At 38.5% G+C, this 72,089-nt stretch overlaps 2 protein-coding genes across 2 annotated transcripts; one reads left to right on the forward strand and one right to left on the reverse strand.

The window, feature by feature from the left end:
- Nucleotides 1–34,182: 34,182 nt before the first annotated feature.
- On the reverse strand, nt 34,183–37,220 carry LOC137837740 (uncharacterized). The gene is made up of 5 exons (XM_090297742.1): nt 37,105–37,220; nt 36,107–36,961; nt 35,650–35,954; nt 34,241–34,456; nt 34,183–34,199 (listed from the first exon to the last, which is right to left on the reverse strand). The coding sequence occupies exons 1-5, from the start codon at nt 37,218–37,220 to the stop codon at nt 34,183–34,185; spliced, it is 1,509 nt and encodes a 502-aa protein (XP_090153868.1).
- A 5,143-nt stretch (nt 37,221–42,363) lies between these two features.
- LOC137837733 (uncharacterized) lies at nt 42,364–42,831 on the forward strand. The gene has a single exon (XM_068646841.1). The coding sequence runs from the start codon at nt 42,364–42,366 to the stop codon at nt 42,829–42,831; it is 468 nt and encodes a 155-aa protein (XP_068502942.1).
- Nucleotides 42,832–72,089: the final 29,258 nt, after the last annotated feature.

The following is a 72,089-nucleotide window of genomic DNA, read 5'->3' on the forward strand; positions in this document are numbered from 1 at the left end:
ATGACAGATTTTCTTTCACTTGGATGGAATCAGACTTTAGAATGTGGCTGGGATCAGGTACAAATTTTCTTAGATGGGAAACATGGAAAATATTGTGAATGTTAGCTAAAGGAGGAGGAAAAGTAATTTCATAAGGTCTTATGAACTTAGGAGTCAATTTCTTGGATTTGAGTGCTCTTCCAACACCAGTGAACAGTGTAACTCTAAAAAAAAAATGATCACCTGTAGAGAATTCTAAAGGTCTTCTTTTTTTCGCATAAGATATTTGCTTGTTAAGAGATGTTTTCAATCTTTCTTGAATCTTTATGACTTTCTCATTGGTTTGTTGTATTAATTATGGTCCAACTAACACACTCTCACCATCCTGAAACCAACACAGAGGTGTCCTTCACTTTCTTCCATACAATGCCTCGAAAGGAGCCATTCTTATGCTAGCTTGGTAACTGTTATTGTATGTGAACTCTACCAAAGGTAGAATTTCATCCCAACTACCCAAATGATCTAACACACAAGTCCTAAGAAAATCCTCTAAGGACTGCATAGTTCTCTCTGATTGTCCATCAGTCTGAGGATGATATGCTGAACTAAGTCTGAATTTAGTCCCCAAAACTTCTTGAAGTGTTTGCTAGAATCTGGAGGTGAATCTAGGATCTCTATCTGAAACTATGTTGGAGGGTACACCATGCAATCTGACTATTTCATCTACATAAATCTGGGTCAACTTTCGCATAGAGATTCTCAAATCTATAGGTAAGAAGTGTGTTGTCTTTGTCAACCTGTCCACTATGACCCAAACAGAGTCATGCTTCCTCAAAGTATGTGGTAAGTGGGTAACAAAATCCATTGAGATGCTCTCCCACTTCCACACTGGAATGTCTAACTGAATTAACATGCCTCCAGGTCGTTGATGTTCAATCTTTGATTTCTGACAAGTCAAGCAAGCAACTACAAAGTTAGCTACATCATTCTTCATGCCATGCCACCAATAAGACTTCTTGAGATCTTGATACATCTTGGTAATTTTTGGACGTAAACTGAGTTTGCTTTTATGATCTTCAGATAACACTGTTTGCTTTATTTCATTATCCTGGTATGCATATTCTATTCTTAAATCTCAAAATACCATCCACTCCTAAAGAGAAGTCTTTAGCTTTGTCAGTTTTTAATAAGCCCACGAAGTTCTTCAATTTTGAATCTCCCAACTGCTTCTCCTTCACCTTCTCTAGAAATTCATTAGTTATAACAAGTGTATTATAACTAATGCAATTTGAAGACACGGAAACCTCCAAATTCATACTCCTGAAATATTCAATCAATGCTAGCTCTCTAATCATAAGCGACAACATTTGTATCTTTTTACGACTCAACGCATCTACAACAACATTTGCCTTCCCAGGATGGTATATTAGCTGGAAATCATAGTCCTTTAAAAATCGATCCACCTCATCTGCGTTATATTAAGCTCCTTCTGATCAAACAAATACTTCAAGCTTTTATAATCACTGAACACATTAAGGCATAGTAATCTATCGTTGTACGTTCACATGTCTGATTTGTTGAACCTTGCCTCCGAAGATCAAGAGATTAACCTAACAATTCTACAATTATGGATGATGTAAGTTCAAATATTCAAATCTTTATACTTTTGATCTATTAAATATATTAGTACTAACTTATTGAAATTTAGGTATCTTTTTAGATTTTGCTTGGATGAGGGGAAACACAATATATATGGGTTTTTAGACCCTCAAGTCATTCAATTAATTGGAAAAAAGAAGTCGGAAACACAAACATACATCACCACTGCCTTAAAGAATGGTGGAAAACAAATTTATTATGCTTCGTACATCCATGAGTAAGTCCTTATTTATTAAATAAGTTATAATAAATTATTGAAATAAGAGAAACTAATTAACTGATTTGTTATATAGGCGTCATTGGCAACTATTGATCATATCTGTCCAAGATCATACCGTTGCATGGTTTTGCTCCTTGCATAAAAAAAACCACCTACCTATTTTAAAAACATTATAGATAGGTACGACAATTTCATTTAACATTTATTATTACTTATACATTATATAATGTTATGTATTCTTACATGCAATCTTATTATTTTAGTGCTTACTCTGGATATTATATGTTGTGTGGGAGAAGAAGTTCAAACGCACAAAAACTCACTTGGATGTACCTTAAGGTATTTAAAGTATATTTGTTTACTCAATTTAATGTGTTTCACTCATTTATTTAATACATTTATTTTCACATGCAGTCCAACAGGCAATCCGGAAATTATGAGTGCGGTTACTATGTTATGCAGTGGATGTTGACTAATTTGCAAGCTGCAATTAATAAAGGTTGGGATCAGGTAATACCTCAATACAATAAACACTTTAAAATTTGGGGTTTATTATTCATGAACTAATTCAAAAAATTTCAAATGTCACAGTTGTTCAACGACCAACATCCTCTAGATTCGGAAGCATTGGAATATGTGAGAACAACATGGTCAAAGTATTTTGTAACCATGTATAACACCTTAGAATAGATAAATTATTAGAATGACAAACTTTTTCGTATATTAGCAAAACTTTTTTGTATAATGTTATAATTTGTTGTATGTAATTTCTATATTTAAATTATGATTTTATATGTTTTGATTTTCTAGAATTGAAAATTTTATGCTGGTTTGAGATTTATTAAAAGACAATTTTTTTTTTCAATACCTACATATAACGACGGTTCCAACGTCTTTAAAAGAACATACTTACAACGACGGTTCCTATGGGAACCGTCCTTAAAAGCCTCTTAATTTTTTTTTTAAATAGTTAGAAGCCACTTATAACGACGATTGATACAATCGTCGTTATAAGTATGGTTTTCAACGACGGTTGAAGAACCGTCGTTAAAAACCCCACATTTTAACGACGCACACAATAACGACGGTTCTGGAACCGTCTGTACATGTTGATTTTAACCGTCGTTAATCTACCTTTTTGTATTAGGGATAATGACCATACCTTGTTCTAAATGCATAGACTTGATGAACCATCCTTCTTCTTCACTAATAACATTGAAGCTCCCCATTGAGAAACACTAGGTCGAATGGATTGTTTCTCCAATAAGTCTTCTAGTTGTTTCTTTAATTAACCTAACTCTATTGCTGCCATTCGGTATGGAGAAATTGACACCGGGTCTGCTCCAGGAATCATGTCTATTACAAACTCTATCTCTCTTTTAGGTGGAAGTCCAGGAATCTCATCAGGAAATACATCCATAACCTCTTGAACTACAAACATCTCTTTTTGTACTTTATTTGTAACTATAGAACAAGCCAAGAGCATATTTTTTTTTGCACCTTCTTGTATGTCTCTTTCAAACTGTTGAGCTGAGATAACCTGCATTCCTTCTAATCCAGCGAAAATTAACTTCTTCCGACCACAATATATAAGGATATGATTTGTAGACAACCAATCCATTCCTAATATAACCTCCAAACAACAAATATCAAGAAACCAAGATTTGCAAGAATTATGAAACATGCCAGTCATTAGACGATCCTAAAAAGCCAATTTATTTTATTTAAGCAGAATATGAAACTCAAACAAAGCAAACAAAAAGAAATCCTAAACTATAATTCCCCCCCCCCCCCCCTCCCACACTTAAATCAAACATTTTCCTCAATGTAAAAATATTTAATAGATATAGTACGATAAAAGCAAGAGAAGGAATATTCACTCTTCAAGCTTGAAGGTAATTGCCGCCGTAGCCGGAGAATCCAATTTGATTTTGGTTAACAGTTTTTTTTTTCTTTACCTAGTGTTAGTGTGTGTTTGATGTAGAAAAATAGCTAGTTTGTTGTAATGTTTGTAATAGGTTTAGATGATCTTGTATGTAGGCTTGTATTTGTGTAAGGTTGCCTTTTGCTACATGATCTATCCTAGATGCCTAACCAAGCCTAGATCAAGGACATGATGTGGTTAAATGGTTTTTGAAAAGCTTTTTAAAGTGCTCTTCAAAGTTTTAAATCAGTACACAAATAAATCTGTTTTATGGAGAAAGAATCGGTTTATTTCTTCTCTGTTAAAAGGCTTTTCTAAAATTCTGTTAAGGCACCACAGGTAAAGCTTAGTTAGTTATTTCAGTTAAAGCTGAGTTGGCCTGTTTGCTATATTTTAATCTGTTTCACTGTGAAAGAGCAGGTTTATTCTTTGGTCAGCTGAAAGGTTTTTCACAAGTTAGTTAGGGCACGAAAGGTACAACTCAGACAGTTATTTCAGTTAGCTGAGTTGGCGGTTTTCACAAAATAAATCTGTTCAATTCAAAAATGAATCTGTTGTTTTCATAACTGCTTTTCAACTGTTTTTTGAAAAGTAGTTAGAAACTGTTTTCTATATAAAGAAAAGTCTCTCTCTCACATGAAAAGGTGCTGAGCAATTACGTTTTTGACAGAGATCAGACATTTTCCATGTGAGAAGAAGGATTGAAAGATTTTTGAAAGGTTTTCCAAAGACATTTTCAAGTGTGCTTGTTCTAGGAAACTTTTGATCTTGGTGAAGGTGCTGGTGCAATTCTGCAGCAAATTGAACTACTGGTTTTGAGTTCTTGCATCTTCTTTTTAGGTGTAATCTTTCCTTTATTCTGGTTTGTAAAGGTGTAAGTGTTAGTCACTCCTTGATAGGGTTTCTTGGAGTGCAAGGTGTGCTGAAATAGGGTTTTTCAGCATTGATTGTGTTGTTCTTGTAGTGTTCAAGAACTGCTGTGTTTGTAAGTAATTGGTACTGTTTTTAGTGGATTCCACCTTGGGGTAAGGTGAGACTGGACGTAGCTCTGTATGAGTGAACCAGTATAAAAACTTGTGTGCCTTTTCTTCTCATCCCTGGACTCATTTATGGTTTTGCTTAATTCTGTCAAGAACTAAATCTGTTCTTTTGAAATTGAATCTGTTAATTCTGGGTTTAAGTAAGAACTGTTCTTCCTGATTTGTTAAAGCTTTCTAATCACAAACAAGGCAGTTGTATATGATGGGTTAAGTGATCTGTGAACAAACAGTCTATTCATTAAAATCTGAGAAAGAATCATTCTCCTTAGAACCTTGTGTTGAGTAAATTTGTTTGATCTCTAAGCATAGCTGTATCCTTCATCCTCATAATATTCAGCTGATCTGACTCTGTTATAATCCTCTGTTGATCACAATTTTATATTGAACAAATTCAAATTGTGCTAGACTGCTATGAAGAAGCAATCTTTTTCATGTAAAAACAATCTGTTCTTGTTGCCTCTGGTATACTGAAAATTGTGTGTTCTTGCGAAAATTTTATAAGCTCAATTCACCCCTCCCCTCTTGAACTTAGACACTAATAGACCCAACAATTGGTATCAAGAGCTAGGGCTTGTATTTTTCTCAAGTGTATGCATGATGTCTGAGTTTAAAATGCCTTTTGCTGAAGGTGCGTCTATTAATAGACCTCCTATGTTTGGTGGTGTTAACTATGCTTTCTGGAAAATCAGGATGAAGATCTTTATGGAGTCTATTGACATGGGAATCTGGGATGCAGTGGTCAGTGGACCTTTTATACCTATGCAGGTTGTCAAAGATGAAACAATAAAGAAACCTTGGTCTGAATGGAGTGAAACCGAGAAGAAGAAGGCCCAATATGACTCCTTAGCCAAGAATATCATCACCTCTGCACTGAACATGGATGAGTTCTTTAGAGTCTCTCAATGTAACTCAGCTAAAGAGATGTGGGATGTACTAGAGGTGACTCATGAAGGAACTGATGTTGTGAAACGGGCAAGGAAGCACTCACTAATTCAGGAGTACGAGCTGTTCAGAGTGCAATCAGAAGAAAGTATTGCAGATGTGCAGAAACGATTTACACACATTGTAAATCACCTCACTGGCCTTGGTAAAATCTTTGATAAGGAAGAGCTTAACATAAAGGTACTAAAACCTTGATAGGAGCTGGCAGCCTAAGGTAACAGTAATCTCAGAATCCAGAGATTTATCCAAAATGTCCACTACTGCACTTTTTGGAAAGCTGATAGAGCATGAAATAGAGCTGAAAAGATTGAAAGAACAAGAAACAGTGGAGAAGAAGGCCAAAGGAATTGCTCTGAAAACTACCATGGAACATGATACAAGTGAGGAAGAAGTTGATCCTGAACATGATGAGATCGTGCGTCTGCTCACCAGAAAATTCAGCAGGTTTCTTAGAAAGAAAAACCGTGACAGAACTCAGCAAAGAAAGAGGTATTCCAAACAACCTATTGATTCAAATTCTTCCAATTACACGTGCTTTGGATGTGGTAAACCAGATCATATAAAAGCTGATTGTCCAAACAATCAAAATAAAGAAAAATCAGCAAGCAAGAAGAGTGACAAAGGCAAAGGAAGAAGAGCATACATCTGATGGAAAGAAAATGATGTATCCTCATCCAGTAATTCCTCAACTGAAAGTGAAGAAGCAAATTTGTGCTTCATGGTGAATGATGAAGGATTCAACTCTGACTCAGTAAGTGATTTTTCCACTGATTCTGAAAACTATGATCAACTACTAATAGCTTTTAAGGAAACACATGATGAAGCAAACAGGTTGGCTATAATGTGTAACAAATTGAATAGAGTAAATAGGGTACTTGAACCTAAGGTCAAAGCTCTTGAAGAAGAACTGCACAAAGCTAAAACTGAATTGGTTAGCCTTGAATTAACATGTTTGCATGCATCAATTAAGACTTGTGATAATTGTAAGAAGCTGGAAAAACAGGTTGAATATTTGTTAAAAACACTTTCAAATTTCACTAAAGGAAGAGAAAATCTTGAAACCTTATTAGGTTCACAGAATGTTGTTTTCAATAAAAATGGTCTAGGATATAATCCTGGAATGAAAGGTAATGTGAAAAAGCTGTCTAGTTTCTTTGTTCCTTCCAAAACAGGTTTTTCCTCTTTTAGTCATTAAAAAATAATGCATACTGCAACATGCTTTTATTGTATGAAATCTGGTCATGTATCTAGAACATGTAAAGCTAGGAGGTACCTTGTTCCTAAAGGATTGGCCAAATGGCTTCCTAAGGAAAGGTCTTAATCATGCTGGACCCTACACTAAAGGGGTACCATATGTGCTAAACTTGTTTTGTTGCAGAAAAACAGCAGGAAAAACCAGTGGTATCTAGACAGTGGGTGCTCAAAGCACATGACTGGTGATGTGACTCAGTTCATAAATCTGAAACTCAAAGCTGAAGGGCATGTCACATATGGAGATAACAATAGAGGAAAAATTCTTGGAAGAGGAGATGTTGGTACTAAAGTCTCAACCACTATAGAGAATGTATTGTATGTTGAAGGGCTAAAACATAGTCTTCTAAGCATTAGCCAGTTGTGTGACAAGGGATACAAGGTCAATTTCGAAGCCAACACTTGTACAATTTCAAATGAAATTTCTGGTAAGGTGTTGTTCACTGGAAAAAGGGTAAATAACATCTATCTCTTAGATATTATAAAGAGTTGTTCTGAAAACGAGTGTTTGTTGTCTAAAAATGATGAGTCATGGCTGTGGCATAGGAGGCTAGCTCATATTCACACAAATCACTTGAATAAGCTAAGGTCTAAGGAACTTGTTTCTGGTTTACCAAACATAAAGTTTCAAAATAACAGATTGTGTGATGCCTGTGTAAAGGGAAAACAGATTAGAACTACCTTTAAATCAAAAGATATGTTTTCTTCAAATAAAGCTTTGGATGTTTTGCATATGGACTTGTTTGGACCATCTAGGACTGCTAGCTTAGTTGGAAATTACTATGCTTTGGTGATTGTTGATGACTTTTCAAGATATACATGGACTTTGTTTCTTGCTTCTAAAAATGATGCATATAAAGCCTTTAAGAAACTAGCTAAGGTTCTGCATAATGAAAATGAAAATAGGATAAAACAGATTCGTAGTGATCATGGAGGAGAATTTCAAAATGCAAAGTTTGATAAATATTGTGAAAAACATGGGATCATACATAGTTATTCTGCTCCTAGGACACCCCAACAAAATGGTGTTGTTGAAAGAAAGAATAGATCACTAGAAGAGTTAGCTAGGACTATGCTAAATGAATCTGGTTTACCTAAATACTTTTGGGCTGATGCCTGTATACACTGCTTCTTATGTGCTTAATAGAACATTGATTAGACCAATTCTTAAGAAAACTCCTTATGAATTGTATAAAGGTAGGAAGCCTAGCATTAGTCATATTAGGGTGTTTGGCTGCAAATGCTTTGTTTTAAATAATGGTAAAGATAATCTGGGGAAATTTGATCCTAAATCAGATGAAGGAATACATATTGGATATGCTATAAATGGTCATGCTTATAGAGTGTATAACAAAAGATTGCTTGCAGTTGAAGAATCTATACATGTTGTATTTGATGAAACAAATTTTTCTGTGCCCAAATCTGTTCTGGATGAACCTGGTATGGATGATTTAAGAACCATTATGCAACAGAATCAATCTAGTGAGCTTGATGCAACTAATTCAAATTCTATCAAAGAATCTACTGTGAATGCAGGACTGCCTAAAGAATGGAAGACTCCAAGGGATCTCACTCTTGACAATGTAATTGGTAAAATTGAGAAAAGGAGTCTCAACAAGGAATTCACTCAACAATTTCTGTAGAACAGTGGCTTTTGTGTCACAGATTGAGCCTAAAAGCCTGGAAGAAGCACTGCAAGACAGTAATTGGATAACAACAATGGAGGAAGAGCTGAACCAGTTTGAATACAATGAAGTGTGGACTTTGGTTCCAAGAAAGCATGAGATGAACATCATAGGAACCAAGTGGGTGTACAGGAACAAGATGGATGAACATGGAGCTATCACTAGAAATTAAGCAAGGCTGGTGGTTAAAGGGTATAACCAAGAAGAAGGTATTGATTTTGGTGGAACCTATGCACCAGTAGCACGTCTTGAAGCTGTCAGACTACTTCTAGCATTTTCCAGCATACAAGGTTTCAAGCTGTTTCAAATGGATGTCAAGAGTGCATTTCTAAATGGCTACATCAATGAAGAGGTGTTTGTATCTCAGCCTCCAGGGTTTGAAGATCACAAAAATCCAGAACATGTGTACATGCTTAAGAAGGCCTTATATGGATTGAAGCAAGCACCTAGGCAATGGTATGAAAGGCTAAGTGAATTTCTGCTCTCTCAAGGATATAGCCGTGGCAATTCTGATAAAACTCTCTTTCTAAAGAAGAAAAGAGAAGATATCATACTTGTGCAAGTCTATGTAGATGATATTATCTTTGGATCCACAAATGAAGAGATGTGTGAAGACTTTGTGAAAACCATGAAAAGTGAGTTTGAGATGTCAATGTTAGGAGAAATGAATTTCTTCCTTGGACTACAAGTTAAGCAACTCAAGGATGGAATTTTCATAAGCCAAGAAAAATACTGCAAGGAACTTCTTAAGAGGTTTGATATGGATCAATGCAAAGCAATCAACACTCCTATTTCAACAAGCTGCCAGCTGGATCAAGATTTTGCAGGAAAATCAGTGGATGAAACCAAGTACAGGGGTTTAATTGGTTCCTTATTATACCTAACTGCCAGCAGGCCTGACATTATGTTTGCTGTGTGTTTATGTGTTAGATATCAATCTGATCCAAAGGAATCACACTACAATGCAGCAAAGAGAATTCTGAAATATTTGCAAGGATCTAAGGATGTTGGATTATGGTATCCTAACAAGGTATCCTTAAATTTAACTGGTTTTTCAGATTCTGACTTTGCAGGTTGTAAAGTGGATAGGAAAAGCACAAGTGAAACTTGTCACATGCTTGGATCAAGTCTAATCTCTTGGCATTGCAAGAAACAAGCTTGTGTTGCTCTCTCCACAGCAGAGGCAGAATACATAGCTGCTGGAAGTTGTTGTGCTCAAACCTTATGGCTAAGGCAGCAGCTAAGTGATTTTGGAATTTTGTTAAACAAGATACCTATAAATTGTGATAATAATAGTGCCATAAATCTGTCTAAGAATCCTGTCATGCACTCAAAGACTAAACATATTGAAATTAGACATCACTTTCTAAGAGAACATATAGCTAATGGAACTTGTGATATACAATTCATTGGTAATGAATTTCAACTAGCTGATCTATTCACTAAACCACTTGCTAAAGACAGGTTTTATTTTCTTCTAAATGAATTGGGTATTATTAGCTTAAATTGTCCTCTGCAGTGAAAATTTCAATCTGTTGTTTTATGATTTAACATGTTTTGTTCCCTGTTTCAGAAATCACAGCTGTGACTAGGAAAGAGAAAGATTTACTTTTCTCTCTCTCACTTTATCTTTGACTGCTTTTTCGGTTATTAACCAGCAGGCCTATGGCAATTAGTGTGTGGCTATCCTAACTGATTGGATATTGTGGAGGTGCAACAGATTTGGTTTGCCAAAATCAGGTTCCAAGATATTCTTATGTGAATCCACACCTGAACCTACTGCACCATTGGAATAAAATCTGTAGCATATCTAATAGATTTGTTTTTTCTTCAAAACCCATAATTCCCAAAATCTGATCAAATTGTTCTTCTTTAAAATCTGTGATTTTCAAAATTTGGTTTAATGTTCTATATAAACCTAGCACAAATCAGCTATTCTCTCACACCTTCTCATTTGTGCTATAAGCTGTCTAGATTCACACTTGCTTCACCACAGGTTTCATTTCTGTTCTAAGTGATAATCTGTACTGCATTTTTTTTTTCTAGAATTGTATATTAATAAACTGGTGCAGGGAAAAACAGATTGAGCATGGCATCCTCATCACACAGAAGGAAGAAATCCAAGGAGCAATCCAGCAGCAACCAAGGTATTATGGAGAAATGGTTTGCTGGAGATTTTGAAGCAATGACAAGGTACATCCATGAGACAAGCAGAAAGCAAGTCAATGCGCCCAAAGTGCTGGAATTCTCTTGGTTGAGAGAAGAAAATATGACTGAAGCAAAAACCTTGCTCAAGCATCAAAAGCTGAAGAACTTCCTAGAAATGACTGGAAATGTCTATCCAGACTTGGTGAAAGTCTTCTACAGCAACTTGGTTCAAGATGGCAAAAATTTGGTCGCCCATGTGAAAGGTGTGAAGCAGAAGATTACTAGAGAAATATGGAGTAATGTGGGAGGAATCAAGTATTCTGGAATGAAGGTAAGCAAAGGTAACACTGTTGGAATTCAAGGATTCAACAAGATGCAGTTTTACAGAAGTTGTGTGAGAAACCCTGCTGAACTAGTGGCTAGATTCCATGCTGGAAATCTCACAATCATTCCAAGACTCCTTGCCTACATCATTGCTTGGCAGCTTACTCCAAGAGGAAGTAATCATGCAACTCTCCATGAAGAAGATTTCATTCTGCTATACTGTATCATGAACCAACTCAAGGTAAATTGGGTAAGTACAATGGTTGAGCATATGCTCAAATCCACAAGGTTACCAGACTATCATTTTCCATATGCTATTTTTGTGTCAAAGTTAATTGATTACTTTGAAGTTGACACTACAAATGAGAGAAATGACACCATTAAGGCAGCAAGTGAAATAGAAAACTCCACTCTCTTGAAGATGGGCTTTCAAAAGGAAGATGACAGCTGGATATTCAGAAGGAATGCTGCAAACAAAGCTGAAAATGAAGCTGCTGATCCAGAAAATGAAGAAGAAAATGCTGATGGAGTGCAGAACATGGATGCATCACCAGTACACTCTGCTGGACATGAAGATATTGCTGCTACAAGTCAAAATGCAATGGTTGCATATGAGGAACCTGAGTACATAGGTGAACCAGCAGAAGGCACACTATGAAATGACTTACGCCAGGTTTCAACACTTGGATGACCAACTTGAAGGAGTTCAAGTGCAGCCGGCTGAGCTCTACTACAATGACAAGTGATCCTATATCTAAGTCTTTAGCTTTTATATGTTGAACATTTTGGAATTAATCTGTTTGTCTTTATTCTGCACTGGTTTTTAGTTGATTTCATTGAGGTTTGTAATAGAACTTAATACTGAATTTATAGTTTGAACTGTGATGAATGGCTTGTATGTTTTATCCCATGCTTTATTCTGTTTGATGAATCCAAAGGGGGAGAAGAACAGCCACAGAAAGCACATGGTACATGAAGGTAGCACAAAACTCACAACTGCTCTATCATGGTTTTATGTCTAAAAATTCTGTGCAGGTTTTGGCAGCTAGTCTAATACAGATTGTGAACATAAAACTATGCTGTGCAAAGGGGATTTGTCTCCATCAAACACGGGGAGATTGTTGAAGATGGATGAAGCCTCTTCTCTACCTAGTGTTAGTGTGTGTTTGATGTAGAAAAATAGCTAGTTTGTTGTAATGTTTGTAATAGGTTTAGATGATCTTGTATGTAGGCTTGTATTTGTGTAAGGTTGCCTTTTGCTACATGATCTATCCTAGATGCCTAACCAAGCCTAGATCAAGCACATGATGTGGTTAAATGGTTTTTGAAAAGCTTTTTAAAGTGATCTTCAAAGTTTTAAATCAGTACACAAATAAATCTGTTTTATGGAGAAAGAATCGGTTTATTTCTTCTCTGTTAAAAGGCTTTTCTAAAATTCTGTTAATGCACCACAGGTAAAGCTTAGTTAGTTATTTCAGTTAAAGCTGAGCTGGCTTGTTTGCTATATTTTAATCTGTTTCACTGTGAAAGAACAGGTTTATTCTTTGGTCAGCTGAAAGGTTTTTCACAAGTTAGTTAGGGCACCAAAGGTACAACTCAGACAGTTATTTCAGTTAGCTGAGTTGGCGGTTTTCACAAAATAAATCTGTTAAGTTCAAAAATGAATCTGTTGTTTATATAACTGCTTTTCAACTGTTTTTTGAAAAGTAGTTAGAAACTGTTTTCTATATAAAGAAAAGTCTCTCTCTCACATGAAAAGGTGCTGAGCAATTACGTTTTTGACAGAGATCAAACATTTTCCATGTGAGAAGAAGGATTGAAAGATTTTTGAAAGGTTTTCCAAAGACATTTTCAAGTGTGCTTGTTCTAGGAAACCTTTGATCTTGGTGAAGGTGCTGGTGCAATTCTGCAGCAAATTGAACTACTGGTTTTGAGTTCTTGCATCTTCTTTTCAGGTGTAATCTTTCCTTTATTCTGGTTTGTAAAGGTGTAAGTGTTAGTCACTCCTTGATAGGGTTTCTTGGAGTGCAAGGTGTGCTGAAATAGGGTTTTTCAGCATTGATTGTGTTGTTCTTGTAGTGTTCAATAACTGCTGTGTTTGTAAGTAATTGGTACTGTTTTTAGTGGATTCCACCTTGGGGTAAGGTGAGACTGGACGTAGCTCTGTATGAGTGAACCAGTATAAAAACTTGTGTGCCTTTTCTTCTCATCCCTGGACTCATTTCTGGTTTTGCTTAATTCTGTCAAGAACTAAATCTGTTCTTTTGAAATTGAATCTGTTAATTTTGGGTTTAAGTAAGAACTGTTCTTCCTGATTTGTTAAAGCTTTCTAATCACAAACAAGGCAGTTGTATATGATGGGTTAAGTGATCTGTGAACAAACAGTCTAATCATTAAAATCTGAGAAAGAATCATTCTCCTTAAAACCTTGTATTGAGTAAATTTGTTTGATTTCTAAGCATAGCTGTATCCTTCATCCTCATAATATTCAGCTGATCTGACTCTGTTATAATCCTCTGTTGATCACAATTTTATATTGAACAAATTCAAATTGTGCTAGACTGCTCTGAAGAATCAATCTGTTTCATGTAAAAACAATCTGTTCTTTTTGCCTCTGGTATACTGAAAATTGTGTGTTCTTGCGAAAATTTTATAAGCTCAATTCACCCCTCCCCTCTTGGACTTAGACACTAATAGACCCAACACTAACAACCCATGCTCTTTTATGAAGTCTTTGACGTGTGGGGTATTGATTTCATGGGTCCCTTTCCTGTCTCTTTTGGATTCAATTATATCTTACTCGTTGTGGACTATGTCTCAAAATGGGTGGAGGCAATAGCCACAAGAATTAATGATTCTCATGTTGTTGCAGCTTTTATTCGCTCTAACCTCTTTTGCAGATTTGGGATTCCTAAAGCTATCATCAGCGACCAAGGCACACATTTTTGTAACAGGTTACTAGATGTCTATTTAGGAAATATAGGGTGATCCATAGAGAATTCAGTAGTTTTCTACAAGGATCAGTAGTTTTCTGTTTTTAATGCTTTCTTTATCAGTTTTCAAGTTCTGTAATGTTGAACAATTTGGTTTTATGTTTCTGAACTATTATGATTGTGGTTTCTGCTTTATATCCCTTTACCCTATGCTTATATGCTGTTTGATGAATCCAAAGGGGGAGAAAAATAGCTCACCATGGGAGAAAAATAGCTCACCATGCTAGGTGAAGCTAGTTGAAACAGGGAGTTAATTCTGCACTTTAAAACCATGTCTTATGCTATGCAATACTGCTGTTTTTTTTCTGGTTTAAAATCTGGTGCAGTGCAGGTACTTAAAGCAACAATGCTATGAGGTTAGCTATGGGGATTTGTCTCCATCAAACAGGGGGAGATTGTTGAAGATGGTTGCTGCCCCTTCAAGATTGTGTTTGATGAAGACTTATATGTAGTGTTTGATGAAGACTTGCATGTACTTTTCATGTATTTTTGCTTTGCTTTAAGTATGTCTTAGTTAGTGCTTAGAGGTTGTCTAAGAATGGGCTTTTTGCTGAGTAACTCACCTCATAACCACTGGCCATGTGATAAGAACAAGCATAAGTTTTCTTAAACTGTTTTTCACATGTTTTACACAAAAACACGTTTACTGCATAAAAATAAATCTGTTCTTTTCTAAATAAACAGATTCATTTTTTCACTGATGCCTTGGCTAAAGTCTTGTAAAACTTAGATTTTGTGCATCAGGTATTTTGACTAAGTCTTCTTCTTTTCAAAACGACTGAGTTTCAAATAGTTAAACTTTCTCTGTTTTCGTTTTGAAAAATAAATCTGTTCATCTGTAAATGAATAGATTCTTTTTGCCTCTGGTGCCATGTCAAGCTTAAACGTTTTTTAGTTTTATCTCAGCACCAGAATGGTTGACTAAGTCTCCTCACTTAACAAATTCTCTAACTGCTTTTGAAAATAAATCAGTTCATTTTATTTTCAATCTGTTCATTTTATAACAGCTTTAACTGTTTTTCAAAATTCTGTTATAAGCTGGCTTTCTATAAAATGCAAACTTGTTTATGAGTTTAATAACGATTCAAACAGTTCATACATTTGCAAAAAAACAAGTTTTGACAGCAGAGAGTTAAGTGTTTTCAAAGGATTAGCATTTGTTCTTCAAAGATTCCAAAAATCACAAAGTGCCTGTTCTTGGTTTGGTTCCAAAAGCTTGGTGTGAGGTGCAACTACTGTTCTAGCAATCTTGCCTACTGGTTTAAGGCAGATCTGTGTATCCTCAATCAGGTGTATTCGTTTCACATCTCTTTCTTGTAATAGTTTGGTTGAACACTCTTCTTGATAGGTGTTCTTGAAGAGTGGGTGTGTGTGTATGCTGAAATAGGTTTTTTTCAGCAAGAGTACCTAAGTTCTTGTAGGTTTCAAGAACAGTGGGAATTGTACTTGGTTGTACTGTGTGTTAGTGATTTCCACCTGTTGTTGGTGAAGACTGGATGTAGCTCAGGTTGAGTGAACCAGTATAATTGCTTGTGTTCATTCTCTCTCTCTCTCTGCAATTTCGTTTCTACATAATTGATAAAACAGCAAAGAAATAAATCTGTTCAATTGAAAATAAATCTGTTCTTTCTGGGCACTGAGCAAACTGTTCTTGTTTTCTGAAAAAGGTGTTTGAATCTGATAAGAACATATATAATCTGCTAAAAACCATTGGAATAGATTGACTGTGATAAGTTGTTCAAGAAACTGTCAAAGCTATTAATTGAACCTTAAACAATTGCTCAAAGTTGAAGCTTGTTGTTCTGTGATTCATTGTTCTTAATTTCTGGAAATTGCTTGACATCAAGAAGAACACTCATAGTCTGTTAAAAGCCACTGGAACAGCTTGTTTGCAAAGGTCACTCAATTAATTAGCATGCTATCAATTGAACCTTAATCACGTGCTTGAAATTGAAGCTTGCTGTTTTGTGTTTCACTGTTTTTTCAAATCTGATATTTGTGTGTGTGCTGCTGGAAATTCTCACTGCATAATCTTGTGATTAACATTGCTGAATTAAAAGCTTTTCAAACAAAAACAGTGCTGAAATAAATCTGTTCATTTTCACATAAATCGATTTATTTTTCTGTAAAACTGTGTTAAACACTGTTTCTGCGAGAAAGTTTTAAAAGGTCAATTCACCCCCCCTCTTGAACTTTGGCACTATTAAACCCAACAATTGGTATCAAGAGCTAGGACTTGTATTTTAATCAAGTTTGTTTGTAATAATGTCTGAGTTCAATGTGCTTTTTGCTGAAGGTTCTGCTGTTAATAGACCACCTATGTTTAATGGAATGAATTATGCATTTTGGAAAGTTAGAATGAGAATTTTTATGGAATCCATTGATGCATTAATTTGGGAAGCTGTGGTCAATGGACCTTATGTGCCAATGCAGGTTGTCAAGGATGAACAAGTGGAAAAGCCAAGATCAGAATGGAATGAGACCGAAAGGAGGAAGGCTCAACATGATCTTGTGGCCAAGAACATCATAACCTCTGCATTGACAATGGATGAGTTCTTCAGGATATCCCAATGTAAATCAGCTAAGGAGATGTGGGAAGTCTTAGAAGTGACTCATGAAGGTATTGAAGATGTGAAAAGGTCAAGGAAACATGCACTCATCCAAGAATATGAGCTGTTCAGAATGCAACCCGAAGAGAGCATTGCTGATGTGCAGAAATGATTCACCCATATTGTGAATCACCTCACTGGCTTGGGAAAAGAATTTGACAGAGAGGAGCTCAACATAAAGATATTGAAGTGCCTCGACAGAAGCTGGCAACCAAAGGTGACAGCTATCTCTGAAAGCCGTGATCTGTCAAAATTAGGAACTGCTGCACTGTTTGGAAAGCTGATGGAGCATGAGCTAGAGCTTAAAAGACTTAAAGAGCAGGAAACAACAGAGAGAAAACCCAAAGGTCTTGCACTGAAAGCAACTGAATTGGATGAGATCAAGGAAGAAAAAGAAGATGCTGAAGATGATGACACAATCAGCCTTCTTACAAAAAGATTCAGCAAATTCCTGAGGAAGAAAAGCAAAAATAGGAACCAGCAGAAAAGAAGGTATCCTAAACCCAATGATTCAAATTCCTCTAAATATACTTGCTTTGGATGTGGCAAAACAGGGCATATCAAAACAGATTTTCCAGACAATCAAACAAGGGACAAATCTGCCAGCAAGAAATTTGAAAGGAACAAAGGAAGAAGAGCCTACATCTCATGGGAGGAAAATGAAATATCCTCAACTAGCAGCTCTTCAACAGAAGATGAGGAGAATAATTTGTGCTTCATGATGAAGGATGAGGAGTCAAGCTCTGAATCAGTAAGTAATTTTTCTGCTGATTCTGATAACTATGATGATTTGCTTGCTGCCTTCAAGGAAACACATGATGAAGCCAATAGGCTAGCTGTAATATGCAATAAGCTGCAAAAGGTAAATAATGTGCTTGCACCTAAAGTAAAAACACTTGAGGAAGAATTGCATAAGGCCAAAACAGATTTGGTAAGCCTTGAACTGACTTGCTTGCATGCCTCTATTAAAAACTGTGAAAACTGCAAAAGATTGGAAAAACAAGTGGAATATTTGCTGAAAACCCTTTCCAATTTCACCAAGGGAAGAGAAAACCTTGAGTCTCTCCTTGGATCACAGAATGCTGTTTTCAATAAGAATGGACTTGGTTATACCCCTGGAAATACAACCAATGTCAAAAAGCTTTCAAGTTTTTTTGTTCCAGCAAAATCAGTTTTTTCAGCTTTTAACAGTGGCAAAAAGGCATCTCATGTAACCTGTTTTTACTGCATGAAATCTGGTCATACATCTAGGTCTTGCATTGCTAGAAAGCATCTTGTTCCTAAGAACTTAGCAAAATGGCTACCAAAGAGAAGGTTTTAATCTGTGCTGGACCCTATACTGAAAAGGGTACCATTTGTATATTTTTATTCTGTTTTGCAGATTGGAAGCAAGAAAAACCAGTGGTACTTGGACAGTGGCTGTTCCAAGCATATGACTGGAGATCTTACAAAGTTCACCAGCTTAAAGCTCAAAGCAGAAGGACATGTAACCTATGGTGACAATAACCGAGGGAGGATTTTGGGCAGAGGAACTGTTGGAACAGGGAACTCAACAACCATTGAGAATGTGTTGTATGTAGAAGGACTCAAGCATAGTCTTCTCAGCATAAGTCAGCTTTGTGACAAAGGATACAAAGTGAATTTTGAGTCAAATGGCTGCACAATCTCAAGTAATTCATCTAGTAAGGTACTGTTTACTGGTAAGAGAGTGAATAACATTTATCTGTTGAATATCATGGAATCTAACTCTTCAAATGAGTGTTTGCTGTCCAGAAGTGATGAGTCTTGGTTGTGGCACAGGAGGTTAGCTCACATACACACAAATCACTTGAATAAATTGAAATCTAAAGATTTAGTTTCTGGTTTACCTAACATTAAATTTCAGGATAACAGGCTTTGTGATGCTTGTGTGAAAGGTAAACAAATCAAATCCTCTTTCAAGTTAAAGGATATTGTCTCTACAAAAAATCCATTGGATGTGTTACATATGGACTTATTTGGTCCATCTAGAGTTGCTAGCTTGGCTGGAAATTTGTATGCTTTAGTTGTTGTGGATGATTACTCTAGATTTACATGGACTCTATTTCTTGCACATAAACATGATGCTTATTCTGCCTTTAAGAGATTAGCAAAAATTCTGCAAAATGAAAATGGTTGCTGCATTAAATCAATTCGAAGTGATCATGGGGGAGAGTTTCAAAATGCTAAGTTTGAGAGGTTCTGTGAGAAGCATGGGATAGCTCATACCTTTTCAGCCCCTAGAACACCCCAACAAAATGGTGTAGTTGAAAGGAAAAATAGATCACTAGAGGAACTTGCTAGAACTATGTTAAATGAATCTAAGCTTCCTAAGTATTTTTGGGCTGATGCTGTCTATACTGCAGGTTATGTCTTAAATAGGACCTTAATAAGACCAATTCTTAAGAAAACCCCATATGAATTGTATAAGGGCAGAAAACCTAGTGTAAGTCACCTTAGAGTATTTGGGTGTAAATGTTTTGTATTGAATAATGGCAAAGAAAATCTTGGTAAGTTTGATGCTAAATCTGATGAAGGTGTGCACATTGGTTATGCTTTGAATGGTCATGCATATAGAGTCTTCAATAAAAGGTTGCTCATAGTAGAAGAATCAATGCATGTTGTTTTTGATGAAACTGATCATAGTATATCTAAAACTGCTGATGAACCTGACAGTAATGAATTTAAATCTGTTTTAAATCAAAATGAATCGATTCATTTTGATACTGCTGATACACATGCTATACAAGAATCTACTGCAGCTGCAGGTTTGCCAAAAGAGTGGAAAACCCCAAGAGACTTAACCCTTGATAATGTCATTGGGAACATTGAGAAAAGAGTGTCAACTAGAAAATCCTTGAACAATTTCTGTGAAGCAATGGCCTTTGTATCTCAAGTTGAACCCAAGAATTTGAAGGAAGCTCTCAAGGACAGCAACTGGATTTTAGCTATGCAAGAGGAACTGAATCAGTTTGCTCTTAATGAGGTCTGGACTCTTGTTCCTAGAATACCTGAGATGAATGTGATTGGAACAAAATGGGTATTTAGAAACAAGATGGATGAGCATGGAGTGATCACCAGAAACAAGGCTAGGCTTGTAGCTAAAGGGTACAATCAAGAAGAAGGAATAGACTATGATGAGACATATGCACCAGTGGCTCGGTTAGAAGCTGTTAGACTGCTGCTTGCTTTTTCATGCATCAAAGGGTTCAAGCTATTCCAAATGGACGTGAAAAGTGCCTTTCTGAATGGCTATATAAATGAAGAGGTATTTGTCTCACAACCACCAGGTTTTGAAGACCATCAACATCCAGAATATGTGTTCAAACTCCAAAAGGCTCTCTATGGACTCAAGCAAGCTCCTAGGCAATGGTATGAGAGGCTAAGTGATTTTCTCACCTCACAAGGCTATGACAGAGGCACATCAGATAAGACCTTGTTCATTAAGAAGAAAGGAAATGACTCAATTCTAGTCCAAGTATATGTGGATGACATCATTTTTGGATCAAACAATGGAGAATTGTGTGAAGCTTTCGTGAAAGTCATGAAGAGTGAGTTTGAAATGTCAATGATGGGTGAGTTGAACTATTTTCTAGGCTTGCAGGTCAAACAACTCAAGGATGGCATTTTCTTAAGTCAAGCTAAGTATTGCAAGGATCTGCTGAAGAAATTTGAAATGGACAAGTATAAACCAATCAGCACACCCTTCTCAACAAGCTGTCATTTGGATCATGATGAAGCTGGAATTTCTGTTGATGAAACCAAATACAGAGGACTCATAGGATCACTGCTGTATCTTACTGCCAGCAGGCCAGATATAATGTTTGCAGTGTGCATGTGTGCAAGGTTTCAATATGCTCCTAAAGAATCACACTACAATGCTGTCAAAAGGATTTTGAAGTATTTGCAAGGAACTAAAGAAGTTGGCTTGTGGTATCCAGGTAATATTTCATTAAGCTTAACTGGATATTCTGATTCAGATTTTGCAGGTTGCAAAATTGATAGGAAGAGCACAAGTGGAACCTGTCATTTGCTTGGATCAAGCTTGATCTCATGGCAATGCAAAAAGCAGGCTTGTGTAACTCTTTCCACTACTGAAGCAGAATACATTGCAGCAGGGAGTTGCTGTGCTCAAACTATATGGCTAAGACAACAATTGAATGATTTTGGTATCTTACTTAACCATATACCTCTGCTGTGTGATAATACAAGTGCAATCAACTTAACCAAAAATCCTGTCATGCATTCAAGAACCAAACACATTGAAATAAGGCATCATTTTCTAAGGGAACACATATCTAATGGAACATGTGATATTAAGTTCATTGGTACTGACTTACAACTTGCTGATTTGTTCACAAAACCATTAGCTAAAGATAGGTTTAATTTTCTGCTTAATGAATTGGGTATTATAAATGTCAATTGTACCTAGCAGTGAAAAATTAAATCTGTTTATTCGCAATTAAATGTGTTTATTTTCTGCACTGATATGCATTGATGACTAGGAAAGAGAAATTCTGATCTTTGACTGCTTGACTGACTTAGTGGGCATTAACCTCTGTACCTTTGACGGTTTTGGTCATGGTTATGTAACCGATTTGATGGTTTGGGTGCTCAATAAGAATTTGAGTGTATGCATCGTGACCCTAAATATTTGGTGCATATTTTCAAAGATTCTCTGCACAAATTCAGAGCATAATATCTTCATGCATATCCACTCATAACTGCCATATCAATCCATTTATTCTGCTATAAATCTGTGTGAATACTTGCTATCCACATTGGCCATTCTCTTTCTATTCTCACCATTTGAAACCTAGAAAAGAATTCAGGTTCAAACATGGCTTCGTCTTCAAGACAAAAACAGAAAAGCAAGGGAAAGCAAACCACTTCTCAAGGTGTGTTAGAAGGATGGTTCGCTGGAAATGAAGAAGGCATCAATGCCTACATTCATGAAACAAGCAGGAAGCAGATCAACATACCCAAGGTGCTGGATTTCAACTGGCTGAAATCTGAAAAATTGGTAGAAACAAGGGCTGTGTTGAAGCACCAGAAACTGAAAAAGATGCTGGAATTAACGGGTAATGTTTATCCTGACTTGGTTAAGGTATTTTATACTAACCTCACATTGGATGGGAAGAATGTTGTCTCTTATGTGAAAGGAATCAAGATGAAGATCACAAGTGAGGTGTGGAATTCTGTGGCTGGAATAAAATATGCTGGACTGAAAGTAGGGAAAGGAAATACCAGTGGAATTTCAGAATTCAACAAGCTGCAATATTATAATAGTTGCATGAGGAATCCTACAGAGAGTATAAACAGGTTCCATGCAGGGCATTTGAACCTCACTCCACGTCTAGTTGCATACATCATAGCTTGGCAACTGATTCCAAGAGGGACAAACCATGTTGTCTTACATGAAGAGGATCTCATTCTCCTATATTGCATCATGAACCAGATTAAGGTAAACTGGGTGTTCATTGTCAATGAACACATGCTCAAGTCAAAAAGGTTGGCTGATTACAGATTTCCCTATGCTATTCTTGTTTCCAAATTAATTGATTACTTTGGTGTTGATGTTACAAATGAGAGAAATGACCCTATCAAAGCTGTAAGTGAGATTGATACTTCAACTCTCACCAAAATGGGTTTTCACAAAATTGAAAACAAGTGGGTGGTTCTCAAGGAGAAGGACACTCAAGCAGAACATGAGGATGAGGATGAAGCTATTCCTATGGATGATGACTCACCTGCTGCCCAATCTGAACATGAGGAAGTTGCTGCAAATGCCATAGTTGCCTATCAAAGTCCAGAATACCGTGGAGAACCAATGTCTATGTTTGAGAGGCAAGTACTGTGCCGTCTTGATGTCATGTCTGCAGAACAAAGGGCACACTTTGAGACTACTCATGCAAGGTTCCAACACCTTGATAATCAGATTGAAGGGTTCAGGCACAACTTGCAGAGGTTTACTACAAGGATCAATAGTTTTCTGTTTTTAATGCTTTCTTTATCAGTTTTCAAGTTCTGTAATGTTGAACAATTTGGTTTTATGTTTCTGAACTATTATGATTGTGGTTTCTGCTTTATATCCCTTTATTCCCTATGCTTATATGCTGTTTGATGAATCCAAAGGGGGAGAAAAATAGCTCACCATGGGAGAAAAATAGCTCACCATGCTAGGTGAAGCTAGCTGAAACAGGGAGTTAATTCTGCACTTTAAAACCATGTCTTATGCTATGCAATACTGCTGTTTTTTTTCTGGTTTAAAATCTGGTGCAGTGCAGGTACTTAAAGCAACAATGCTATGAGGTTAGCTATGGGGATTTGTCTCCATCAAACAGGGGGAGATTGTTGAAGATGGTTGTTGCCCTTCAAGATTGTGTTTGATGAAGACTTATATGTAGTGTTTGATGAAGACTTGCATGTACTTTTCATGTATTTTTGCTTTGCTTTAAGTATGTCTTAGTTAGTTCTTAGAGGTTGTCTAAGAGTGGGCTTTTTGCTGAGTAACTCACCTCATAACCACTGGCCATGTGATAAGAACAAGCATAAGTTTTCTTAAACTGTTTTTCACATGTTTTACACAAAAACTCGTTTACTGCATAAAAATAAATCTGTTCTTTTCTAAATAAACAGATTCATTTTTTCACTGATACCTTGGCTAAAGTCTTGTAAAACTTAGATTTTGTGCATCAGGTATTTTGACTAAGTCTTCTTCTTTTCAAAACGACTGAGTTTCAAATAGTTAAACTTTCTCTGTTTTCGTTTTGAAAAATAAATCTGTTCATCTGTAAATGAATAGATTCTTTTTGCCTCTGGTGCCATGTCAAGCTTAAACGTTTTTTAGTTTTATCTCAGCACCAGAATGGTTGACTAAGTCTCCTCACTTAACAAATTCTCTAACTGCTTTTGAAAATAAATCAGTTCATTTTATTTTCAATCTGTTCATTTTATAACAGCTTTAACTGTTTTTCAAAATTCTGTTATAAGCTGGCTTTCTATAAAATGCAAACTTGTTTCTGAGTTTAATAACGATTCAAACAGTTCATACATTTGCAAAAAACAAGTTTTGACAGCAGAGAGTTAAGTGTTTTCAAAGGATTAGCATTTGTTCTTCAAAGATTCCAAAAATCACAAAGTGCCTGTTCTTGGTTTGGTTCCAAAAGCTTGGTGTGAGGTGCAGCTACTGTTCTAGCAATCTTGCCTACTGGTTTAAGGCAGATCTGTGTATCCTCAATCAGGTGCAGTCGTTTCACATCTCTTTCTTGTAATAGTTTGGTTGAACACTCTTCTTGATAGGTGTTCTTGAAGAGTGGGTGTGTGTGTATGCTGAAATAGGTTTTTTTCAGCAAGAGTACCTAAGTTCTTGTAGGTTTCAAGAACAGTGGGAATTGTACTTGGTTGTACTGTGTGTTAGTGATTTCCACCTGTTGTTGGTGAAGACTGGATGTAGCTCAGGTTGAGTGAACCAGTATAATTGCTTGTGTTCATTCTCTCTCTCTCTCTGCAATTTCGTTTCTGCATAATTGATAAAACAGCAAAGAAATAAATCTGTTCAATTGAAAATAAATCTGTTCTTTCTGGGCACTGAGCAAACTGTTCTTGATTTCTGAAAAAGGTGTTTGAATCTGATAAGAACATATATAATCTGCTAAAAACCATTGGAACAGATTGACTGTGATAAGTTGTTCAAGAAACTGTCAAAGCTATTAATTGAACCTTAAACAATTGCTCAAAGTTGAAGCTTGCTGTTCTGTGATTCATTGTTCTTAATTTCTGTAAATTGCTTGACATCAAGAAGAACACTCATAGTCTGTTAAAAGCCACTGGAACAGCTTGTTTGCAAAGGTCACTCAATTAATTAGCATGCTATCAATTGAACATTAATCACGTGCTTGAAATTGAAGCTTGCTGTTTTGTGTTTCACTGTTTTTTCAAATCTGATATTTGTGTGTGTGCTGCTGGAAATTCTCACTGCATAATCTTGTGATTAACCTTGCTGAATTAAAAGCTTTTCAAACAAAAACAGTGCTGAAATAAATCTGTTCATTTTCACATAAATCGATTTACTTTTCTGTAAAACTGTGTTAAACACTGTTTCTGCGATAAAGTTTTAAAAGGTCAATTCACCCCCCCTCTTGAACTTTGGCACTATTAAACCCAACAGACCAAGCGTCTCCATGACCACTTCATCACTTGCAAGGAGTTTGTTAATGATCAACTCCAGATTAAAGCTTATGTGATGGAGAAGTGCCTTCATGATTGGAGTTTTTGTTGGTGAAATGGCGGAAGCACAATGGATGTCTACGGTCAAGGCCCTCCTAAGAGGTGTGGTGGCCTTGGAGGTGCATGCTAGGTAGGGAATGAGAGTGGTGAGGCAATATCTCTTTGGTAGTGATATGAACCCAAGAACATGATATGAACATGTTATGAATTCTATGAGTTGGAACATGAATAGGCATTTTTAGATTTGGATCCAGAATCTTTACCCATTCAAGAACTTAATCAAGAACACATGAACCAAGCCAAACTCACATAGAAACCCATTTTTCAATATATGAACCGAATGAAACAAGGAAAGAAAGCTAATGCACCGATTACAACTTCAACAAACACATTTAGAACCACAAGAACAACAAACCCATGCAAACTACCAAATATAATAACAAACTAAACAAGTTCTACCTGTTGAAGATGGTTGCTGCCCCTTCAAGACATGTGTTTGATGAACCCATTTGTGTACATTTCATGTATATTTACATTTGCTTTAAGAATGTATTAGGTAGAGTTTAGAGGTTGTTTAAGAGTAGGCTTTTTGCTGAGTAACTCACCTCTTAACCCCTGACCATGTGATGAGAGCAAACACAAAATTTCTTAAACTGTTTTTCACATGTTTTACATAAAACACGTTTACTGCATAAAAATAAATCTGTTCTTTTCTAAATAAACAGATTCTTTTTTAAACTGATGCTTTGGCTAAGTCTTGCGAAAATTAGATTTTGTGCATCAAGTATTTTGACTAAGTCTTGTACCTTTCAAAACGACTGTGTTTCAATAGTTAAGTTTTTTTTGTTATCGTTTTGAAAAATAAATTTTTTCATCTGTAAATGAATAGATTCTTTTTAGTCTGGTACAATGCTTATCTTATACGGTTTTTCGTTTTGTCCCTACACCAAAATGGTTGACTGAGTGACCTTCACATAACAAATTCTTTAACTGCTTTTTGAAAATAAATCTGTTCATTTTATTTTCAATATGTTCTTTTTATAACAACTTTAACTCTTTTTCGAAAATCTGTTATAAGTTGTTTTTCTATAAAAAGAAAACTTGTTCATGTGTTTAAGAATCAATCAGACAATTGAGAAAACAAGATTTACATAAGAGAATTAAGGATTTACAGAGAATTAGCATGTGTTCTTGAAAGATTTCAAAAATCAAAGGTGTGCTTGTTCTTGTTTGGTTCCAAAACTTGGTGAGAGGTACTGCTACTGTTTAAGCGATCTGTTCAACTAGGTTAAGGCAAATTTCTGCATCCTCTATCAGGTGTATTCGTTTCACATTTCAATTCTTGTAAAAGTGTGGTTGTAAACTCTTCTTGATAGGGTTTCTTAAAGAGTGTGTATGCTGAAATAGTGTTTTTCAGCAAGTGTACCAAAGTTCTTGTAGGGTTCAAGAACAATGGTGTTTGTGGTTGTTTTAATTGTGATTTAGTGAATTTCACCTTGGTTTAGGTGAAGACTGGATGTAGCTCATTGGAGTGAACCAATATAATTGCTTTGTGTTCATTCTCCCTTAATCTCTGCACTCTAATTCACGCTTATCTGTTAATCTGCCAGAAATTGAATCTGTTCAGTTAAAAATAGATCTGTTCTTTTTGGGCTTCTTCATACAGTTCTTATTTTCTGGAAAATCAGCATGGTTCTATGAAGAAGATATATGATCTGTTAAATACAACTGAAACAGGTTGATTGTGATAGGTTACCCAATTGATTGTCAAGCTAATAATTGAACCTTTATCACTTGCCTATAAAATTGAAGGTCACTAATTTGTGTGTTTCATAATATACTCCGAAAATAAGTGTGTGTGTATCTGGAAAATCAATCTACATAATCTAGTGATTAACTTGGCTGATATAAACAGTGCCAAAATAAATTTGTTCATTTCCAAATAAATCGATTTATTTTTTGTGTACTGTGATAAATACTGATTCTGCGAGAAACTTTTGAAAGGTCAATTCACCCCCCCCCCCTCTTAAACTTTGACACTATTAAACCCAACAATTGGTATCAGAGCTAGGACTTGTATTTTAATCAAGTTTGTTTGCAATAATGTATGAGTTCAAAGTGCTTTTTGCTGAGGGATCTGCTATTAATAGACCACCTATGTTCAATGGAATGAATTATGCGTTTTGGAAAATTAGAATATGAATTTTCATGGAATCTATTGATGCATTAATTTGGGAAGCTGTGGTCCATGGACCCTATGTGCCAATGCAGGTTGTCAAGGATGAAGAAGTGGTAAAGCCAAGATCTGAATGGAATGAGACCGAAAGGAGGAAGGCTCAATATGATCTTGTGGCCAAGAACATCATAACCTCTGCATTAACAATGGATGATTTCTTCAGGATATCCCAATGTAATTCAGCTAAGGAGATGTGGGAAGTCCTAGAAGTCACTCATGAGGGTACTGAAGATGTGAAGAGGTCAAGAAAACATTTTCTCATTCAAGAATATGAATTGTTTAGAATGCAACCCGAGGAGAGTGTGCAAAAAAGGTTCACTCATATTGCGAATCACCTTACTGGTTTGGGAAAGGAATTTGACAGAGAGGAACTCAACATAAAGGTATTGAAGTGCCTCGACAGAAGCTGGCAACCAAAGGTGACTGCCATATCGGAAAGCCGTGATCTGTCAAAGCTGGGAACTGCTGCACTATTTGGAAAGCTAATGGAGCATGAGCTAGAGCTCAAGAGAGTGAATAACATATATCTTTTGAATATCATGGAAACTAACTCTTCAAATGAGTGTTTGCTATCTAGAAGTGATGAGTCTTGGCTGTGGCACAAGAGATTAGCTCACATACACACTAATCACTTATAAAGATCTAGTTTTTGGTTTACCTAACATTAAATTTCAGGATAACAGGCTCTGTGATGCTTGTGTGAAAGGTAAACAAATCAGATCCTCTTTCAATTCAAAAGATATTGTTTCTACAAAAAATCCATTGGATGTATTACATATGGACTTATTTGAACCATCTAGAGTTGCTAGCTTGGTTGGAAATTTGTATGCTTTAGTTGTTGTGGATGACTACTCTAGATTTACATGGACTTTGTTTCTTGCACATAAAAATGATGCTTACATTGCTTTTAAGAAATTAGCAAAGGTTCTGCAAAATGAAAATGGTTGCTGCATAAAATCAATTTGAAGTGATCATGGGGGAGAGTTTCAGAATGCTAGATTTGAGAGGTTCTGTGAGAAGCATGGGATATCACACACCCTTTCAGCCCTTAGGACTCCCTAACAAAATGGTGTAGTTGAAAGGAAAAACAGGTCATTAGAAGAACTAGCTAGAACCATGTGAAATGAATCTAAGCTTCCTAAGTATTTTTTAGCAGATGCAGTCTATACTGCAGCTTATGTGTTAAACACAACCTTAATTAGACCAATTCTTAAGAAAACTCCATATGAATTGTATAAGGGCAGGAAACCTAGTGTGAGCCACCTTAGGGTATTTGGGTGTAAATGCTTTGTATTGAATAATGGCAAAGAAAATCTAGGTAAATTTGATGCTAAATCTGATGAAGGTGTGCACATTGGTTATGCTTTGAATGGTCATGCATATAGAGTCTTCAATAAAAGGTTGCTCATAGTATAAGAACCAATGCATGTTGTATTTGATGAAGCTGATCATAGCATAACTAAAACTACTGCTGATGACCTTGACAGTAATGAATTTAAATCTGTTTTAAATCAAAATGAATCGATTCATATTGATACTGTTGATGCACATGCTATGCAAGAACCTACTGTGTCTGCAGGTTTGCCAAAAGAGTGGAAAACCCCAAGAGACCTAACCCTTGATAATGTCATTGGGAACATTGAGAAAGGAGTATCAACTAGAAAGTCCTTGAATAACTTCTGTGAAACAATGGCCTTTGTATCTCAAGTAGAACCCAAAAACTTGAATGAGGCTCTCAAGGACAGCAACTGGATTTTGGCCATGCAAGAGGAACTGAATCAATTTGCTCTAAATGAGGTCTGGACTCTTGTTCCTAGGATACCTGAGATGAATATAATTGGAACAAAATGGGTATTCAGAAACAAAATGGATGAGCATGGGGTGATTACCAGAAATAAGGCTAGGTTAGTGGCTAAAGGGTATAATCAAGAAGAAGGAATAGACTATGATGAGACATATGCACTAGTGGCTCGGCTAGAAGTTGTCAGATTGTTACTTGCCTTCTCCTGCATCAAAGGGTTCAAGCTATTTCAAATGGATGTGAAGAGTGCCTTCTTGAATGGTTATATAAATGAAGAGGTATTTGTTTCACAACCACCAGGTTTTGAAGACCATCAGCATCCAGGACACGTGTTCAAACTCAAAAAGGCTCTCTATGCAAGCTCCTAGGCAATGGTATGAGAGGCTAAGTGATTTCCTCACCTCACAAGGCTATAACAGAGGCACATCAGATAAGACCTTGTTCATCAAGAAGAAAGGGGATGACACAATTCTAGTATAAGTATATGTGGATGATATCATTTTAGGATCAAACAATGAAGAATTGTGTGAAACTTTTGTGGAAATCATGAAAAGTGAGTTTGAAATGTCAATGATGGGTGAGTTGAACTATTTTCTAGGCTTGCAGGTCAAACAACTCAAGGATGGAATTTTCTTGAATCAAGTTAAGTATTGCAAACATCTGCTGAGGAAATTTGAAATGGACAAGTGCAAACCAATCAGCACACCCTTCTCAACTTACTGTCACTTGGATCATGATGAAGATGGAATTCCTGTTGATGAAACCAAATACAGAGGACTCATAGGATCACTACTGTATCTCACTGCCAGCAGGCCTGACATAATGTTTGCAATGTGCATGTGTGCTCGGTTTCAATCTGCTCCTAAAGAATCACACTACAATGCTGCGAAAAGGATTTTGAAGTATTTGCAAGGAACTAAAGAAGTTGGCTTGTGGTATCCAGGTAACATCTTATTAAGTTTAACTGGATATTCTGATTCAGACTTTGCAGGTTGTAAAATTGATAGGCAATGCAAAAAATAGGCTTGTGTTGCTCTCTCCACTGCTGAAGCAGAGTACATTGCAGCAGGGAGTTGTTGTGCTCAAACCATATGGCTAAGACAACAATTGAATGACTTTGGTATCTTACTTAACCATATACCTCTGTTGTGTGATAACACAAGTGCAATCAACTTAACCAAAAATCCTGTCATGCATTCAAGAACCAAACACATTGAAATTAGGCATCATTTCCTAAGGGAACACATTTCAAATGGAACATGTGAGATTAAGTTCATTGGTACAGATTTACAACTTGCGGATTTGTTCACAAAACCATTGGTTAAAGATAGGTTTAATTTTCTGCTTAATGAATTGGGAATTATAAATGTCAATTGTACCTCGCAGTGAAAAATTAAATGTGTTTATTTTTGGTACTGATATGCTTTGATGACTAGGAAAGAGAAATTCTGATCTTTGACGGATTGACTGACTTAGTGGGCATTAACCACTGTACCTTTGACGGTTTTGGTCATGGTTATGTAACCGATTTGATGGTTTGGGTGCTCAATCAAGGTGTGGTATGTGTGCTTCGTGACCCTAAATATTTGCTGCATATTTTCAAATATTCTCTGCACAATTTCAGAGCATAAAATCTTCATGCATATCCATTCATAACTGCCACATCAACTCATTCATTTTACAATATAAATCTGTGTAAAAATCTGCTACCCACATTGGTTGTCCATTTTCGGTTCTCACCACTTGAAATAAAGAGAAAATTCTGGTTCAACCATGGCTTCTTCTTCAAGACAAAAAAAGAAGAACCAGGACAGGCAAAGCACATTTCAAGGAGTGCTTGAAGGCTGGTTAGCTGGAGATGAAGAGGGTATCAATGCCTACATCCACGAAATGACCAGAAAGCAGATTAACATACCCAAGGTGTTGGATTTCAACTGGCTGAAATCAGAAAAACTGGCAGAAACAAGGGTTGCATTGAAGCTCCAGAAACTGAAAAAGCTGCTGGAATTAACGGGTAATGTGTATCCTGATTTAGTCAAAGTGTTTTACACTAACCTAACCTTGGATGGAAAGAACATTGTCTCCTATGTGAAAGGGATCAAAATGAAGGTCACCAGTGATGTCTGAAATTCAGTGGCTGGAATCAAATATTTTGGTCTAAAGGTTGGAAAAGGGAACACAAGTGGGATTCAGGAGTTCAACAAACTTCAGTATTACAAAAGCTGTATGAGGAACCCTGCCCAGAGCATAAGCAGATTCCATGCAGGTCATTTGAACCTTACACCACGTCTTGTTGCCTACATTATAGCATGGCAACTCATCCCAAGAGGTACAAATCATGTTGTTTTACATGAAGAGGATTTAATCCTTTTATACTGCATTAGGAATCTGATCAAGGTAAACTGGGTGTATATAATCAATGAGCACATGCTGAAATCTAAAAGGTTAACTGATTATCGCTTTCCCTATGTTATACTTGTTTCAAAATTGATTGACCATTTTGTTATTGACACTTCCAATGAGCGAAATGAACCCATCAAAGCTGTGAGTGAGATTGACAACTCAACTCTCACAAAAATGGGGTTTCACAAAGTAGAGGACAGTTGGGTGATTCTCAAAGGTAAGGATCCTCAAGAAGAACATCGAGCCTCAAACCTCAACAATGAAGATGGAGATGAGGTTGTTCCCATGGAAGATGACACGGTTCAAGCTGCAGAACACTCATGTTATGTTATCCATCATTCCTACGGGCAAGAGCCATCTGCTGGTCATGCTGGAAGTCATAGGACAAGCTCTCCATCTGTAGAAATCAGAGGAGATTCACCAGCTCCCCAATCAGTGCATGAAGAGGCTGCTGCAACTCATCAGAATGCTATTGTTGCCTATCAAACTCCATAATACCGAGGTGAACCATTATCCATGTTTGAAAGGCAAGTTCTGTATCGCCTTGATGTCATGACAACAGAACAGAGGGCATATTTTGAGATCACTTAAGCAAGGTTTCAACACCTTAATGATCAAATTGAAGGAGTTCAGGTGCAGCTTGCAGAGTTATACTACAAAGATTAGAAGTATCTTGCTTTCCATGCTTTCTTTTATCAGTTCTTAATTTCTGTAATGCTGAACAATTTGTGTTTGTTTCCTGGACTGTTATGGTTATGTTTCTATTTTATCTTTCCCTATGCTTAAATGCTTTTTAATGAATCCAAAGGGGGAGAAAAATAGCTCACCATGGTAGCTGAAGCTAGCTGAAACAGGAAGTTACATTTTGCACCTTAAAACTGATTCACATGTTATGCAATGGTTCAATTTTTTGGTTTAGTATTTGGTGCAGTACAGGTTCTTAAAGCAACAGAGCTATGGGCTTGATGGTTGCTGCTCCTTCAAGACATGTGTTTGATGAAGCCATTTATGTCCATTTCATGTATATTTACATTTGCTTTAAGAATGTCTTAGGTAGAGTTTAGAGGTTGTTTAAGAGTAGGTTTTTTGCTGAGTAACTCACCTCTTAACCCTTGACCATGTGATGAGAGCAAGCACAAAATTTCTTAAACATTTTTTCACATGTTTTACAAAAAACACGTTTACTGCATAAAAATAAATCTTTTCTTTTCTAAATAAACAGATTCTTTTTTAAACTCATGCTTTGGCTAAGTCTTGTGAAAATTAGATTTTGTGCATCAAGTATTTTGACTAAATCTTCTACCTTTCAAAACGACTGTGTTTCAATAGTTATGTTTTTTCTATTATCGTTTTGAAAAATAAATTTGTTCATCTGTAAATGAATAGATTCTTTTTAGTCTGGTGCAATGTTTATCTTAAACGATTTTTCGTTTTGTCCCTGCACCAGAAAGGTTGACTGAGTCACCTTCACATAACAAATTCTCTAACTGCTTTTTGAAAATAAATCTGTTCATTTTATTTTCAATCTGTTCTTTTTATAACAGCTTTAATTGTTTTTCGGAAATATGTTATAAGTTGTTTTTCTATAAAAAGAAAACTTGTTCCTGTGTTTAAGAATCAATCAGACAATTGAGAAAACAAGTTTTACATCAGAGAATTAAGGATTTACAGAGAATTAGCATGTGTTTTTGAAAGATTTCAAAAATCAAAGGTGTGCTTGTTCTTGTTTGGTTCCAAAGCTTGGTAAGAGGTGCTGCTACTGTTTAAGCGATCTGTTCTACAGGGTGAAGGCAGATTTCTGCATCCTTTATCAGGTGTATTCGTTTCACATTTCAATTCTTGTAAAAGTGTGGTTTTAAACTCTTCTTGATAGGGTTTCTTGAAGAGTGTGTATGCTGAAATAGTTTTTTTCAGCAAGTGTACCAAAGTTCTTGTAGGGTTCAAGAACAGTGGTGTTTGTGGTTGTTTGAATTGTGATTTAGTGAATTTCACCTTGGTTTAGGTGAAGACTGGATGTAGCTCATTGGAGTGAACCAATATAATTGCTTTATGTTCATTTTCCCTTAATCTCTGCACTCTAATTCACGCTTATCTGTTAATCTGCCAGAAATTGAATCTGTTCAATTAAAAATATATCTGTTCTTTCTGGGCTTGTTCATACAGTTCTTATTTTCTAGAAAATCAGCATGGTTCTGTGAAGAATATATATGATCTGTTAAATACAACTGAAACAGGTTGATTGTGATAGGTTACCCAATTGATTGTCAAGCTAATAATTGAACCTTTATCACTTGCCTATAAAATTGAAGGTCACTGATTTGGGTGTTTCATAATATACTCCTAAAATAAGTGTGTGTGTGTGCATCTGGAAAATCAATCTGCATAATCTAGTGATTAACTTGGCTGATATAATGGTTTTCAAACATAAACAGTGCCAAAATAAATCTGTTCATTTCCAAATAAATCGATTTATTTTCTGTGTACTGTGATAAATACTGATTCTGCGAGAAACTTTTAAAAGGTCAATTCACCCCCCCCCCCCCCTCTTGAACTTTGACACTATTAAACCCAACAATTGGTATCAGAGCTAGGACTTGTATTTTAATCAAGTTTGTTTGCAATAATGTCTGAAGACTTATAGAAAAAGGAGTTAGATCACTGATATTAAAAGTATGACTACCAAGAAAAGTATCAGGCATATCTAACTCACAAGCATTATCATTAATCCTCTTGATGACCTGAAAAGGACCACCTCCACAAGGCATAAGCTTTGACTTACTTTGAGTAGGAAAACGATCCTTTCTCAAATGAAGCGAAACCCAATAAACAATTTCAAAAACTAATGCCTTTCTCCTTTTGTTGGCATTTTCAGCATATTTGTCAACTTTCTTCTCAATTTGTAACTTGATGTGATTATGCAAATCTTTTATAAAATAAGCTTTTTCAAAACCATCTTTGTATAGAACATCATCAAGTATTGGAATTCGAAGAAGATCTAGAGGTGTTAAAGGATTAAATCCATACACAACCTCAAAAGGAGAATGGGAAGTGGTAGAATTTACTACTCTATTATAAGCAAACTCAACATGAGGTAGTAAATTCTCCCATACCCTAGGGTTCCCAGAAATAAAGCATCTTAGCATTTGATCCAAAGTTCTATTAACCACCTCAGTTTGGCCATCAGTTTGGGGGTGGCATGTAGTAGAAAACAAAAGTTTTGTGCCAAGTTTGCCCCATAAGGTCCTCCAAAAGTGGCTTAAGAACTTAGAATCTCTATCAGAAACAATGCTTCGAGGAATCCCATGTAATCTAACAATTTCCTTAAAGAAAAGATTTGCAATAAAGCACGCATCATCTACTTTGTGGCATGGTATAAAATGAGCCATTTTATAAAATCGATCCACAACCACAAAGATAGAATCCATTCCTTTTGATGTCTTGGGAAGTCCTAAAATAAAATCCATGGAAATATCTGCCCAAGGCATTGTTGGAATTGGAATAGGGGTATACAAGCCATGGGGTTGCACTTTAGATTTAGCCCTTCTACATGCTATACACTTATCACAAAAGCTATGTACGGATTTTCGCATGTGAGGCCAAAAGAAATGCTCATGCAAAGTATCTAAAGTTTTTGCTACCCCAAAATGTCCCATTAATCCACCCTCGTGTGCTTCTCTAACAAGAGATTGTCTAATAGAGCTTTGGGGAACACGAATTCGTTTACCTTTAAAAAGAAATCCATTTTGTAAGAAAAAATCTTTGTGTCCACCTTTAGCACACTTTTGAAAGATGAGAGAAAAATTAAGGTCATCATGATAAAGTTCCTTGATGTGATCAAACCCAAGAAATTGGACATCTAAAAGGTTTAACAAGGTATAACGTCTAGAAAGCGCATCGGCAACAACATTAATTTTACCTTGCTTGTGTTTGATCACATAAGAGAATTGCTCAAGGAATTCCACCCACTTAGCATGCCTCTTATTAAGCTTGTTTTGGATTTTCAAATATTTAAGAGATTCATGATCACTATGAATCAAAAATTCTTTAGGAAAAAGATAATGTTGCCAATTATACAAAGCTCTAACAAGTGCATATAACTCCTTATCATAAGTGGAATAATTTAGATGACTTCCTTTCAATTTCTCACTAAAAATCCAAGGAATTCTATATGATCAAGCGCAAACATACATTTAGCAAGGTTAACATACAAATCTTCTTTCCTAAGGGTTTCCAAAACTAGTCTAACATGCATTTCATGATCACCCAAAGACAAGCTATAAATGAGAATGTCATCAATATAAACTACCACAAACTTGCCAATGAATGGTCTTAAGACATGATGCATGAGACGCATGAATGTACTTGGTGCATTAGTCAAACCAAATGGCATAACTAACCACTCACACAAGCCAAAGTTGGTCTTAAAAGCAGTTTTCCGTTCATCTCCCGGTTTAATACGAATTTGGTTATAACCATTCTTAATATCAATTTTGGTATCTCTTTTGTTTCACTTGGGTTGGTCCTATATGCAGGACGATTTGGCAAAGATGCTCCCGAAATTAAATCAATTTGATGTTCAATCCCTCTTAAAGGTGGTAAACCCTTAGGAGGATCTTGAAACACATCTTGAAATTCCTTTACCAATCTATCTAAACATGTTGGACTAACCTCATCCTTTTCTAACGCAAAAGTCCTAGGAATAGCTAAAAAAATCGGTTTGTGAGAAGCTATTACCTTATTTTCATTCTTCGAACACATCCTCCATGACCCATCCTTTTTAGGGACAAGTATGATAGGCATGGCACAAGGGCTCATATTATCTTGTACCCACCCTTTGGCAATTAACTCCTCAACTTGTTGGCGTATATCTTTTGTTTCACTTGGGTTGGTCCTATATGCAGGACGATTTGGCAAAGATGCTCCCGAAATTAAATCAATTTGATGTTCAATCCCTCTTAAAGGTGGTAAACCCTTAGGAGGATCTTGAAACACATCTTGAAATTCCTTTACCAATCTATCTAAACATGTTGGACTAACCTCACCCTTTTCTAACGCAAGAGTCCTAGGAATAGCTAAAAAAATAGGCTTGTGAGAAGCTATTACCTTATTGACCGCATGGCCAGAAATAAGAAGGTTCTTCTTAGAACTTTTTTTATTTTCATTCTCCCTTTTTTGCTTCATTTGAACTTGGTCCTCATGGACCTCTCTTGGAGAGAGAGACTTTAGTATGATCTTGTGTCCATGGAAGTCAAAATAAAGTTTATTGGTAAAGCCATCATGAAAAACTTTTCTATCAAATTGCCATGGCCTACCCAATAGAACATGTGTAGCTTCCATTGGAACAACATCACACAAGACCTCATCTTTGTATTTACCAATAGTGAAATTAATGAGGACTTGCTTGTTAACAATGATCTCTCCTACTTCACTTAACCATTGTAATTTGTAGGGCTTTGTATGAGAGATAGTAGACAATCCAAGATTATCTACCACTCTTGTACTAGCCACATTAGCACAACTACCCCATCCACAATCAAAGAACATAGCTTGTCATTAATGAGACATCTTGTATGAAAAATATTTTCTCTTTGACTTTCATCAAAGGGCTTTAAAACTTGACCAAGAAGACGTCTCACTACCAACAAGTTACCCTCAAGTGGACTTTCGCTTTCATGCTCACTTGGTGTTCTAGAAGGGGAAGAATGCCTAGAGGATGCAGAATCATGCCCACTAACCACTACCCCATCATGTATAAACATATTTCTTTTAGAAGGGAAATTAGAAGCTATGTGACCATATCCCAAACATTTAAAACACTTCTTACTAGACGATTTGGTTGGAGACTTATGATTAGACGTTGAAGGCTTATAATCTCTAGCTTTGGAATATGACTCTTTAGGAGGATACTTTGAAAAATATTTGTTTTTATTTTTCCAAGAGTTGTTGTAGAAGCCATCATTATGAGTGTTTTTGAAAGCATTTTTCTTTGAAATTTAAGTTTCAACCTTGATGGCAAGGTGAAGTAAAGTTTTTAAAGATGAATACTCATGAAGTTCCACAACATCTTGGATATCCCTCCTAAGAACACTTACAAACCTAGCCATTTTAGCTTCAACCCTAAACCCTAAACCTTAATTAAAAGCATATCTAATTCCTTGAAATATGCATCCACACTTAGCGTGCCTTGGTGAAGCCTTTGGAGCTTCAACAATAGGTCTTTCCTAAAGTGTGGTGGAACAAATCTATCACGCATACACTCTTTTAAATTGTCCCAAGAAACCACGTGAGCTCTCTTGTTTAGCCCAATGTTCATAAGAGTCTTATGCCACCATGACATGGCATAGTCTAAAATTTCTAAAGAGGCTAATCTAACCCTTTGGTCTTCTTGGAACTCATGTACATGAAAGATTTGTTCAAATTTAGGCTCCCAACCTAAATACAATTAGGATCACTATCCCCACTAAAACTAGACAATTTTACAATTGGAAAATAAGGCTTTGCCACATTTTGCCGCCCATCTTCATGATGATGCCTATCTCCATGATGGTGGTGATGCCTCCTCCTTCTATGTTATTTTTCATTGTCGTGAGCATTGGAAGAACTCCTTGAAGAATGTCTATGAGCATGGTGGCTTCCATGGGTGGAATTGGTTGATCTATCATGATTCATTTCAAGTCTTTGTAATCTTTCCTCCAACTTTTTTATAGCTTCATCCTTTTGTGCAAGGGAATGTTTTTACTCTTTCAATTCACCAAGAATAAATGCTCTATGAGGAGAGTGTGGTTTGGAAGAGTCACCACTTGAATATGCAGCCATTAGAAAAAAGAAAACAGCAAACACAAAGAACAAAGAACAAACAATTTCAAGAAAAAACAAGGTTAGAAAATGGAACAATTATGATGTTGTAATGAAAATTAAAAAGATAATCAAATCACTCCAAGAAAGAATACTTCCCTCAACCAATATGCTCTTGGGCTTTTGTTAACTCTAAAATGAAATATGTCAAAGCAAAGCACTCTCTCTTAAAGCCAATACACCACAAAACTTAAAGAACAATAAAAGACAAGCAGAAAAGGTGTAAACAAGAAAGGGCTATATCAAAAGGAATACAAGATATATAACAAACTCAAAGAATAGTGAAGAAAATACAAGCAAGAAAAATAAGGTACTCAATTAAAAGATGGCACACAAAAGAAACCTAAAGAAAAGCACTAGAGTAGATGAAGAAAACAAAAAAATAGAACTACTAGAATTTTATGTAAATTGTGCGTGACTTTACAGATTTATCTGGAACTGAAGAAATCAAACTGGATTATGAAATTTAAAACAAATAAAGTTCAAGATCTTATCTCAACAATGAAACTGGAATCACACAAAAATAGTGCACCAATTAATTGTGATAAATTTTGTAAAATTACTGCCACTTTACTGTATTTTTTTTGTGCCAGAATTACAAATTGGACGTATTTGATTTATCATTTTTTTTTTCTGTTTAGAATTTTGACTCACTTCTTTTTTTCTACTTTTTTGTAACACTCTCAAAAACTCAAATCCAGAATTTCAGAATTTTAGAGTAATCAATGAAATTTTAACAAACCCAAACAGTCAACACATTTTCAAGAAAACAGAGGAAACCTAATGGAAAATGAAAAAAACAGAATTGAGAACTTCAAAAGACATAATAGAATTGATATTTCAAGAACTTGTATAGATCTAAAATACAAGTAAGAACTCAAATCTAAAAAGAAAAGGCACAAAAGGATCAAGAAAACAAATACATAAAACTATACTCAATTAAAAAAAATCAAGAAACCAAAATTATAAACAAAAGGACTACATAGAATTGATAACTTTTTGGGAGAAACATGACTTTGACAAAACTTATAGAGATTCAAAAATCAAAATGACACAAACACAATGTATTAAGAACAAGAAAACAGCAAGAAATACCCAAAAACAGTAAAAAACAGAATGCTAATGACAATAAAGGCAAGGTATATGAAATTAAAGAACAAGAATGTAAAATTCTTGAATTAAAAGTGCAAAAAACAACTCAAACACACAAGAACACACCTAAGACTCATGATACCACATGATATGAACATGTTATGAATTCAATATGAGTTGGAACATGAATAGGCACCTTTAGAATTGGATCAAGATTCTTTACCCATTCAAGAACTTAATCAAGAACACAATAACCAAGCCAATCTCACATAGAAACCCATTTTTCAACATATGAACTGCATGAAACAAGGAAAGAAAGCTAATGCACCGATTAAAACTTCAACAAACACATTTAGAACCACAAGAACAACGAACCCATGCAAACCACCGAACATAATCACAAACTAAACAAGGTCTACTGATTGAAAACAAGAAACAACAAAGACATGTTTTAGAGTTTGATTTGGAATGGGTATGGAAGAACAAGATGAAAAGGACAAGGAAACTTATGTGGTTGGAGCTCTTGGAATTGTGCACGCCACTTGAAGGATGGTTGGCTTCAAGATGAGTGTTGTTATCGCCACTTGAGAGCCCAAGAGATCTCCCAAGATAAGACTATAAGAGGAGAAGACACAAGCCTCTCACACCCACTCACCAATTCGGTAGAGATTTCTTTCTAAAAACTCAATTTCAAACTTTTTTTTTCAAAGACCCATGCACCCCTTTTATAATAGAGAGGGTTGGTCGCAAATTTACAAATGAGAAGGAGCTTGAAGGTTTACTTTCTAGTTCCTTCTAAACTAGCGCCTAAGCCATAAAGGAATAGAAAGAGTCATTTCTTCTATCCTTTTCCTAAACTAACGCCTAAGGTGCTACACAAATGGAGGTGTCTTTTTGGTTTCCCTTTTAGCACCTTCCTAAACACTACTCTTATATGTTTTACAATTTTATACAAGTGTAATTACAAAAAAGGGGAAAACATTTGCACCCTATTACCCAAAACTTTAGCTTTGCTCCTTGTAATCCTTTGAGGTATGAAGGGTGATGAGCTAATTTTCCTTTGAGAATCTTGAACTTGAGCCTTAGTCTCTTCTTCTACTTGATCTCCATTAGGTAGTGTGTAGTTTGAAGATCAATAGTCTAACCTTGAGAGGTTTTTGACAAGAAGTGAAATTGACTCAAATTTGGCAGCAATTCACTAGTATATTAATCTTGTGAAAACATGAACCAAGCCACTCCTTATATAGCAAGTGAGGGCCGATTTACATAAAAGCAAAAGGAGGGAAATTCAAACTTACTCTAATTGAAATTGGCCCAAAAAATGGGAGCACATGGAAGGCATGTTCAAGGATCTAGAATGTGCAAGGATTCTAGAACTTGCACTCCAATTGGGGTTGCTTTGGACCGGCCTAGGTTTAATTAGAAGTTTAAGAAACTCTAATTAAACCTAGGTTGGTATTTTAGGTACCAATCTTCATTTTAACAAAAATTACAAAAGAAATTTCCTATGCTAATTTTGACAAGAATTTAAATGCTACCTACACTATAGTCTATGGCGTCTTGAACATGTATAAGAAAGTTTCTCGACCATCAGTAGCAGTATTCCAGTCTTCTTGAAGCTTCTTAGCCATGGCTCTAGTGGTTGGCCTAATTCTACACTTTGGTGGGCTTTCATTTGAGTTGCTGCTTGGGCCTCTTCCATCATCCCCTCCCTCTTGAAAAGGATTTGTCCTCAAATCTAATGCTTCTTCGTCTTCATTATTACCTACAAAAGGAGACAAATCAATGACATTAAAAGTATCATGCACTCCATATTCCACAGGTAAATCAAGTTTATATGCATTGTTATTGATTTTCTTGAGGACTTGGAAAGGTCCATCACCTCGGGGACTAAGTTTAGACTTTCTCTTAGTTGGAAATCTATCCTTCCTAAGATGAAGACAAACTAGATCTCCTTCCTCAAAAATGATTTTTCTCTTTCCCTTATTGTTATGTTTAATATATTTCTCAGTTTGTTGTTGTATTTGTTCTTTAACCCTCTCATGCATTTTCTTAACAAATTCAGCTTTTGTAGCTCCTTCCTTATGCACAAAAGTTTGTGGATTAGGAAGGGGTAACAAATCTAAAAGAGTAAGAGGATTAAATCCATATACAACTTCAAATGGAGAAATATTAGTAGTCTTGTGAACTACTCTATTATATGCAAATTCAATATGGGGAAGGTACTCATCCCAAGATTTGTGGCTACCCTTCATGACCGCCCTAAGCATAGTAGAAAGAGATCTATTGACTACTTCTGTTTGTCCATCCGTTTGAGGATGACAAGATGTTGAAAATTGAAGTTTAGTGCCAAGTTTCCCCCAAAGGGTTTTCTAAAAATGACTTGTGAATTTTGGATCTCTATCCGATACTATGCTTCTAGGTAATCCATGAAGTCTTACCACTTCTCTAAAGAAGTGTTTGGAAACATTTTGAGCATCATCCACTTTGTGGCATGGAATAAAATGTCCCATTTTGCTAAAACGGTCCACAACCACAAAAATGGAGTCAAAACCTCTTGCCGTCCTAAGGAGCCCTAGAATAAAATCCATGTTAATGTCTTCCCATGGAGCACTTGCAATAGGTAAAGGAGTATAGAGTCCATGAGGCATTGTTTTAGATTTAGCTTTTAAACATGAAATACATCTAAAATAATGTCTTTGAACATCTCGTCTTATATGAGGCCAAAAGAATTTTCCTTTTAAAAGATTAAGAGTCTTATATACTCCAAAATGGCCCATGAGACCTCCTTCATGAGATTCCTTTACAAGAAGTTTTCTATGTGTTCCTTGGGGTATACAAAGTTATCCTTTCTTAAAAAGATACCCCTCAGACACATTAAATCCTCCTTGAGCTCTATGTTCACACTTAGCGAAGATGGATGCAAAATCATGATCTTCTTTGTAAAGTTCTTTCATGTTGTCAAATCCAAGAATTTGGGCTCTAGGTTTTGAAAAGCTTGTCATCTACCTGTGGAGATCGAGCAAAGCTTATTGGGCAATAAAGGCATGCAACATGAATTATGACAAGACAGGAGAGCAGCGAAAACTCCAGATGCAAGAGTTGGATGAGATCAGTTTGGAGGCATATGAGAACTCAAAATTTTACAAGGAGAGGACCAAGCGTCTCCATGACCACTTCATCACTAGCAAGGAGCTTGTTGCAGGACAACGTGTGTTAATGTTCAACTCCAGATTAAAGCTTATGCCTGGAAAGTTGCGCTCAAGATGGATTGGTCCATTTTTTATCACCCATGTCCATCCTCATGGTGTTGTGGAATTGCAGAGTCTAACGTCTACAAAGATATTTAAGGTGAATGGACATTGTCTAAAGCTCTTTCATGAGATTCCTCAAGAAGAGACGGTGGAAGAGATTACCTTGTGATCCAGTCGGTCATCGGTAGTCGATGACGTCAGCATCAGATAACCACGTGGACCACTCGCAGGGTGACACGTGGATCAGGTGGCAGAGAAATCAGGGAGGAGATCACCCAGAACGGTGATCAGTGGGTAGTAACCGAGTGGCCACCGACAGATCAGTTCCAAGATAAACACCTGGGGGGAGAACGCGAGAAGCAATAGAGCACCGATCATTCATCGGGTGCATGGTCATCGGGGTTTCGTGTTACACGCAGTTAAACTGGGACTGAGATTCCCAGCGAGAGCGTTACGCATGGACCTCGCATGATCATATCTCAGAGAAAGAGGAGCTGCTCGCCGGTAGAATCGTGCCCGAGAGTGGCCTGAGGGAGTTAGTAAACCGGTCACTGATTGGTGACTCTCTTAACCCATTACGTGCATGACATCGTGAAGGGGAAATCGTTTATGCAGAGAGCAATGCTTGGTGAGTGTGCCTAGTCCAGCCACACCTGGCGTTCTCCTAGGAGTGTGCGATTCACCCAGATGGAAGAAATGCGCTAAGTTACTCCGCAAGGGAATAACTTAGGCGCACAAAGAGATGCGCTAGAGCCCTTCAGGTAGTGTCACGTGTACGGTTAGATGTGAGTTGCATGCCTCCACGTGTCACCATCTGAGAGAGGCGCGGCCAAGATAAAGGTGCACTCCGCGTCGTGAAAGGTACACCCCCACGTTTTTACTCATTTTGGTACGTTTTCGCACAATAGCGTAACAAAATTCTGACACACGCAGAGGATAGCGTAACAAAATTCTGTTAGGCACAGACACAGAGAGAGAGAGAGAAAAAAGAGAATCAAAGAGAGATTCAGTGACACTTTTGTTGGTGGTTCTGTGACCTAACTTGAGCGTCGGAGTGCAAACGGCCGCTAGAGGCGCCGTCTGTGTGTTTTGCAGGTTGCGTTTGATGTTCCCGGAGAAGGTTCTAAGAGCATTCTTGCGGATAACACAATTGCATAGGCGGGGTAAGGAAGCGACAAAGCAATTCCTCCACGCTTGAGTTGACGACAGGATCATTTGGTGCCCACCGTGGGGCCCTGTGAATGGTGGTCCCATCCACACCAAAGTTTCTGAAGTTTCTCAAAGTTTTTGCTGAGTTTTTTGCTGAGAAAATGAGGAGAACCAGACAAACATCACCTGCGCCATCTGCTGAGGAAGGAGCTGTGACAATGGCGCAGGTCCTGGAGATGATGCGTGCGCTGCAGGACAAAGTCGCAGCGTCGAGAGCTGAACAAGAGAAGATGCAGGCGGAGTTGGCTGCATCGCAGAGCAAGAATGATGAGCTGAATCGCGTTAATGAGGAGCTGAGAAGGACGTTACAGGCGCAGAAGGAACACGCAGTTGAAGAAAGGATGTCGATGCCACCATCGCCTCCGAGAGCGTTCCCTATGCCATTCTCCCCTGAAATCATGAAAACCGTGGTGCCTCCCAACCTGGTGGGAGTGAAGGCGTCGTTCAGGGGGGTAGAAGATCCAGAAGCGCATCTGACGGCGTTCCACACTCAGATGATGCTGTCTGGGGGCTCAGATGCCGTGTACTGCAAGATGTTCATGAGTACACTGAGTGGAATCGCCATGGAATGGTTCGTGAGTCTGCCAGAGGGTCAGATCACGTCCTTTCATCAGTTTTCGAAGCTTTTCACTGAGCAGTACATCGTTAACAGAGCACCTTCAGTGGTGTCGTACGATCTGTTCGATGTACGCCAATATCAAGGTGAGTCGCTGAAAGACTACCTCAACCGCTTCGGAGCACAAGTGGTTAGATTGCCCAGCAAGGACGAGGATATGCTAGTGCATGCGTTTAAGAAGGGAGTGCTGCCTGGTCCTTTCAGTGAGTCGCTCATCAGGAGCCATCCCAGCACCTTTCGGAGATCCGGCGGCGCGCGGTGGCGCACATAGTGGCAGAGACAGAGGTTTCTGAGAAAAGAGGAAGTGTTGCACCACCGAAGCCGCGTGGAGGACAGGGGAAGCAACAGCAGCAAGGGTGCATGAGGCAAAGGAGGGAAAGAAGGTGCAGGGGAAACCTCGTCCTTATGCACCCAGGAAGGACCAGGGTAGGGGGCGTGCAAGGGAGAATAATGCACCCCCAAGATACGATTTCATGGTAGAGTTGGCGGATCTGATCGCCCTTCCTGCCATAGCTGCAAGGCTCCGAGTACCAGAGAAGACAGATAAGGTACTTGGGAGGAAGAAGAACGAGTGGTGTGAGTTTCACCAAGCCTTTGGCCACACACTCCACTCCTGCTTGGCGTTGGGACACTAGCTGGCGGAGTTGGTAAAGTCTAGGTTCCTGGCAGATTACCTGCGGGAGGCGCAGGGTGATCGCGCATCGGGGGCCTAGGCAGGAGAACAGCAGCATTAAATCCCTGTGCACGGAGAGGTGCGAACAATTGCAGGAGGCTTCTCCGGTGGGGGGTGCACCGCATCACAAAGAAGAAGGCATGCTCGATCGGTTATGGCCGTGCACTTGGTAAACGAGGGCCATTTCCCCGAGGTAGACATCACTTTCAAGAAAGCTGATCTACAGGACGTTGTACCGCACGACAACGATCCTGTGGTCATCTCCCTCATCACAGTAGGAAGGCGAGTGCACAGAGTGCTCGTAGACCAAGGGAGCTCGGCAGACGTCATGTTTTGGCCGACGTTCAACAAGTTGCAGCTGTCCCCCGATCAACTAAGGCCGTATACCGGGTGTCTTTACGGCTTTGCAGGGGATCAGGTAGAGGTAAGGGGGTACATTGAGCTGAGGACGACGTTCACCGATGGAACAACAGCCCGCACCGAAAAGATAAAGTACTTGGTGGTGAATGCCCCTTCTGCGTACAACATCTTGCTGGGTAGGCCAACACTCAATAGGTTGGGTGCAGTGCCATCGACAAGGCACATGAAGCTGAAGCTGCCGTCGATGGAGGGGACCGTAATAACCATCAAGTCAGATCAGGCTGAGGCTAGACGCTGTTATGAGAACAGCCTCAGGCAGAAGAGGAGCATATGCCATGTCACCTCAACACCACCACCAGGTGTGCTCGAAGAGCGATCGGTGGTTAGGGGAACGCATGGCGATCAGGAGATGGAGGATGCTACGCTAGGGGGCTCTCAGGTAGCTCAGGTGGAAGTGGAGGAGGAGGGCATGATCACTCCTCGCGAGTCAGGGATCGCGAGGGCGGTCATCGCCAACGAGAGAAGACCCCACCCAGCTGAGGGGTGGGTAGAAGTAGATATAATGAGGAAAAGGTTCAAGTTGGGAGGATCGCTCGGCGAAGAAGAACGAAGGCTGATCGCCGGGGTGATCGAGAAGCACATGGGCGTGTTCGCATGGTCAGCATCTGACATGCCAGGAATCGACCCTGACTTCCTTTGCCATCGCCTATCGATGGATCCTAAAGTTCGACCTATGCGTCAGAGGCGAAGGAAATTCAACGAAGAAAGGAGGAAAGTGATCCACGACGAAGCGCAAAAGCTCCTTGCCGCAGGGACATCAGGGAGATCCAGTACCCTGAGTGGGTAGCGAACGTGGTACTGGTGCAGAAGCCAAACGGCAAGTGGAGGATGTGCGTGGACTTCACTGACCTCAACAAGGCATGCCCCAATAATTCTTACCCTCTGCCCAGTATAGACACTCTAGTGGATAGCGCATCAGGGGGGAAGCTACTCAGCTTCTTGGATGCATTCTCAGGATACAACCAGATCAGAATGCACCCCAGGGATGAATGCAAGACCGCATTCATGACTGAACGGTCTTGCTACTGCTACAAGGTAATGTCGTTCGGGCTGAAGAATGCGGGGGCTACCTACCAGCGACTTATGGATAGGGTGCTCTCGCCCATGCTTGGAAGGAACGTGCATGCATATGTAGATGACATGGTGGTCACATCCCGAGAGAAGGAGCATCATGTGGCCGATCTGGAGGAATTATTCACCACCATCGCCAAGTACAGGTTGAAGCTCAACCCTGAGAAATGTATTTTTGGCGTGGAGGGTGGGAAGTTCTTAGGTTTCGTCCTGACAGAGCGTGGAATCGAAGCTAATCCAGAGAAGTGCGCAGCAATCGTGGCGATGAGGAGTCCAACGACGGTGAAGGAGGTGCAGCAACTCACCGGTCGGTTGGCAGCATTATCCCGGTTTATGTCCGCTGGAGGGGAGAAAGGTCATCCGTACTTCCAGTGTCTTAAGCGCAACAACAGATTCCTTTGGACACAGGAGTGCGAGGAGGCCTTCATCAAGTTGAAGGAGTACCTGGCAAGCCCACCGGTCTTGCGTAAACCACAAGTGGGCACCCCTCTTCGTCTATACTTTGTTGTGACGGATAGAGCAGTCAGTTCAGTCCTGGTGCAAGAGCAAGATCAGGTTCAGAAGCCTGTGTACTTTGTGAGTAAGGTACTGCAAGGCCCTGAAACAAGGTACCAAGCCCTCGAGAAGGCTGCCCTAGCGGTGGTATTTTCAGCGAGAAGACTCAGAAATTATTTCCACTGCTTCACAGTAGTGGTAATGACAGATTTGCGCATCCAAAAGGTGCTAAAGAAACCAGACGTAGCGGGAAGGATGGTCAAGTGGGCGGTGGAATTGTCAGAGTTCGACATTCAGTACGAGCCCCGAGGACCGATAAAGGGGCAGGTGTTCGCCGACTTTGTGGTCGAGCTGTCGTCGGTCGCGACACCTTCAGAAGGTTTAGACTTTCGATGGGTATTATCAGTGGATGGCTCCTCCAATCAGCAGGGGAGCGGCGCTGGGGTCATTTTGGAAGGCCCGAACGGAGTGCTGATCGAGCAGTCCCTCCGCTTTGCCTTCAAGGCTAGCAACAATCAGGCGGAGTATGAAGCCCTGATCGCAGGAATGTTGCTAGCAAGAGAAATGGGAGCAAGAAGTCTGGTTGTTAAGAGTGACTCTTTGCTAGTCACCGGGCAAGTTACAGGGGAGTTCCAGGCGAAAGATCCCCAGATGGCAGCTTACCCGGAATACGTACAGCTTCTGAAGACGTCCTTCACCGAGTTTGAACTAGTTCATGTGCCGAGAGAGCAAAATGCCAGAGCAGACCTGCTTGCCAAGCTGGCCAACTCAGGCAAGGGGGGAAAACAGAGGATCGTCATTCAGGAGACCTTGAAGGTACCGCGAGCGTTCGTGTCAGACAACCAGGTACTTCAAGTGTACAAATCGATGGAGCGTCTGACGATCGGTCATCGTTCACTGACTCAAGAAACGTTGAAAGCGCCGAGGGTTAGAGCGCGACCGGCAAAGACCGATGAGGCGATGGAAGTCTGCGCTGTTAGGGAGCCCGACACGTGGATAACACCGTCCCAGTTGTACTTAGAAGATGGTGTACTCCCACTTGACCCGAAAGAGGCAAAAAGAATAAAGAGGAGCTCGAGTAAGTTTACTTTGATTGATGGGAACCTGTTTAGATTTGGGTTTTCTCATCCTGTGCAGATCTGCGTGTATGGCGAGCAATGCACTAGACTTATGTCAGAGCTACACGAGGGGGTATGCGGAAGTCATGTAGGTGGTCGCGCTTTGGCAAGTAGGATCCTCCGCGCGGGGTACTACTAGCCAACGCTGAAGGAAGACTGCGTGAGGTATGCTCAACGTTGCAAACAGTGTCAACTTCACGCAGACTGGCATAAGGCACCTCCCGAGGAGTTGAAGTCCATCCATAGCCCGTGGCCATTTCACACATGGGGAATCGACATCCTAGGACCTTTTCCCCTGGCGATAAGGCAGATGAACTTCCTCATCGTGGCCATCGAGTATTTCACCAAGTGGGTGGAGGCAGAACCAGTCGCGCACATCACCGCACAGAAAGTCGAGCACTTTGTCTAGAAGAACATTGTCTGTCGTTTCGGAGTACCCAAGAGGCTGGTCTCCGACAATGGCACCCAGTTCACAAGTCATCAGCTAAGGAAGATGTGCGAGGAGTTAAAGATACAGCAGGTTTTCGCCTCGGTGGAACACCCACAAACCAATGGGCAGGTGGAGTCAGCCAACCGAGTACTGCTCAGGGGGCTGAAGCGAAGACTAGAGAAAGCTAAAGGAAACTAGGCAGAGGAGGTCCCCAGAATCGTATGGTCCTACCGTACCACTCCACAGTCCAGCACCCATGAGACACCCTTTAGCCTTGTCTACGGGACAGATGCCATGATTCCCGTGGAGATACAGGAAAGCTCCCCCAGGTTTTTGAATTTCATTGCCGAAGAATCCAACGAAGAACGAAAGGTGAATCTCGACCTACTGGACGAAGTGCGAGAAGAAGCCAGAGTTAGTGCTGAAGCCGTCAAGAGAAGAGTAGAACGGAGGCACAACTCCAAGGTGAGGCTCAGGCGTTTCCAGGAAGGTGATCTGGTGATGAGAAAGGCGCATCAGAATGAGATGGAAAACAAGTTGTCTCCAAAGTGGACAGGTCCATACAGAGTGGTTAAGGCATCGGAGAATGGAGCTTATCGGCTGGAAACTCTGGATGGAGGAGCAATCCCCAGAACGTGGAACGCCACCCACTTGAAATTTTATTTCAGTTAAGTTGTAAAGTAGTTGCGTTCTCGCGCTAAAGATACACTCAATGTATATACTGAAAACAGTTGAACAGATAAGGGGGCACTCTTTTCCCTAAGGAGGGTTTTTAACGAGGCCACCCAATGAAGAGATTATCAGCATATCAAGTGTGCGAGAGTTTTCAAGGTAAAATCCTCCTCGCCCCAGGTGCGAGTGCAGGTGATCGGTTACGCCTTATTCACCCTAGGCGCGAGTATGGGCGCTAATCTAAGTCCTCCTCACCCCAGGCGTGAGTGCAGGCAACTAGGGTTTGAAAAGCCAGGGGTGCTAGTAAGACCAAGAGAGGGAAAGGAAGGATTTCGACAAACGTCCTTACCCACTTGGCATATACCAATGTTGGCCCAGTAAAGCTCTTAGTTTAAACCCTTCTCAGCCCAGGAGTGAGGCAGGGAAAGAACGACCCGATCCGTCCAAGGTTGATGACCTTGGGGAAGGTAAGAGGGGCTATCGAGAAACACTCTTCTTCCCCCAAAACAAGGCATCACCTCTGACGATTGGTGTCAAAGTCCTCTATGCACTTAGCGTTAGAGCGACAGAGAAGCAAGGTGAAGACCGAAGAACGATGACTGATGAGTTGTTGGTGGATATGCTAGTGGGTAGTGCCTTATCGGAGGAAGCTTTTCCAAACAAGTTCTTACACAACAAGCCGAAGCAGACAGACTATGCCTAGTCAGTCATCTAGTACGAAGCTGTGCATAAGAACTGTTAAAGACAAAGCTAAGGGAGTTGTTAGTCGTGATCAAGGTAGAGGCCAAGATCAAAGAGTACAGATCGCGCTAAACCTAAGCTAGTTAACAGTTAGTTGTGTGAAAAAAAAAGATGAAGCTTAAGAAGATACGAGAGAAGAAACATATAGCTGAAGCAAGTATATATTCACACCAAGGTCTATACAAGTTTCAAGTACAAGAATTGTGCAGAAATATGAAATTACGAGAAGAAAACTCAAGAAGGAGGAATCAGCTTGCCATCTACCACTTTGTGGTAGATGCTGAACTGCGTAAGGTCCAAATCTGGAAGAACGCAACGAATATGCTCGAATGCCAGCTCGAACCCATCAGCAAGGGCGTCAGCACCCACGTTCATAAGTTCGGCGTTCTCAGCTTCGAGCTCTTGCTTTGAAGTCTCCAAGGCGTTCTTCTCAGTGGTGAGGGAAGCAATGGAAGAGGCAGCTTCTTCCAATTTGCCCTTTGCTTCGGCAAGCTCGACCTTAACTGCAGAGAGCTCGCTCACTGCCTTCTCAAGTTTCTTCCCCCCATCAGTGGCCTCCTCCTTGGTAGACTTGAGATCCCCCGCTAGTTGTGAGTTCAGTTGGCGTAGGGAGGAAGTCTCAGCCTCTAGGTTGATTATCTTGCTCCTCAGCTCCACCACTTCGCTGTCCAGAGTATTGACAGCTTGCCCCATTAAGATCTTAGTCTTGATGGTCTCCTGGACCTGCGATAGGTACTCTTTCCTGGATTTTTCCACCGTATCCCTCATCAGGGCTATGGACCCTTGGGCAGCCTCAAAGTTACTCTGCAGTGACTCCTTGTCATGCTCAAGCTCCTTGACCCTCTTCTCCAGGACCAGGTGCTTGCGGTGCTGGGTGGAAAACTCTAGGGAAAACACTATCTGCTTGGCCAAGTGCATGTCCACCTCTTGCCCACTCCATTCGAGAAGCTCCCGGCTGCGTATGAAATGTTGAACCAAGGCAATGACTCGACTGAAGTTTTCATTGCTAGCACCAGAGCTGCTTGGCTGCGAGTTGGCCTCACCACCTTCAGCAGTAGCAGCAGAGGTTGGCGGTGGTGGTGATGCAGGAAGTCTTGGGAAACCCCCCGAGTGGGCAGAATCACTCCCAGCAGGTGGAGTGGGTTGACCAATAGCTTGGCCCGCTGGGGGTGGGGGTGGAAGTGATGCTGGAGACGGAAGTTGGGGCGTTGGAGATGGTAGGCGCTGAGGGGAGGGGGAGGAAGTTGGTGCTGGGGCAGGTTGAGTAGGAGGAGGTGGGGGTGAACCCTCCTCGATCTGCACCACTTCGATTTCCCCAGGCCTAAGGGATGAAGCCCCCCCAACCTCTTGGTGTTTCCTCTTGCGATGTATAAGAGGAGAGCCAGAACTCTCCTCCTCGGTTGAGGGGGTAGGACCAGCAGCGGCCGCAACAGTTGCGGGAAAGGCCTTTGCTAGCCTTCTTCTCTTCTTCTCTGGCTCGGGGCCTTCAGCTGGCGCGACCGAAAGAGGTGGAGCCGCGATGGGCTCGGTGGTAGAGGAGGAAGAACCAGTCTCCTTGGCACCCCTGGTCCGGGCAAGCTCCAGTAGTGCCCTCCTCCTATCTTTCCCTGAAGTCATGTCTACAATAAGGGTAAAAAGAAGAGTTAGATGGCATAATTATGCAAGTGGATAAAATGTTATGCAAGTATGCATGAGAGTGTGCAAGTATTCTAAGAGGTGCAAGAAGAAGAGCCTACCTATGTACTTTTTCAGAGACACCACATCAAACTCGTGTTTGATGAGAAGGGCCGAGTTATATTTTGCCCCTAGGAGCAACCTACACAGCTCGCGCTCGTAGGGAGCCATGGCTTCAAGGCCCCGGGGCTTCTTAAACTCGACTCCAGGAACCCAATAAAGGGGAAACCCCTCGAGCAGCGTTGGGCTTTGCTAGGTAGCAGATATCATGTAGAACCTGCCCTTCCAATCTTTAAACGATTGCTGGTACAGGCCCAAGATCACTCGTCCAGCAACTCCATTCAGGCTGACCCAGGACCTATCCCAAGGGTTCTTCGCCTCGAAGAAATGTAGGAAGACGTCTACAGAGGCGTTATGCCCAAAGTAGTTGCAGAGGATCTCGAATGCCCGTATGAAAGCCCAGGCATTCGGATGGAGTTGGCAAGGGGCGACGTTCAACTCCATCATCAGCTCCTTCTCAAAGAAGGTGAAGGGCAAGCGCAGCTTCAACCTTTTGAAGATGGCGGAGTATATGAAGGTGAAGGGCACCCCATTGGTAGCCCTATCGTCCGCGCAGATTGGCATCCCTCGAGGAGGAATGCGTATACGCACGTTGAAATCATTCTCCCTGTCGATGGCGCAGAAGGGCTCATAAGGGTCGTTGCTCATAAGGGTTTTGAGGTGGCCTTTCGGTAGTTGAGTGGAAGTTTTGGCCAGCAATGCCAGGGGAGCCCAGTCATGGACCCTGGCGTTGTCCTGATAGGAAGTTGCATCAGGTGGAGGTGACGCTGGTGCACTTGCTGAAGGCTGTGCACCAGAGGATGAGGCGACGATGCGAGTAGTTTGCTTCAAGCGAGCCATTGCGAGATAACTGCAATGGAGGAAAGCAAAAAGTCAGATGAACGGAAGAAGAGGGAATGATGAATGGTTCGGTGAAAAACAGAGGAAGGGAAGAAGAAAGAAAGGTCCAGGCGAAGAAGAGGAAGAGGGAGAAGTAGAGAGCGAAGTGAGAAACGCAAAAAACCCTAGCGCGGGTTGAGAAGAAGAAAAACAGAAAAGATGAATGCATGGTAGTGAAAAGGGTGAATGCAATCGGTGAAAAGAACCTAAATGGATCAAGGAAGAAGAAAAGTCATACCTTTAGATGATCGCGGAAGGTTTTGAGGTAGAAAGCTTGAAGAAAGTTGGGCGCGCAGAGAGGAGATTTGAAGTAAGTCTGAGAGTTGGAGTATTGAAGAAGATAATGAAACAGTGAAGGCGCGCGCCTATTTGAATAAGGGAAGCATTAGCGACACTCCACGCTGACCGTTGATGCGTCCACGTGTCGCGAGACTAAGGGAGGAAATCATAACGTTAGGTGGCACGTGATGTGGCCCCACTTGCCACGTGGACCGAAGGCGCAACCACTTAGTCTCTTCGATGAGAACGAGTTCACAGCTCGAGACTGGGGGGCTTGTGATCCGGTCGGTCATCGGTAGTCGATGACGTCAGCAGCAGATAACCACGTGGACCACTCGCAGGGTGACACGTGGATCAGGTGGCAGAGAAATCAGGGAGGAGATCACCCAGAACGGTGATCGGTGGGTAGTAACCGAGTGGCCACCGACAGATCAGTTCCAAGATAAACACCTGGGAGGAGAACGCGAGAAGCAATAGAGCACCGATCAGTCATCGGGTGCATGGTCATCGGGGTTTCGTGTTACACGCAGTTAAACTGGGACTGAGATTCCCAGCGAGAGCGTTACGCATGGACCTCGCATGATCATATCTCAGAGAAAGAGGAGCTGCTCGCCGGTAGAATCGTGCCCGAGAGTGGCCTGAGGGAGTTAGTAAACCGGTCAGTGATTGGTGACTCTCTTAACCCATTACGTGCATGACATCGTGAAGGGGAAATCGTTTATGCAGAGAGCAATGCTTGGTGAGTGTGCCTAGTCCAGCCACACCTAGCGTTCTCCTGGGAGTGTGCGATTCACCCAGATGGAAGAAACGCGCTAAGTTACTCCGCAAGGGAATAACTTAGGCGCACAAAGAGATGCGCTAGAGCCCTTCAGGTAGTGGCACGTGTACGGTTAGATGTGAGTTGCATGCCTCCATGTGTCACCATCTGAGAGAGGCGTGGCCAAGATAAAGGTGCACTCCGCGTCGTGAAAGGTACACACCCACGTTTTTACTCATTTTGGTACGTTTTCGCACAATAGTGTAACAGAATTCTGACACACGCAGAGGATAGCGTAACAGAATTCTGTTAGGCACAAACACAGAGAGAGAAAAAAAAGAGAATCAGAGAGAGATTCAGTGACACTTTTGTTGGTGGTTTTGTGACCTAACTTGAGCGTCGGAGTGCAAACGGCCGCTAGAGGCGCCGTCTGTGTGTTTTGCAAGTTGCGTTTGAAGTTCCCGAAGAAGGTTCTAAGAGCATTCTTGCGGATAGCACAGTTGCATAGGCGGGGTAAGGAAGCGACAAAGCAATTCCTCCATGCTTGAGTTGACGACAGGATCACCTTGCAAGCCCCCAATTACCTTCAAGCTTGAAGAGGGAGTATTCCTTCTCTTACTTTTATCGTATACATTTGTTAACTGTTTTTACATTGAAGACAATGTTTTATTTAAGTGTGGGGAAGGAGAATTATAGTTTAGGATTTATTTTTGTCTCTTGCTTTTGTTTGCTTTGTTTGAGTTTAATTTTCTGCTTAAATAAAATAAATTAGCTTTTTAGGATCGTCTAATGATTGGCATGTTTCATAATTCTTCCAAATCTTGGTTTCTTGATATTTGTTGTTTTAGTCGTTTTGCTATCAAATTAATATGAATCAAGCGTAGATTTGTTCAATGCTAGAAAGATGATAGTATAACAGTGGTCAGATGACCCCAAGTCGTCTCCCAAAGAATCTAATAGTGAGTCTAGTGAAAAAACCTTCATAGCTAATTAGATATCAATTTAGAAACTATTTAACAATAATAGAAACTAATTTTTGTAAGTCTGTAGTCTCTAATTTATAAACTATAGCAACTAATTATTTTTTGTCTCTAAAATTAGTTTTTATTAGTAGTGATGTTTCACAAAAACTAGTTAGAAATTGAAACATGAAAGTAATTAGCTTATAAATTTTACGTTTTGAGATTTTATAGTTTTGGTTTTTAAAAATATATATTTTAAATCTTTAAATTTTTATTAATAGATTAATTATTTTAATTTCAATTTTTTTAGTTTCAATTACTGCTTTTATTTTATATTATCTTATTAATCTTATACTATTTCATAACATATTTTTAATCAAAATTTTAAAAATAATATTAGTAATACTATATCAATTAGTGTATTGGAGTAATAAATATTATAATAAAGTCAAAATAAGTACGTATAAATGGAGGGAAATAAGTTAAATAAATAATAACTCGCTCTAGTTGAAAAAAAACCGGATGTTTTAAGAAATATTTAAAAAATAATAATAGACTAAATATAAAAATTAGAAGTTAATATTTTAAAAATCTACTTCAAAAAAAAAAAAATTGATTTGCAAACAGGTTCTAATAAGGTTAAACAAGCTTCTTAAATAGTATAAGTTAGAAACTATCTAAATAACCTGGTAAAAATATTATATCTAAATTGAGTTTTACAAAAATTAATGAAAAAGTTACGCAAACTTTAACCTTTTCAATTAACATTTAAATCTTCCACGTTAATACTCTAGAAATGAACTTATTCTATATATTTATATATAAATCTTTGTTAGTAAGAACACTTTAAAAAGTATAAATGATAATATTTAAGTTTTTTCATGTAAAATTTGATATTCAATTATATATTAATTTATTATGAAAATTACATATTAAAATTATTTTATTCATTAAACTTCTATTAGATTCACGCCTAAACCCTAAACCAGATGACTACCTCTCTTATCATAAAGTTATTGACATTAACATTACAATGTCATAGATCTATTACACCTATCAGACTACCTTCACTAAGTTGTCTCACAATAATACTACATAATGATAATAGAAAGAATTTACTTGTGTTACAAAAAAAAATCATGAGTCCTACCATACACAATTCTTTTCTCACACCACATAAAAATTTCCTTATACTCTTAGTGTTTGTTTTCTTATGTGAAATGTACTGTGATGGAGATCAAGCCCAAGAGAACATGGAGGCCACTCATCAAGCTCAAGAAGAGGTGGAGGCACAAATGGAGGATGCCCATGGAGGTCAAAGTCCACCTCAAAGGATTACAAGAAGCATGTTCAAAGCCTTGGGAGCAAGAGGACATTTATTTTCTCTTTTTGTAGTGTCTTTAGTTGAAGGTGCTTAGAGGGAAACCTTAGAAACCTCTTTTGTTATAGCATCTTTTAGGTTTTAAATAGGACCTTTAGGGGGGTGTATTAGTAGATAGGTGTAGGTGTAGTTTTTGGGAGGTGTCATAGTAGAAAAAGGTCACACCTCCCATGTGACTTGTTTTTGGTGGGAATTTCAAATGAGTTTATTTGAAATTTCCCACCTATTTTTCAGCACCTTAGGCTATAAATAGAGGTGCTTCCTTTGTAAAATTCAGATTTGAATTTTATCTAAAGAAACTATACTCAAACTTGGAGTGAGCATTTGGAGAGCTTTGAGCTTCTTCTCTAGTCTTATCTTGAAGGACCATGGTTTCCTCAAGTGGCGGCTTCCACACTCATCTAGGAGCATCCATTCTTCTAGTGGCGTGATCATCCAACCATTCCTCCATCTTCATGAGCATTCTCTTCTCCTTCCTTTCTTCTTCTTCAATTTGTTCTTGTTTTCCTTGAGTTTTGAGTTGTTTTTGTTCGGTTTCTTTAATTTTCCAGCATCTATTTTCTGTTTAGTTTTTTAATTTCTGTTCGGTTTGCTCTTTTCCTTCTCCTTTGTTGATTCAATTTGACAATATTTGGTTCATCCAAATGAGTTTGGGATTTGGTACTTGTTTTGGTGAGTTCTTAATCTTAGAACTATGATCCAACTTCTAAGAAAGTGCCTCTACATTTTCCAGCTCAAGGTGATTCCTCAAAGTGTCAAGAATCTTGTTCTATGTGGCTATTGGAATCACATCATGTGGTATCATGAGTCTTAGGTTCATTCTTGTTTAATTGTTGAGTTGTGTGCACTTTATTTCAAGAGCTCTTTAATTTTTCTTGCAATTTAAGTTTCTGTTTTAGAATTTTAATTGAGTATTCTTGCTGTTTTTCTTTTGCTCCAAGTGTTTGTGGAAAGGTTTATGGCACTCATAATTCTTATGAGTATGGTTGCTCTTTTGGAATGGCATTATCCTTCCTAGAGTTTACCTTAAGCTTCCTTCCACTTGTTACAATTTGTGTTGTGTCTTTTAATTTTTGAATCTTGTTAAGTTTTGTCTTAGTCATGTTATTCCATATATGTCATTACTTCTAGTAGTACTTTTATTGTTTTGATTGTTTCTTGCTTTAGTGTCATATAATTTTCTGAATTGATGTTGATCCTTTGTGCATTTTCTTTTTAGAATTGAGTTCATACTTGTATTCTAGACCTATACAAGTTCCAATACATCATTTTCTATTATGTCTTTGCTAGTTCATCATTCTGTTTTTTATTCCTATTAGGATTCCTCTGTTTCTGAAAAAAGTGCTTACTGTTTTTCCTTATTGCAACTGATTTACGTACTGTAAAATTCTGAAATTCTGGATTTGAGATATTCAAAGTGTTAGAAAAGAATAGAAAAAAGAATCATTCAAAAATATGAAGTACACAAAAAATGATAAATAAAATAAAAAAAGTGTACATTCCTGCCGAAAAAAATACGGTAATCTGGCAGTGATTTTAAAAACTTTATTTCTCTCAATTGGCTTACTGTTTTTAATTGATTCCAGTGCCATTTTTGAGTTAACATCTTGAAGTTTCTGTGGTAAAAATTTCATAATCCAGTTCGCTCTACAACGTTCCAGTTAAATCAGTGAATATCAAACACAGTTTGCATAAAAAAAAAAAAATTTCCAGTAGCTAAATTTTTTTTTTGTTTTCTTCATCTACTCTAGTGCTTTTCCTTAGGTAATCTTTTGTGTGCCTACTTTTCTCATTGAGTTCTTTATTTTCTTGATTGTCTTTCATTCTTACTCTTTGAGTTTGTCTTACATATAGTATTCCTTTTGCAATTACCTTTCCTTGCTTATACCTTTTCTTGTTTGTCTTTATTGTTTCTTTGGTTTTGTGGTGGTTTGCTCTTAAGATTGGTGTGCTTGCTTTGACATATTTCATTTGAGGATTCCAAGGCCTCAAGATCAGATTGGTGCAAGAACATTATTTCTTTGAGAGTGATATCTTTTCAGCCTTAAATTCACTTCGGCAGTTTCAATTGGAAAGCTCACTGTTTTTGCTAATTTTTAACTTGTTTGCTGTTTTGTGTGTTTGCTGTTTTTTAATTACAAATGGCTGGATCTTCAAGTGATGCATCCTCCAAGCAGAATTCTCCTTCCAAAGCTTCAATTCTTGGTGAATTACATGAAGCTCAAAGAACAATTAGAAGGTTGGAAGAGAAATTGCAAAAGATGGAGGTCAAACAAACTAGACCATCTCCTTCTATCCATGATGGACATCATTCTCATAGACCATCTTCAAGAGCTTCTTCAAATGATGTTGGCCGTGAAGATGAGCATAGGAGAAGGAGACCTCCACCCCAAGTCCATGGACAAAGACATCATCACCAAGGGGAAAGAATTCACTACGGCAATGGCTTCTACCATGATGCAAAGTCCAAGCTTCCTTCGGTCAAACTACCTTGTTTTAATGGTTCTAGTGATCCAAATGTGTATTTAGATTGGGAGGCTAAGTGTGAACAAATTTTTGAGATCCATGAGATCCAAGATGAGCATAAGCTCAAGCTAGCCACCCTAGAGTTTAGTGATTATGCCATGAAATGGTGGCATGGGATTGTAAAGGACATTATCTATCACAAGGGTCCTCCCGTGGACTCTTGGAACTCTTTAAAGGATCATATGCGCGCTAGGTTTGTGCCCCCACATTTTAGGAAAGACCTCATGTTGAGACTCCAACGGTTTCAACAAGGCACGCTAAATGTGGATGAATATTATAAGGAGCTTGAGACGCTTGTGCTTAAAATTGAATTAGAAGAAAGTGAAGAAGCCATGGTTGCTAGGTTTGTGAGTGGTCTTAGGAAGGATATCCAAGACATTGTTGAGTTACAAGAGTATTCATCATTGGGCTCTTTAGTTCATCTTGCAATGAAGGTGGAAGCCCAACTTGCTAAGAAAAACTCTTTTAAAAATGCTTCCAATAATGGATACTACTCCAAGTCTTGGAGAAACAAAACTTCTTTTTCAAAACATCCTTCCAAAGATTCTTCTTTCAAACCCAAGGAATCTAAGCCATCAACATCTAGACCTAAGTCTCCCACTAGAACATCTAACACTAAATGCTTTAAATGTATGGGTTATGGTCATATTGCTGCAAATTGTCCTTCAAAACGAAGTATGTACATGCATGAGGGCATTGTAGTTAGTGAGCATGATTCGGATTCTTCAAAGCATTCATTGCATTCTCATGCATCTAGTGAGGAAGAGAGTGAATGTCCACTTGAAGGGGACTTGTTAGTTGTGAGAAGACTTCTTGGACAAGTTTCACAACCTTTTGATGAAAGTCAAAGGGAAAATATTTTCCATACAAGATGTCTTATTCAAAACAACATTTGTTCCTTGATAGTGGATGGGGGTAGTTGTGCAAATGTGGCTAGTACAAGAGTAGTAGATAAGCTTGGATTGCCTACTATCTCTCATACAAAGCCCTACAAATTACAATGGCTTAGTGAAGTAGGAGAAATAATTGTTAATAAACAAGTCCTCATCCATTTCTCCATTGGAAAATACAAAGATGAGGTATTATGTGATGTTGTGCCCATGGAAGCCACTCATGTTCTTTTGGGAAGGCCTTGGCAATTTGATAGAAAAGTTTTACATGATGGCTTTACCAACAAATTATCTTTTGAATTCCATGGTCACAAGGTTACTTTAAAATCTCTCTCTCCAAGAGAAGTCCATGAGGACCAAGTTATCATGAAGAAAAAGAGGGAGAGTGAAAAAGATAAAAAAGATAAAAAAGATAAGAGTTCTAAGCCTACACTCCTTGTGTCTAGGCGTGACATTGAAAGGGAAATAGTGGCTCATCATCCTCTTTTTTTAGCCATCCCTAGAACTCTTAGCATAGAAACACTTGTTGATAGTCCTCATTGCTTGGAAAATTTGGTAGAAGAGTTCAAAGATGTGTTTCAAGATCCTCCAAATGGCCTTCCACCTTTGAGAGGGATTGAGCACCAAATTGATTTGATACCGGGCTCTTCTTTACCAAATCGTCCCGCATATAGGACCAATCCAAGTGAAACCAAGGAAATTCGCCAACAAGTTGAGGCTTTGATTGAAAAAGGGTGGGTGCAAGATAGCATGAGTCCTTGTGCTATGCCTATCATCTTAGTGCCAAAAAAGGATGGCACATGGCGAATGTGTTCGGATTGTAGGGCCATAAATAACATAACCATTAAGTATAGGCATCCCATACCTAGATTAGATGATTTGTTGGATGAATTACATGGTTCAAAAATCTTTTCAAAGATTGATCTTAAAAGCGGCTACAATCAAATCCGTATCAAACCGGGTGATGAATGGAAGACGGCTTTTAAGACCAACTTTGGTTTATATGAGTGGTTAGTTATGCCTTTTGGTTTAACTAATGCACCAAGTACCTTCATGCGCCTCATGCATCATGTTCTTAGACCTTTCATTGGTAAGTTTGTTGTGGTTTACTTTGATGACATTCTCATTTATAGCTTATCTTTGAATGACCATAGGTTGCATGTTAGGCAAGTTTTGGAAACCCTTAGGAAGGAACATTTGTATGCTAACCTTGCTAAATGTATGTTTGCTCTTGATCATATAGAATTCCTAGGGTTTGTTGTGAGTTGTAAAGGGGTCCATGTGGACAAAACCAAGGTGGTGGCCATTCAAAAGTGGCCTACACCGAAATCTTTGAATGAGGTCCGAAGTTTTCATGGGCTTGCTTCTTTCTATAGAAGATTTGTCCCAAACTTTGGTACCATTGCCGCACCACTCAATGACATAGTGAAAAAGGATGTGGTCTTTCATTGGGGAGAAGCACAACAAAATGCTTTTGATACTTTGAAAGAAAAATTGACTAATGCTCCCATCTTGGCCCTTCCTAATTTCACTAAGACATTTGAGATTGAGTGTGATGCTTCAAGCATAGGTATTGGGGCTGTTCTCCTTCAAGAGGGCCACCCCATAGCCTATTTTAGTGAGAAATTGAAGGGAAGTCATCTCAACTATTCCACCTATGATAAGGAATTATATGCACTTGTTAGGGCTTTGTTTACTTGGCAACACTATCTTTTTCCCAAAGAGTTTGTGATACATAGTGATCATGAATCTCTTAAATATTTGAAAAGCCAAAACAAACTTAACAAGAGGCATGCTAAGTGGGTGGAATTCATTGAGCAATTTCCTTATGTGATCAAACACAAGCAAGGCAAAATAAATATTGTGGCGGATGCTCTTTCTAGAAGATACACCTTGCTAAATCTTTTAACCTCTCGATATCTTGGTTTTGATCACATTAAGGAACTTTATCATGATGACCTTGATTTTTCTCTCCTCTATCAAGAGTGTCTTAAGGGAGGACACAAAGATTTTTTTATTCAAGATGGCTTTCTTTTTAAAGGAAAACGTCTTTGTGTTCCCCAATGCTCTATTAGATTATCTCTTGTTAGAGAAGCTCATGAGGGGGGCTTAATGGGACATTTTGGGGTTGCTAAAACTTTGGATGTGTTGCATGAACATTTCTTTTGGCCTCATATGCATAAACATGTTCATAGTTTGTGTGATAAATGCATAGCTTGCCGCAAAGCTAAATCTAAAATGCATCCCCATGGTCTTTATACTCCTCTTCCTATCCCTTCAATGCCTTGGGTAGATATATCTATGGATTTCATCTTAGGCTTACCCAAGACATCAAAGGGAAAGGACTCCATTTTTGTGGTAGTGGATCGTTTTTCAAAAATGGCTCACTTTATTCCTTGCCACAAAGTGGATGATGCATGCCACATTGCAAACCTCTTCTTCCAAGAAGTGGTTCGCTTGCATGGGATTCCTAGGTCTATAGTGTCCGATAGAGATCCTAAGTTCTTGAGTCACTTTTGGAAGACCTTGTGGGGCAAGCTTGGAACTAAGCTTTTATTTTCTACCACTTGCCACCCACAAACCGATGGTCAAACCGAGGTGGTAAATAGAACTTTGGGACAACTATTGAGATGCTTTATTTCGGGGAATCCTAGAGTGTGGGAGAATTTACTACCCCATGTTGAGTTTGCATATAACCGAGTAGTAAATTCTACCACCTCCCATTCTCCTTTTGAGGTGGTCTATGGGTTTAATCCCCTAACACCTCTTGATCTTCTTCCTATTCCCCTTCTTGACGATGTCTTGTGCAAAGATGGGGATGAAAAGGCTTCTTTTGTGAAAACTTTGCATAAAGACATCAAGAAGAGAATTGAGAAGAAGGTTGGCAAGTATGCTGAACTTGCCAATAAGAGGAGAAAAGCATTGTTGTTTGATGAGGGCGATTGGGTTTGGCTTCACTTGAGGAAGGATCGTTTTCCTACTCAAAGGAAGTCCAAACTAATGCCTCGAGGGGATGGACCTTTCCAAGTCCTCAAGAGGATTAATGACAATGCTTATGAGTTAGATATGCCTGATACATTCTTAGGTAGTCATACTTTTAATGTCAGCGATCTAACTCCTTTTTCTGTAGGTCTCCAGAATTCGTGGTCGAATTCTCTCCAACTCGGGGAGTATGATGGAGATCAAGCCCAAGAGAACATGGAGGCCACTCATCAAGCTCAAGAAGAGGTGGAGGCACAAATGGAGGATGCCCATGGAGGTCAAAGTCCACCTCAAAGGATTACAAGAAGCATGTTCAAAGCCTTGGGAGCAAGAGGACATTTATTTTCTCTTTTTGTAGTGTCTTTAGTTGAAGGTGCTTAGAGGGAAACCTTAGAAACCTCTTTTGTTATAGCATCTTTTAGGTTTTAAATAGGACCTTTAGGGGGGTGTATTAGTAGATAGGTGTAGGTGTAGTTTTTGGGAGGTGTCATAGTAGAAAAAGGTCACACCTCCCATGTGACTTGTTTTTGGTGGGAATTTCAAATGAGTTTATTTGAAATTTCCCACCTATTTTTCAGCACCTTAGGCTATAAATAGAGGTGCTTCCTTTGTAAAATTCAGATTTGAATTTTATCTAAAGAAACTATACTCAAACTTGGAGTGAGCATTTGGAGAGCTTTGAGCTTCTTCTCTAGTCTTATCTTGAAGGACCATGGTTTCCTCAAGTGGCGGCTTCCACACTCATCTAGGAGCATCCATTCTTCTAGTGGCGTGATCATCCAACCATTCCTCCATCTTCATGAGCATTCTCTTCTCCTTCCTTTCTTCTTCTTCAATTTGTTCTTGTTTCCTTGAGTTTTGAGTTGTTTTTGTTCGGTTTCTTTAATTTTCCAGCATCTATTTTCTGTTTAGTTTTTTAATTTCTGTTCGGTTTGCTCTTTTCCTTCTCCTTTGTTGATTCAATTTGACAATATTTGGTTCATCCAAATGAGTTTGGGATTTGGTACTTGTTTTGGTGAGTTCTTAATCTTAGAACTATGATCCAACTTCTAAGAAAGTGCCTCTACATTTTCCAGCTCAAGGTGATTCCTCAAAGTGTCAAGAATCTTGTTCTATGTAATAATACTACATAATGATAATAGAAAGAATTTACTTGTGTTACAAAAAAAAATCATGAGTCCTACCATACACAATTCTTTTCTCACACCACATAAAAATTTCCTTATACTCTTAGTGTTTGTTTTCTTATGTGAAATGTACTGTTTACAAACAAATAAGTGAGGGGATAATAACTATTTGGATTCAGAATTTTGTGGGGAAAATTATGAGAAGATATACTTGTGAACAGTAAATATAATTTTCTCTCAAAATGAATAGATGTAGAGGAAAAGTCATGTCAGCATATATTATTTTTGAATTCACACTCATTTATTCTCCTGTTATAGTATTTTTTTATTTTCCATTACTATAAGGTTTTCTAATATTAAAAAATATTACTTTTTATTTATATACGATTTGATTTATTTTTTAATTTTATACAAACTTCTTGGATTTGAGTGCTCTTCCAACACCAGTGAACGGTGTAACTCTCAAAAAGACATGATCACCTGTAGAGAATTCTAAAGGTCTTCTTCTTTGATCCGCATAAGATTTTTGCCTGCTAAGAGATGTTTTCAATCTTTCTTGAATCATTTTGACTTTCTCATTGGTTTGTTGTATTGATTCTGGTCCAATTAACACACTCTCACCATCCTGAAACCAACACAGAGGTGTCCTACACTTTCTTCCATATAATGCCTCGAAAGGAGCCATTCGTATGCCATCTTGGTAACTGTTATTGTAAGTGAACTCTACCAAAGGTAGAATTTCATCCCAACTACCCAAATGATCTAACACACAAGTCCTAAGCAAATCCTCTAAGGACTGGATAGTTCTCTCTGATTGTCCTTCATTCTGAGGATGATATGTTGAACTAAGTCTTAGTTTAGTCCCCAAAGCTTCTTGAAGTGTTTGCCAAAATCTGGACGTGAATCTAGGATCTCTATCTGAAACTATGTTGGAGGGTACACCATGCAATCTGACTATTTCATCTATGTAAATTTGGGCCAACTTTCGCATAGAGATTCTCAAATCTATAGGTAAGAAGTGTGCCGTCTTTGTCAACCTGTCCACTATGACCCAAACAGAGTCATGTTTCCTCAAAGTACGTGGTAAGTGGGTAACAAAATCCATTGAGATACTATCCAACTTCCACACTGGAATGTCTAACTGAATTAACATGCCTCTAGGTCGTTGATGTTCAATCTTTGATTTCTGACAAGTCAAGCAAGCAGCTACAAAGTTAGCTACATCATTCTTCATGCCATGCCACCAATAAGACTTCTTGAGATCTTGGTCATTTTTGGATGTAAATTGAGTTTGCTTTTATGACCTTCAAATAACATTGTTTGCTTTATTTCATTATCTTGGTATGCATATTCTATTCCTAAATCTCAAAATACCATCCACTCCTAAAGAGAAGTCTTTAGCTTTCTCAGTATTTAATAAGCCCATGAAGTTCTTCAATTTTGAATATTCCAACTGCTTCTCCTTCACCTTCTCTAGAAATTCATTAGTTATAACAAGTGTATTACAACTAATGCAATTTGAAGACACGGAAACCTCCAAATTCATACTCCTTAAATCTTCAATCAATGTTAGCTCTCTAATCATAAGCGACAACATTTGTATCTTTTTACGACTCAACACATCTGCAACAACATTTGTCTTCCCAGGATGGTATATTAGCTGGAAATCATAGGCCTTTAAAAATTTGATCCACCTCATCTGTTTCATATTAAGCTCCTTCTGGTCAAACAAATACTTCAAGCTTTTATAATCACTGAACACATTAAAACTAACTCCGTAAATAAAATGTCTCCATATTTTTAAAACAAAGACAACTCCTGCCAATTCTAGATCATGAGTTGGATAATTTATTTTATGGACCTTTAACTGACGAGAAGCATAGGCAACAATTTTCTAATTCTCCATCAGAACACAACTCAATCCCTGATAGGAAGCATCACAGGAAACTTCAAAAGACTGATTGGTATCAGGGATTGTCAATATAGGAGCATTAGTCAACCTTCTTTTCAACTCTTCAAAGCTTCTCTCACATTGTTCAATCCATGCAAAAGGATGATCCTTTCTAGTCAATTGGGTCAAAGGAGCCACTATTTTAGAAAAGCCTTCTATAAATCTCCTGTAATATCCTGTTAACCCGACAAAGCTTCTAATTTCTGTAACTATTTTAGGACGTTCCCACTGAAGTACAACCTCCACTTTAGAAGGATCTACTGATATTCCCTGTGCAGAGATGACATGTCCTAAAAATTATATTTTTGACATCCATAAGTCACATTTTTAAAGTTTAGCATATAGTTGTTTTTCTCTCAAAATGTTCAGGATAGTTCTAAGATGTTCTACATGTTCTTCCCTTGTATGAGAATAGATCAAGATATCATCTATGAACACTACCACAAACTTATCAAGAAAAGGATTGAATAACTGATTCATATAATCCATGAAGATAGCTAGAGCATTGTGTTAGAATATATGGCCTTAAACGAGACGGGGGGTGAATTGTTGATATGATTCCAATAACATGATATGGATATAGAATGAATGGTTAACTCTAAAACAACAAGTAAACCCCAAGAACTACTCAAGAACAGTTCAGGAATCACAAGAACAGTGCCAAAAACAACAAGTTAACGCAACATACAAGGATCTACCGAATGAAATGAGCAAAAGAACAAAAGCCATGTGGAAGAACTTGAAAACAACAAGATTTCGCATGTAAAATGATACCAAAACGAAAACGAACCAAGAACAACAAGAGTATAAGAGATCTGCACTGATTATATGGGGAATAACGTGCAGAAAAAGATAGAAACACACCAAGGACAGATTGCAGCGAACAAGGAATAGGGAAACCAACAAAGAACACAAAACGGGAGAAAAAGGAGATGGAAAGAAAGACTTATGGGGTTGTTGATCAAGGGATGATCTTCACGCCACTTGGAGGGTGGTTTCTTCCAAGATGAGTGGTGGTGCCGCCACTTGAGAGTCCCAAGAGCTCACAAGATGAGACTAAAGAGAGAAGAAGAGTCAACACTCACAACTTTCTCTAAACTTCACTAGAGTTTCATTACTTCCAATTTTCAAATCTGTTTTACAATGAGGCAAGGTTCTCCTTTTGATATGATTCCAATAGCACATTATGAATGATTCTTGACATTCTTAGGAATCATCTTGAGTTGGATATGAGATAGGCACTTTATGATAGAATTGGATCAAGGTTTTATGCTCAAGAACTCACCAAGACTAGTACCAAAACCCAAACTCACATGGAAGATCCATGTATTGTCAAATTGAATCAAAAACAACAACTAGAAAATTGAAGAAGAAGCAAAGAGGATCGGCAAAAGCAAAAGGAACCGAAGCAAAACAGCAAAGGAACTAAAATACCAAACTGAAAATGCAAGAACACAAGCTAAGACTTGAACATAAAAGTAGAATGAAGGAAGGAGAAGAGAAAGCTCATGAAGATGGAGGAATTGGTTGGATGATCACGCCACTTAGAGGATGGAGACTCCAAGATGAGTGTGCTATGCCGCCACTTGAGGTAACCAAGAACTCTCAAGATAAGACTAAGTGAGGAAGACACAAAGCTCTCCAATTCTCTCTCAAATTGAGTAGAGTTTCACTAATACAAATTTCCAATCTGCATTGTACAAGCTAAGCACCTTTATTTATAGCCTAGAGGTGTTGAAATGCAAAGCTAATTAAATTCAAAATTCCCCCTAAATTACATGAAAGTGGAGCCAATCCTAGAGCATGATGAAGGTGTGACTTCCTCTCTTAGTTTGGCACCTCCCTATTACATCTACACCTCCCTACTAAACGCACACCCCCCTAAGTTTCCTAAACTAAAGACCTAAAGATGCTTTTACAAAAGAGGTTTCTTATGTTTCCCTCTAAGCACCTTCAAACAAAGAAATTACAAAAAGAGAAAACAAACGTCCATTAGCTCCTAAAGCCTTGAACATGCTCCTTGTAAGCCTTTGAGGTGGGCTATTAACTCCATGAGCGTCCTCCATTTGAGCTTCAACCTCTTCTTGCTCTGGATGATTGGCCTCCATGTCCACTTGAGCTTGATCTCCATCACCTTTTATAGAATGGGAGATGACCATCCCTCTAGGTAAGGAAGGAAGGAAAGGCTCCTTCAAGTTCCTTCTATGAACAAAAGGTACCTAACTAGGCCAAAAGGTGACCTTCCTAGCCATTTCTAAGTAACTAGTGACTAAAAGTGCCTTTACATGTATAGTTTCTTTTATTTTCCATTTTAGGCACTTCCCTAAGGCTATCCTATCTTATTTACAATTTAATACAAGAGATATTACAAAGAGAGATTTTATTTGGCAATCTCTTCCCAAAGATCTAGCCATGCTCCTAGTGATTCTTTGATTGGAGTGGGCTTTCTTGGGCTTGGCCTTCTTGGGTTTGGGCTTTGGGCTTGGGCCTCATCTTTTGCAAAGACTAATAAAAATAACTTTAAATGCTTTGGCCCTTGTCCATTTCTTCTATTGATGACATCTATTTGATTCGCATCATACTCCCCATGTTGGAGAGAATTTGTCCACAAATTCAGTACTCCTACATAAAACAAAGTCAGTTTGCAATTAGATAAGAGAATACAAGACGATATAGGCAAAAATTGACTTAGCATTTGAAAATGATGGGAGTTCAGAAAAAGATGTCCTATACAAAGACCATGTAGGAAAAAATTGTTTAGGAATGATTTTATTTGAAAAAATAGGCGGTAAGAAAAAATCATCCTTAACATTCTTTATCCAATATGGTGTATAAGTAGGAACCTTGGGTAATGAAAAGGACAAAGAAGAAGGATACCTTGTAGGCGTAGCACGAGTCAACAAAATTGATTTAGTTGAGAAGGTAATATGACTCGGTTTATCATGTACTTCATTTGCTTTTTCATTTTCTCTTTTAGTTTTTATTTTTATTTGGTCCTCTTTGGGATTGGTCCTATATGCAGGGCGATTTGGTGAAGAAACCCCGGGCATGAAGTCTATTTGGTGTTCAATCCCTCTTAGAGGTGGTAAGCCTTTAGGAGGATTTTGAAACACATCATGAAATTCCTTTACCAAATCATCAAGCAAGTAGAATAAACCTTATCCGTTACACACTCAAGGGTCCTAGGCATAGCTGAAAAGATAGGCTTTTGGGATACTATTACCTTGTTGACCTCTTTGCTAGTCATTAGAAGACTCTTTTTTGAACTCTTTTTATCTTTTTCATTCTCTCTTTTTTGCTTCATTTTAAGTTGGTCCTCATGGACTTCTTTTGGAGAGAGAGATTTTAAAATGACCTTGTTCCCATGGAAGTCAAAAGAAAGTTTGTTGGTAAAGCCATCATGAAAAACTTTTCTATCAAATTGCCATGGCCTACCTAGTAAAATATGCGTGACTTCCATAGGTACAATATCACACAAGACCTCATCCTTATATTTACCAATAGAAAATCTAACGAGGACTTGTTTATTTACAATTATTTCCCCAACCTCACTTAACCATTGCAACTTATAGGGCTTTGCATGAGAGATAGTAGGCAATCCTAGTTTGTCTACCACTCTTGTGCTAGCCACATTAGCACAACTACCCCCATCCACTATTAAAGAACATAACTTGTCATTAATGAGACACCTTGTATGAAAAATATTTTCTCTTTGTGTTTCGTCAAAAGGTTTTGAAAGTTGACCAAGCATACGTCTCACTACTAACAAGTCACCTTCATTTGGACTTTCGCTCTCATACTCACTTGACGACCTACGAGGTGTGGATGATCTAGAGTTTGCGGATTCATGTTCACTCGCCACTTCCCCATTAACATTTATCATCATATTTCTTTTAGGAGGACAATTAGCCGCTATGTGACTATATCCTAAACATTTAAAACACTTTTTACTTGAGGATTTGGTTGGTGATTTATGATTAGAAGTGGAAGGCCTAGAATCCTTAGCTTTAGAAGATGAATCTTTAGAAGGGAACTTTGAAAAAGATTTGTTTTTATTTTTCCAAGAGTTGTTGTAGTAACCATCATGAGTAGAATTTTTGAAAGCCATTTTCCTTGTAATTTGATTTTCAACCTTGATGGCAAGGTGAACTAAGGTTTGTAAAGATGAATACTCTTGAAGTTCTACAACATCTTGTATGTCCCTTCGAAGACCACTTATAAATCTAGCAATCTTTGCTTCCTCACTTTCATCTAAATTTATTTTAGGCATAAGCGTCTCTAATTCCTTGAAATAATTATCCACACTTAGCGTGCCTTGTTAAAGCCGTTGGAGCTTCAACATTAGGTCTTTCCTAAAGTGTGGTGGAACGAACCTATCGCGCATACATTCTTTTAAAGCTACCTAGGAGTCCACGTGAGGCCTCCTTCTAAGTCCAATGTCCATGAGTGTCTTATGCCACCATTGTAAAGCATAGTCTAGAAATTCTATAGTGGCTAGATGTACCCTTTGGTCTTCTTCGACCTTATACACATCAAAAATTTGCTCACATTTCTCTTCCCACCCCAAGTACACATTAGGATCTCCTTCCCCATTAAAGGGAGGTAATTTTACATAGGGTAAGTAAAGCTTTTCTTCACGGTGCCTTTTTTCTCTATGATGATGATAGTGGTGTTGGTGGGTTTGGAGGTACCGTCCTCCATCCGATTCTTCTTCATGGCCAAGATGATTAGAAGCATCTCTTGAAGGACTTCTATGTGAATGGCGCCTTCCATGTGCAGAATTGTTGGATGTTGCATGATTTTCTTCAAGCCTTTGCAACCTTGCTTCTAATTGTCTTATGGCTTCATCTTTTTGTGCAATGGTCTTTTTGGCATCCTTCAATTCACCTTTAATGTATGCTTTTGGTGGAGAATTAGACTCGGATGAACCACTACTTGAATAATGCTCCATTTTAATAACAAAACAGTACACAAATGAACAAACAATTAAGAGAAAACAAAGTTAGTAAAACAAGTGAAAAATGGCAAAGATGCTTGCAGTTTTGTGACAAAATTTGCACTCAATTCACTCCAAAAAGAATTCAATTCTCTTCCAAGCTAATCTTGTGGTTTGGTGATTCTCAAATGAAAGATGTCAAAGCACTCACCCACTTTATCCAAAAGCATCCACCACAAAACTTAAAGAACAATAAAAGACAAGCAAGAAAAGGTGTAAACAAGAAAGGCTATATCAAAAGGAATACAAGATATATGACAAACTCAAAGAATAGTGAAGAAAAGACAAGCAATAAAAATAAGGTACTCAATTAAAGGAAGACACACAAAAGAAACCTAAAGAAAAGCACTAGAGTAGATGAAGAAAACAAAAACAATGCTACTGGAATTTTTTTGTTAAAACTGTGCGTGACATAAAATATTTAACTGTAACTGTAGAAAGCGAACTGGAATGCGAAATTTTAACCACTGAAAATTCAAGATGTTATCTAAAAATTGGCATTGGAATCACTCAAAAACAGTAAGCCAATTAATTGTGATAAATTTCCGAAAATTACTGCCTAATCACCGTTTTCCAGCGTCAGAATTTTACATACTGTACGTATTTCATTTATCATTTTTTTTGTACCTGGAATTTTGATATACTTCTTGATGTGATTCCAATAGCCACATAGAACAAGATTCTTGACATTTTTAGGAATCACCTTGAGCTGGAAAATATAGAGGCACTTTTCTTAGAGTTGGATCATGGTTCTAAGACAAGAACTCACCAATTACTAGTACCAAATCCCAAACTCATTTGGATGAACCAAATATTGTCAAATTGAATCAACAAAGAGATTATAACTTGGAATGACCGAACAGAATTAAGCAAGAAAACATATGAACCGAACAAAATAGAAATTAAAAACAAAAACAGAACATAGGTGCTGGAAAATGGAAAAACCGAACCAAAACAACTCAAGAACACAAGGCAACATGAACAATTGAAAAAGAAGAAAGGAAGGAGAAGAGAGTGCTCATGAAGATGGAAGAATGTTGGATGATCTCGCCACTAGAAGTGTGGAATGCTCCTAGATGAGAGTGATGCCGCCACTTGAGGACTCCAATGATCCATCAAGATAAGACTAGAGAAGAAGGCTCCAAAAGCTCTCCAAAGGTCACTCAAAATTTGAGTAGAGTTTTCTTAGATTAATTCCAATCTGAATTTTACAAAGAGAGCACCTCTATTTATAGCCTAAGGTGCTGAAAATGCAAGCTAAAACAATTCAAATTTCCCTCCCAAAGCTAGCTAAAACCGGCGCCTATTTCAAGCCATGAGGAAGGTGTGACTCCTTCCTTCACTTTGGCACCTCCTATTCTACTTCTACACCTATCTACTAACACACCCCCCTAAAGCTCCTAACTAAAGCCTAAAAGATGCTATAACAAAAGAGGTTTCTAAAGTTTCCCTCTAAGCACCTTCAACTAAAGAAACTACAAAAAGAGAAAATAAATGTCCTCTAGCTCCCAAAGCTTT

Source organism: Phaseolus vulgaris, chromosome 11, assembly GCF_051622355.1.
Source record: "Phaseolus vulgaris cultivar YP4 chromosome 11, ASM5162235v1, whole genome shotgun sequence".
In the NCBI taxonomy this organism is placed as follows: domain Eukaryota; kingdom Viridiplantae; phylum Streptophyta; class Magnoliopsida; order Fabales; family Fabaceae; genus Phaseolus; species Phaseolus vulgaris.

What these genes read in the sequence shown, in the direction of transcription:
- LOC137837740 (XM_090297742.1), bottom strand. Translation starts at nt 37,220, where the DNA reads ATGTTTATACATGATGGGGTAGTGGTTAGTGGGCATGATTCTGCATCC. An exon ending in AGTCCACTTGAGGGTAACTT is followed by an intron (nt 36,962 to 37,104) that starts GTTGGTAGTGAG and finishes TAATGTGGCTAG; the next exon opens with TACAAGAGTGGTAGATAATC. An exon ending in AGTCCAACATGTTTAGATAG is followed by an intron (nt 35,955 to 36,106) that starts ATTGGTAAAGGA and finishes CAAAAGAGATAC; the next exon opens with CAAAATTGATATTAAGAATG.
- LOC137837733 (XM_068646841.1), top strand. Translation starts at nt 42,364, where the DNA reads ATGTTGTCAAATCCAAGAATTTGGGCTCTAGGTTTTGAAAAGCTTGTC.